This window comes from Pinus tabuliformis, chromosome 8 (genome assembly GCF_031772625.1).
Source record: "Pinus tabuliformis cultivar Carrire ecotype Pingquan chromosome 8, CPIR1, whole genome shotgun sequence".
Taxonomy (NCBI): Eukaryota; Viridiplantae; Streptophyta; class Pinopsida; order Pinales; family Pinaceae; genus Pinus; species Pinus tabuliformis.
Genome location: NC_142294.1, coordinates 905,493,781 through 905,565,869, shown reverse-complemented (window position 1 = coordinate 905,565,869; position 72,089 = coordinate 905,493,781). Strand labels below are relative to the sequence as shown.

Below are 72,089 nucleotides of genomic sequence, written 5' to 3'. Positions count from 1 at the left end.
ATGTTGACATACTTGTTTATGACTTCAATTTAACAAAGAGATGAACTCTTCGCTTCAAGATGATAGAGATTTTGAAGAGGTTGTTACCAGAAGGAATAGTGTTGAGATGGGAGTCTGCTGAAACCAGTTGTAGATCCAGAAGAATTTTGAAACCTGGAATAGTGGGCATGCGTGTGGACTCAGATGGGGCACAAGTTCATGAAAGAGAAGAATATGGAACATCTTCATCTGCATCCAGTCATTCATCTAAAAATGTGAACTCTAATGGTGCGCAAGAAAATATGAGTGATTTTGAATAATTTTCTAAGACAACTTATATAACTGATGTTTGCATCGTATCTTGAAATAAAAATTTTGATTTCCATATGGTGTTAAATTAAGTTATGAGTCATTTTTATGTTTGTTGTATTATATGTTTTAATTATGTTGATTTTTATTGTTTAGAATATCTACAATACAACAATAACTTAGAGATATAATGTATGTTTCTTTCAATCTACAAGTAATGACATTTTGATTAATTTAGTCATGTAATTTGTTCATAATATCATGGTTTTTTAATTTTATGGTTGAAAATTTTCCAATTTTTTTTGTATCTTTAACGTTATGGTGAAAACAATTAGAATTTTACAATCTTTAGTGTCATGTTATTATATGTTTAACAACATGGATGAAAACTGATAGAATTTTAATGTGTTTCAAATCTCATTATTTTATCTTTATCGCCATTACTAGAAAATATTGAAATTATACCTAGGAAAGAAAAATGTTATTCTACCAAAAACATTAGTGTGTTTTTTCTCTCAAAAAGAATTGTTTTTCGCACACAAAAAATCGGTTTTACTGCCATATTTTAAAAATGTTGAAAATTGACCCTAAAAAAGACCATCGTTCCAGTATATACACTTTTTCATTTATAGCACTATTTTTCATGTTTTTTGGGGTTTTTTTTGCTAGAGTTCCCATTTTGAGTTTATAGTTCCCATTTCAAAGTTTACAATGTTGAATGTTGCTAGTATTAGAAACCCACTAACCTACATTTCCCTCAACATTGATGTCAGAAAAATATCTTCCTTCAATTCAAGCTTCACACACAATACCTTTCATTTCTTCCTAAACTGATCAGGGAGTGAGGTCATTGAACCAATGGGCAGCAACTTCTTACTTCAGAACATGTTCTTGGGTGAGGGGATTTGCTTCTAGAGCCCTTCCCAAGGGTAAAAATTGTCTTATAAGGCATAAATGCGAGGATGTTCAAGGACCGAGAGCTTGATATGGCATGAGAAGGAGATGAAATATAAATTGGCCTAGAGTAGGGAAGGAGTGTAGTAGAATGGAGGAGGAGGGGAGAAGGTGAAGGAGAGGCTGAGGAGCTAAAACATAGATAGGACATAGAGACAAGGTTTGAACAAACTAGATGTGCCCTAAAGAAAAAGGGAGAGGGGAGAACATTAAAAGAAAAGCCTAAAAATGACAGATTAATGAGAGACGCCACCAAGGAGTTGCCATAGATAAATAGTCCACCTCAGATGACAGAATGAGAAACCAAATATAGGATATAAGAAACAACAACTAAAATTCTAATCAAGTTGTGGAGGAGAATTAAACCTACCAGGGGGGAAAAGCCGATATGAGGTTGGTAATAAAGACTCCATAAATTTGTATGCAAACCAAGGATTGAGTTTCCCAAGGTGAATTAAAGCTAGGAAACCCATAACCAAATTGCAATAGATGGCATCTAGGTGTGTTCATGATGAGGAATGGAGTAGGGTGAATGATGAGCCACTAATACATTGATTAACTTGATATACCAAACGTCAACCAAGTAATGATTACCTTGTGTCTACTAGTCTAAGGGTGACAAGATGAGTTACTGGTGACTGTCGTGAGCTGCCATGGTGATCACCCCACATGGGGATTAAACAAAATAATATTATTAGAAGACTAAACAGGAATTTGAAAATGAGCTATACAAGGATAGAAAACAACCCAACAAAGAGGTGGATGTTGATTTGAGTTTGTGTGTTTGTAACAATGGTTTTGATGCGTGGTTAACTTATTTTCATATTTTGGAAATATCTTATACATTTTCAGTAAATTAGATTTTGATTTACCAAATTTAACTTTGTCGATTAGTTTTTTTGAGAAAGCATAAATTTATGTCAAGATGAAAATAAAACTATTTAACCACTTTATTTTTTAAAATCTTATATAAAAAGGGGTCCAACAAAAAAAGTAAATGTTGATTTAATTTTTTGTTTTCGAAAATCTTGTATAAAAAGGGTCCAACAAAAAAAGTAAATGTTGATTTGAGGTTTTGTAACCATAATTTTAAACCTATACATTCATCAATAGTACAATATTATACATTTTCATTAAATTATGTTTTTAGTTTACCAAATTTAACTTTTTCAATTATTTTTTTAAAATAACAAAAATAACACAATCTTATGTAAGTATGAAAATGTGACTATTTAACCACTTTAGTTTTTAATGTAGTTTCCATTTATATCTTTTTCAATTTTGATAAGTCATTTGTTATTTTATAGATTTGAAACCAACCTTAAACGTTAAAATGTATTTGTTTACACATTCATGAGATTACTTCTATTATTTTTTTATGAACTAAAAGTAACACATCTATAGACTAATGAATTATTAAATGAAAAATTCTAAAGCATCTCTAAAAAGTATACAAAGTGATTGAGGCTGCATCAATTCATTTGCACAACTCTTCTTTGAAAAGCTTTGTGATGTAAGTATGGAGTGAGCATCTCCTCCTTATATTTAATTTGGGATGGTTGATGTAAATTTTTCTGTAATAAATTCAGGAGACATTAAGAATGCGATAATGTAAATTAAAAAATTAATGTTTTTGTTTAAAATAATATTATTTAAAATTAATCAAAATTATGATGGTTATATCCTTCCGAAAAAATATTTTTTTAATATACGATTAACTTTAAAAGCTTAAATTATAGGTTAATTTTGAATGAATAAAATACGTTATTGTAAATTTTGATTATATATGGGTGCATTTTTAATTATATTTTTTTATGGTAGATTACATCATAAATATTTTGACTCGATAAAATTACATAAAACTAAAACTAAAAAAAAGTATTAATTATAATTATAATTAATGATTAAACTATTCTAGATTCATTTTAATTTCATATCTACCAAGTGTCTATAGGGATCAAATATCTTTTCACTCTAACATAGGTTTGCATATCAAGAGATTTGATCCCTCTAGGTGCTTGGTAGATCCAGAATTAAGATGGATCTAGGCTAATAGTTATTTGTGTAAAAAAATTTCTATGGATCAGCTAGCTCTGATACCATGTAGAAATTCTCACTATAGATCCACAGATTATACAATATACTAAAACAAAATACTATATCTACTTCTACAATCAAACTTTGCAGAAGCTTAATCAATTTGAGCTAGATCAATCGGAACACATATGACAGAGAAGAAGAAATCATACACATGAAACACAGAAGAATACTCTGGGGAAAGCCTCAGCTAAAAACCCCGCTATCTGTATTATCATACAAGTGGAAATATTTCCGGATTACACAAAGCTTTAGCTCACAAACTATCCATCTCTCAGTACAATCCCTCACTGTTGCTCATAGACAGTCAAAGGCTTCTCACAAACATTTTCCTCTGCCCTCCAAGCCTCCTATTTCCTTGCGCAGTTTTTCCTGGGGTCCAGTGCTTCCACTTGTGTGAATTCCCACCTCACACTGCTCACTTGGCTCAGAAATAACTGCACAAACCTGAAGGAGATAATTCCTTCTGCATGGATGAATTTCCTATATAAGAAAAAATCCTCCAACTGATAGTACATTGTCCCTTCCTCTGATCTCAACTGGGTCTAACTAAACTGACATGCATGAATTATTTATGAGAGAATATTCAGTTCTCTGAAGTGTCGCAGTTACATGCATACATGCGTTAACTAACTAAACTCACAATTAGTTTAACAAACTATTTGAACTAATCTAGCTGGACTTGACTAAGTTAACTGAGCCAACTAATTACAACCCATCCTTATCTCTTTAACTAAGAGAAAAATTCCTTAATTAATGGAAACACTGTTGTATGTCCCCACATAGACTTCATGTTTGATTTTCTGCAACTAATTAATTCAAGATGAATTAATTAATTATCTTACAAACAACTGCTAAGATCAAAGTCAAATTTTACTTCTCAATTTTAGTTCAAGGACTAACTAAAATTGGAATCCATCCCGAAATGCTATTTATAGCAATGCTATTTTTAGCACTTCCATTTTTTATTCCTTGTTGCTATGTCCAACACTGGTACCTGAATTGCTATTTTTAGCACTTCTATTTTTATCATTTCTTGTTGCTATTTTCAACACTCCCTCTCAACAAGAAAGGCATTCAACTCGAACCCGATCCTGAACCTTTGGAATGTTCTGCATGCGACACTTCTCCCAATTGTTATTGCTCCAGCAACTCTAGAAACAAAAAACTCCCAACTGACCTCTCTGTTGAGTTAGAAACACCCTCTGATGTTGAAGCTCCCTCTGTCACTGACAAGTGCTTCCTCTATGACCTCTGAGCTGCTACAACACTCCATGCATCTCGCACCGTTGCACACCTCTCTGTGTCATCCTGCACTGGTGCAACACTCATGTGCCTCTCGCATTGTTGCAGCCCACTAGCTCTGCATTGTCTTGGGATTCCTACACTGTAACTCTCTCTACCGATCCATCTACCTCTGCCTCTACCCACTTAGCCAGTCCTACTACTCCTCGTCGGGGCTCCCGTAGCAAGGTCTAATCAAAGAGGTCGGGTACATCAATGATCCTGCCCCTATTCCAGCGTTCTTTGGACTGTCACTCCACATCGCCCCACCTTCGACCTGGAAGTATGGATGCATGTGATCCCTCTGCCCACTTGAATCGAAGTTTCCCCCTACAGGAGGTCTCTACATGAGTGGATGTCTCCACTCGGTCTCCTCTCGGCTTCTCTAGTTGTGGCTGCTCCACAACCTCCTGAAGCTGCTTCACCAATTGTGGCTCCTCCACAATTGTCTGAGACTTCTTCTGGTGCTGCATGTTGAGAGGTAATTTACTCTCCCTCTCAACCACCAAGTATATAACCTTTTTCTTGCTCCTCAAGGCTTTGCATGCATCTTGTACCTCAAGTGCATACAGGTTCTTGGCTAGCACACCAATCTGTTTCATCTTTCTCGCCGTCATGAAATTTTATGGAAAAAGAGCTGATTTTAAATCAGCAATATCTCCCTCATCCAAACTCCGATTCAGCCGATTTTTTTTTTGAATTTGGGTATTTTTTGCAAGGAATCCAGATCTACTATTTGTTTCAAAAAAAATTGCACAAAAATTCTCAAATATTCTCTGCAAACTCGCGGCCCAAATTTTTTTTTTACTTCGAATTTTCTTCTTCATATATTGTTCACTGCTTCGATCACCTTTGCTCCGATAAAATTAGCTCCGATACCATGTAGAAATTTCTCTATGGTTCAGCTAGCTCTGATACCATGCAGAAATTCTCACTTTAGATCAACAGATTATGCAATATACTAAAGCAAAATACTAGATCTACTTGTACAATCAAACTTTGCAGAAGCTTAATCAATTTGAGCTAGATCAATCGGAACACATATAACAGAGAAGAAGAAATCATACACATGAAACACAAAAGAATACTTTGGGAAAAACTTCAGCTAAAAACCCCGCTATCTGTATTTCATACAAGTGGAAATATCTCTGAATTACACAAAGCTTTAGCTCACAAGATATCTAGCTCTCAGTACAATCCCTCACTGCTGCTCATAGACAATCAAAGGCTTCTCACCAACCTTCTCCTCTGCCCCCAAACCTCCTATTTCCTTGCGCAGTTTTTCCTAGGTCCAGTGCTTCCACTTGTGTGAATTCCCACCTCACACTGCTCACTTGGCTTAGAAATAATTGCACGAACCTGAAGGAGATAATTCCTTCTGCATGGATGAGTTTCCTATATAGGAAAAATTCCTCCAACTGATAGTACACTGTCCCTTTCTCTGATCTCAACTGGGTCTCTGATTGAACTGACATGCATGAGTTATTTATGGGAGAATATTCAGTTATCTGAAATGCAGCAGTTGCGTGCATGCATTAACTAACTAAACTCATAATTAGTTCAACAAACTATTTGAACTAATCTAATTGGACTTGACTCAGTTAACTGAGCCAACTAATTACAATTCAAATTACAACTCATCCTTATTTCTTTAACTAAGGGATAAATTCTCAATTAATTGAGAAACAGTTGCATGTCCCCACATAGACTTCATGTTTGATTTTCGACAACTAATTAACTCAAGATGAATTAATTAATCATTTTACAAACAACTGCTAAGATCAAATTCGAATTTTACTTCTTAATTTTAGTTCAAGGACTAACTAAAATTGGAATTCATCCCGAAATGCTATTTTTAGCACTTCCATTTTTCATTCCTTGTTGCTATGTCCAACACTGGTAACCGATTGCCATTTATAACAGTGCTATTTTTAGCACTTCTATTTCTAGCATTTCTTGTTGCCACTTTCAACAATTTATAATGTTGTTTGAATTTTTGGAAACAAAATATTGAACATTGCATCCATTGTCAGGCATGCAAAAAGTTATAAAATAATAATAAAAGAGAATGTAGGCGTTTGGATTTGATTGTTAAAGTTTGATAGCAAGTTGTAAAATGGTAATATAAAAGAGTGCACAGGTTTGGATTTAAAGAGTAAAGATTGATAGCCATTTTGAGAGGAGAAATATGAAAACAAAGGGAGAAAAAAGAAGAGAAGAAGTAAATAAGTAATTTGGTTTGGATTTAAAGAGTAAAAATTGATAGTAATTATGAAAAGAGAAATTATGAAAATGAAAGGGAAAGAAGAGAAAGAATAAAGAAAGAATTTTGTGTCCACTAAAAGAGAGAATAAGTTAATAAATAATATTAATCAAAAAAATAAAATCTAATTAATTTTATTAAAATATATTTCAATTTCTAATACTTATCTATAGAAATAATACGGTACAACTAAATAATACGGTACAACTTGGTTTTTTGATTTGACAAAATAAATAAAATCTTTACCATTATAAAAATATTTTGCAATAATTAATTGTGTTTGTAATATCTTCTAAATTTTCAATTTAATTAATATAAAATTTTACATAAATTGGCCATTAAATATTATTATCAGGTTCGTAATAAAAACGCTAAACATACCAATATCAACCAAAGTTTAACCTAACTTTCGTTAATTGATACCAAAATTTACAGCAATTATTTAAATTATTTAGTAAATATCATAATCATATTTATAATATCAATGTGGAGCCTATAAATATAAACAAAGATTTGACATAACTTCGGTTAATTTTACCAAAATCACTCATCAATTAGATTGGGATGATACTCTGTAAAAAAAATTGATATAAAAAAGGTTGTAGTGAGAGAAAAAGAACAACAATTTAGAAATTTGTGTTGCAGAAATTTTTAAATGTTAAAAAAAAAAAAAAAAAAAAAAAAAATCCTTTTGAAAAGTTGCCACTTACTTTTTCAGCAATGATATGTTAGAAAGTTATTATAAGCGGTTCTATTGAGTGAAGAGGATTTGTTTTTAAATGTGGAAAAGTCTCACACGAAAGAGAAAGAGACTTCCTTTGGAAGTTTGCCCCTTTTACCTTTTCAAATGATGGGTTAGAAAATTATTGTAAGTGGTCTTATTGAGTGATAGGATTTATTTATTGTCATAAAGGTTTGTCATTGGATTAATATGAATGTATAGAAATTTTAATAATGGAAATTTATTCCAGAGTATTAAAAGTTTTTTAAATAATTTAAAATAAAGATTTTTTTTATAAAAAATTGGTTTGTTAAATTTGTTAGTTGAAAGTGAAATAATTAGAATATTCTATAGCGTTTATATTTTAAGATTATTTTTATCTAAAATTTATCTAGTTTAACCATAATTAGAATATTATAATATGAAAATGGTTTTAATAAAATTTGGAGTACTTTGTAAATACTTTTATAAAGTCACCAAGATTCAAATTCTTTTTAAAGGTTATTGAAAGCTTATTAGTGTTTTTTGACTAATTTTTTTAATATATTTACTACTATAGATCTTATTAAAGAACACACAAAATGCTAATTATTTTCAAAAACATAGCTTAAAAAAAGCAATGACTACATGCTTCATCCAATCCAATAATATTCCATGTCACGGCTGTTGTAAAATGTCCATGGCTTCTACTCATCAAAATTATTGTGTTGGCATCCCCATTGTTCTTTTATTCTAATATTCTCTAATTAGAAGTGATTAAAAGAGAATCCTTGTTCATGGTTTCTACAAAATTGTTCAAGAAATTACATTCTCTTTCTAAAATTGCTAAATCTTGTTTGACTTGTAAAAGGGTGTTCATGATTTCTAATATCTACACCATCAATAGTTGCTCAAGTTCATTAGTCAATGAGATGGTAGACATCTAATCTCTGCATTAAAGAAGAAACAATAAACTTGCTCAAAGTCCAAATAGATAACCCTTACCTATGGCCATTTGTTGGCTATTTTCTAGTGGGACCAATTAAGGCTAAAAGGACCAAATAAGTGTTGTAAAATTGGGATGAATGTCTAAGGGAGACATAGTTCTTACCAAACCAAGTGAGAGTCAAGCTTGGCTATTTTCTAGTGGAACCAACTAGAGCTAAAAGGACCAAATAAGTGTTGTAGAATTGGGATGAATGTCTAAGAGAGATATAGTTCTTACCAACCCAACTAAGAGTCAAGCTTTTAAAATTATGAAGAGATAGAAATTCCAACTTTTCTCATATGGAAATTCCAACTTTTCTCATATAAGGAGAAACTCTAGACCCCAAATGATTATGTTAAACATAGGGAGGGTCTCAAGGCAACAATAAATCATATATTGAAGAAATTTGAAACAAGAGAGCTATGTCAAAACTAAGAATGAAAACAATCCAATCAAACACTGATGGTCTAGAATCGTTACCAACAAAGGCCCAAAATTTTGAAAATAAAAATTTCAAGATATAACTAAACTCCATTAAAACCAAAGAAAACTCAATTACTTATAGTCGCCAACTAAATTTTGTTGGAAATCATTTATATATAAAATAATGAGAAAAACCCTCCATCCCACCCATGTCAAGTTGAAACAAACTAGTGACTTTAAGATCACAATAATGATAGAGTCCTAAGAAAATTAACCAATTAGATAAAATCAAAATCCAAAATGTTAATCACTATATTATAGAAAATTACCTATTTCCTTTTAAAATTTATTTTTAATAAAAATTACATTTAAATTTTTAAATGAATAATTATAGATATTTATTTAAAATTTTGTTATTTTTTTAAAGAATTAATTTATATTATAATAAAGAATTTCTCTTCTCATCACAAATTTGATAAAAAAAAAATATTTTTAATAAAAATTACATTTAAATTTTTAAATAAATAATTATAGATATTTATTTAAAATTTTATTATTTTTTTAAAGAATAAATTTATATTATAATAAAGAACTTCTCTTCTCATCACAAATTTGATAAAAATGTAATTATATTATAATCAAACTTTGTATATAGATAAATACTTTTTAAAAAATTATTCCATTTTGAAATATATATATAGATATAATCAAAATTTTGCTTGTACACTAATTCCTGATTAAATTTCTTAACCAAAAACATGTTTAGTAAAGGATTAGACTAGTCTTTTAGTAAAGGCGAAGCAATGATTTTTATTATGTAAAATGGCATAGATTAATGGAACTATTTTATTTTCTAATGTGAATATGAATATTATATTACGTCATTATGCAATTCAATGTACAGTTCATTGATGTTGACCTCCATATGCATAGTGACGGTAAAGTTGAACCCACTCAGGTTCTCCATTTTCTAACAGTGATGATGAAACTAGAGTTAAAAAGGGGCATTAAAACAAACAAACAAACCCGGTAGCCACGTTGTTGGAGTCTCATAGATGGATGGTGCAAAGTTAAGTAATATTCATGATTTTTAATGTGCAAATGGGCGGATTTATGTCCATGGAAAAGGGGACATGACGATCTCAAGGTTTCAATGCAATCTATGAATTTCTTAAAAGAAAAGTAATTATGACCTCTCCACCAAACAATAAGCAAATAATGTCAAACGCCGCTCAAAGCAAATCATAGCGTGGGGTTGTTGCTTTTGCTTCTGTTTTGGGTTTTGGGAATAGCTTGGGATCTTCCCTAACTTTAATGTAGACCGAACATAAAGACTAAACCCACCCTTCGGTGGGACTGGCACTTTGGACCAAATTCCTAAATGCCAAAGGGTATCTCCAGTTGGCCCCGCTTTATGGCCCGTAAAGCGATGAGGCCAGCAAGTGGGAGACGGCACGTGGCGACCAACCCACGCAGAATCGAGTATGGAGCCAATAGAGGTCCCCGCTTCCGCAATGATTGCGGATTAACGGCATCCGATGACGCTAGAGAGAAATCGACGGCTCAGGTTCCAGTACGGACTCCCGGATAAAGTACCTTGTTGGGTGTGCGGCCACGTGTCGCGTGCGTGAAAGCCAGGGTGGGTGGAAGCAGGGCCCGTGTGCTGCGCTCCCACGTGCGAGGTCTCTGGCGGCAGGGACAACGAGATGGTGGAGCCGGCCCCCTCGGACGATACGCAGACTCCGTGGACGTCGGCATTCAAGTGTACGTACTTCCGCCGATAAGATTTGCATCGATACTGCTGTCTAAGGTGGGACCCATGTCCACACACAATCAGGCTTTCGGTATCAAATATAATCGATTTACCATTCTTTCCGGTGCACAGACCATTAAAAAACTAAAAAGAATATTGTGGACTACAAAATATAGGTTTTGACCTCACGGAGACCTCTCGTTCTAGTGAGGAGGGACAGTCTGCCCCACACCCCTCTTCCGACAATTCTATCATTCCTCTTAAACGCCCATCTCCTTTTGTCCATGCTTGCTCTAGAAGTCCGGAATTACCTCCAATTTGATATGATGTTTTTATATAGTTTAGCAAAGCACCAAATGTTTTTATTTCCTCTCTGTATTGAAAACATGAACAGCGTTAGCTTCTACGAGATCATCTTTTTCTTCTGAAAATAAAAATAAAAATTTTAGTTGATTTTCATTATCGTAGATCATCTAATTTACACCAAATAGTCAATGCATATTATAACTAACTCACAGAACGACCATTGAATTCAAATATGAGAGAAAACGAGAACCATTTTTAGAAAAACAAAAGTTTAAAACCTTTGTTGCTAAATGTCAATCGCTATATTTTCATATAATTCCTGGCGTAGTTATATTGCTGGTTAGCTTACCTTTTCGCACATTCCTTGCCTTCTAACACAATGAGTTACATAATGGCTAATCATTTCAGGCACTTCTTTTAGTTTGCACGCTAAATTAATTATCAGTCACTTTCCATTACAACTGGCTTGTCCATTATGTTTCTTTTAAAATGTTTATAAAATCATTTACACAGTTAAAATATGATTTCTCTTATAAAAAAAATAAAAATTAATAATTTTATCAGCAATATTTTAATAAAAATATTCCACGAATTTCTTGACAAAACAGTTCTGCCTTTTTTTATTCATATGGAACTTTAATGCATGTTTAGGGTGAGATAAATTTGTAATGGCAGTTATGTCTGATATTTGGAGAGCTGATAACGCTCAGAATGGCCGGGGCCTTTTCCACACCTTTTTTCCCTGAAAATCTCTGTAAATCCTGTTATAAATTAATAAAATATATGCTCATTTTTCTTCTTGAAAAAAAAAGACAATGACGTACAACAGAATTTAACAACTGAAAACGTGAAATGTTTGCTATATAACATATATGTTACTTAAGTCTCGTTTATAGGTAATCATTTTATTACAAATTAAATTATTAATATATTTTTTATTTTATTAATATTAAAATCCATTTCATTTTGATTTAATTTAATTTAAATATTTTCTATCAACATATTTCATTTAAATCAATTCGACTCTCGCAAGAAGTGAACAGCGAAATAGAGATTAACTTCTAGAAGTTCATTACATCCATTCAAAAATATCTACCCCGACTTAAAACAATTTAAACTCGTTAAAAATATCAGTAAAATAAATTTAATTAAATAAGACACACCATTACCAAGTTATACATGTGATTTCTTTGTTTGAAATAAATAGTCAATAATTATACGATAGATATATGAATATGAAAAGGAGATCATCCGAGAGAAAATGTTAAATATTAATGAAGATATTGTCTCAACGCAGCTAGATTTTAAACTTCAAATTTAAAACCCTATGTTAGTAGTTTTCACACAAAAAAGTTTACTGGTGTATTTGCTAGTTATTGAGTTTGATTCATTTGCGAGGAAGAAATAGTGCAGAAAAAATGGTACTGAATATGTTGTCGTATTTGATAATAAAATCAACTCCATCCCATGTGACATGCCCCAAACACGAGTTGGTATTATATTAGACGGCAAATTCATCTACAGAAAATTGTTTTTATGTACATTATGTTTAGTTGGAATTATGTAGAGCCTTCCCCTCCGCACTTACATCACCATGAGCATGACGTCCACCAAGTTGTTCGTCAGACGAAGTCCGATGCGGGGTGTGAGGAGGTCGGGTCGGAGAAATAGAAGCAGATATCTCCGGTTTTCCGGATTTCCGCTTGGCCGTATCAGTCCAATACTGGCGATGAACAATGGAGGGATGCATAAACATACCCATCAGCAGAGGCTTTTTCGATATTGCGGGAGCCCCCACCTTGCCACGACTCCTGCAATAAAAAATATTTAATTGCATTCACTGCATTTCCTAACCACGAATATCATGATAATGGAGTAAAACCTTTTTTTATCTGTACCTGTCCTTTCTTTTCTCGAGAAATCTTTGCAGCGATGCTTTTCTTGTTACTGGACTCTCTGCATCGGAAACAATCAAATTATGTTCGGACGCCCAAATTTTGATATATTTGGGTGAATTTTTTTTAGCTTCGTTTCAATCCGCATTGGGATTCAATGGACGATACCTTTATGTATTGGACTGCTCATGACTGAAGAGCTCGCTACAGATGCGAAAGGTGGCCCTACTCCGTGAATGAACGGTGTATTCGTAGGATTTGATGGATACGCCGCACGTACTGGATTTTGTTGTGTATTTCGTGCAGACTGACACATAGAGGACGGAGGATAATTTCCGGATCCAGCCAAAAGCATTATTTCCTGTGCCTGCAAACATAGATCTTGAAAATTTTAGCCATATATCACTAGAAATTTTAGGCAGAGCTTTACGGGAATCGAACTGTGAATATGCAGATACCTTTTCTGCAGGAACATCGTCGTAGACATTAACATTTCCCGAGTAAAAGATGGTGAGCTGAGCTCCAGATGGCTTAGCAGATGAAGAGCTTAAGAAAAGATTCTGCTGAGCGATCTGTCGCGGTTGGCTTGCTAATACTGGCAAATCTGTCTTCGCCAACCACTCCAAGTTACTAATGTCTAACTCTTTACTGGCCAAGACAACCTGAACGAACATTAAAATGGAACAGAAGTATTCAGCTTTGAAATCCCAGCGAAATTAAAAGCAATGACCAAGTTTTTGCAGCTTTAAGCTCGATTAGACGACATTGTTAAAAAAATTAAGCCTACCGAAGGACTTTCAGGCTGTGAACTGTAAAGCAAAGAAGTGGACGCAGATTCCTTTGAATTTTCGTCAGCATTCGGCCGATTTGTTGTCGCCGACTTCTTTTCATCGTTCGGCCCGGATTCAAACAATTTCTTCAACGAGAGTACCTGCTGAATCGCCTGAGATTTGTTCCACGAAGGCCGTCTCATGCCTGCAAAGAAATTAAATATCTGTTAAACATATATATTAACAAGATTTCTGAGCAAATGTCCATCCGAATAATCAATATTTAATGTCTGAATTCAAATTATATACAATTTTGGCTTCGGATCAGTGCTATTCAAGCTTTATTTTCAATTTTAAGAACTTCTAAGCAAGTTCACCCGTGAAACGGTTTTCTGAAACGGCAAAAATTAAAAGATTCTCCATGGCCTGACGGCATATAAAGCATTAATTGAAAATTTTCCCATACGAGGCTTTAATCAGCAATGTTCAGAGGTTAACATGTCAAGCTTTCGATAAACTTAGAGTATTCAATCTTTGCTGTAAAAACATTTTAGGACAAGTCAGGACCAGAAAACTGGCAAAAATCAAGCCAAACGAAACAAAATCAGCTCCACGAGATTAACCGCCATTGATTCCGAGCTCAAACCAACGGAAAGGCGCTTTGTGTCCGAAGACAAAGCCAAAACAGCCGCTGACATTTACCAATCTTTTAAATGCCGCGCTCAGGGCTCGATTCCTAAATTATATTCATTTACATCATATATTTACTCACAGCAAGCGTTATTTGAGGAGAAAGCAAAAGATTTTGGCAACTTACCTTTTTCTTTCAAGTATCGCCGGCAGTCTTCCCTAGTGAGCTGCATAATATCCTCATGACTCAGATCTTCCAAGGGTTTCTCGAGGTTAGCTCTAGCGGGGAGCCTGTCCACGCCTCCTCCTCGCATTTCTGAAACCCCGTGATGACGATGACGTTGTTAAACAAGTTTTGCCAAAGAAAATAACAGAAGGGAAGAGAACAGGGAGACCAGATTTTCGTTTGGCTTCTTCGTAATCGGCAAATCGGCTAAGTAAATCGCTTTGATGAATATGTACTCATATACGGTATACGGTTCTAGTCGTATTTCTTTACACAAGTCTGCGGCAGTTGAAGCGATCACATGGATAGGCGAACCGCTACCCTTAATCACTGGGAAGATATGTCACAAATGCCTCTATGGACGTTTTCTTCCTTTAGCTTAATTTATTTATTTAAACTTATTGAAGAATAAAATTGAATTTCATCCGTTAGACGGGGAGATATACTGTAAAGAAGATAAAGGGTAGAGTCAAAGTACATCCCGATAAATTAAATAAAGAACACATGAAAATAAACCTTAAGGAAAAAGGACAAATCATTTAAAAATAATTTTCACAATGAAAATGTTGTTCATGAAGAACCAGATAACTCGAGAAAAAGAACAAAATATCCAAAAAGAACCAATTTTACTAGATGAAGAACAATGAGAATGCTCATGAAGAAAAAGATGATTCACATGGAGCATGTTGTTGCTAGGTATTTCGAACATTTAAAGATGAAAATAAATGTGGGAATTGGGTGTTTCATATATTTATCACGTGAATTTGGAAGCTGGTTGTGGAACCTTCTCTTACTAATAAGAAGTTTTGGGAGAAGAAAGTTATTCACTTATTGCTTTTTGCATTAGGAAAATTATTTATGGAAATCGATAATAAAGGTAGAATATCTCGCCATATAAGAGGGTTAAGTATTTTTAGGTCTTATAATCCATAAGATTTTATAGATATTCAAGTGACAAAGTTAATAAAATCGCATTTTGATCTCATATAAGGGAAGAGTATTTAAAAACAAAGTGGTCTTTAATAGTAAGTTTTGAAAAGTAAATCTAGCCAATACAATACATCAAATGAATATGGTTGTTTGTTTTGATTTAAAGATGGTGGGAGAAAACTTGCACTGAACAAGAGGAAAACTCTGTCATATGATTATTAGAATCTAGTGGATCCCTAGTGTTGGAGGAACCCATCACTAATATGGTGAACATAGTGTTCATGCTTTAAAGATAATGACTCTCTAGGGTCAACCCATGTGCACTGCAGATAGGGTTTGTAGACCTCAAAATTAATTTCTTTGTTTATCTCTCCCTTGGAGAGATAAGGGGCATCCAATTCAGGGAAAATTTTAAGGATGGAAAATTATCTTCAAGTTTAAAAACATTGGCGAATCTTACTAGTCCCTAATATCCAAACTATAAAATGTTTATTGATGTATTTGTAAAATTTTTCCCTTTGGAAAAGTTGTAATTTTCATTATGCAAAGCAAATTACATTTTGTAGATGCAAAATCATATGTTGTATGTGAGGCATAGAGCCTATCAAGTATGTAGTATCAAAACATGGTGTACTCCACGCAGGGAGACACTGAACTGTCACTATAGCTTCAAAAAATCTCTACGCAGAGAGTATTTTAACTGTCATATATATGTCTGATAACATTAAGCATAAATAAAAATTATATAAACAACAAAAAGTATAGACAGGCTCCATCAAAGCTATTTAATCTGTAAGGTCTATATAAGGTCTATGGTAGTGCTGATGGAAGGTACCATCCCTCTACTCCTGGATCATCCAAGTCCCAATAGTCCTGTGCGTTGCTTCCTTGGATAGGAGGTCGACAGCTGTGTTTCGTTCCCTGTATATATGATGACAAACAAAAGTGTCAAAAAGATTGATGAGTCAGTGAATCTCATCCATAATATGTCTCAGAGAATATGCATTGCAGTTTGTAGTTTTGTTTATCCAATTGCAAACAATTTTTGAGTCCCCAAATAATTGTAAGTTCCTGCATTGTTTTTCCAGAGCATATTGTATGGTATATTTGGTCGTGATAAGTTCAGAAAAATTGTTTGTACCCCTCCCCAGGCCCATTTGTATTTTGAAGGAATGAGATTCAGAAAGGTGTAGTATGGCACCCCCCCAGTAGCCAATATCCTGTGCTGAGCCATCAAAGTAAGCCCAAGGATGTGTGTAATTTATGCTTTTAGGGGTAATATGTCTGGGAGTGGAGTTTGTTTCTTCCTCGGGAATGATATGGTAATCTGATAGGATGCGAGCTGAGATAGTAGGCCAATGGGGGGGAGAGTTCTGAAAAATATAATGGTTGCGGGCAATCCAAATAGCCCAACAGGTGAGAACAAGAATATTTCTGGCCTTTGGCGGGGAGGCAGCAGACCACCAAGAGACCCATGCTTCTCGAACTGACGAACCCTGCCAATGGGTGAGAGAGGGCAGGTGTGAGCGAATAGTAACCCATAGATCTTTGACAGCCGGGCACTTGAGGAATAGATGATCAACATTCTCGCTACTGATCTTGCATAGACAACACCAGAAGGGTCCATGAAAAGATCTTTTGATTAAGTTTTCTCCTGTGGGTATCTTGTTCATCAGAATTGTCCACATGAGGAGCCTCGTCCTGGGTGGCGCTTTTAACTTCCATATACTGCTCCACCAAGATTCACATATTGGTGGTTTTTTAGAGTCCATTAATACTAGATAGCCTTCTTTTGGTGAATATCTCCTGTGCTTTGCTAGTGCCCATATTAGCTCATCCTCTCCTTCCAGAATTCTGATGTGCGATTCAGTAAGAGCATCTGTATATTCCTTCCAATGTTGTTGCCATGGTTGTGGAATCTGAAGTGCATGCCCAAATTTCCAAGCTTGTTGCATGAATGTGGAGTGTTCTCTGTCTGCAATATGATTGATATGAGTGATTCCCATGGCTGTGAGGTGGGTCTTTAGCTCATCAGGAAGCCTGTGTGTGTTTCCACATCTGATCCAGGGATCTACCCCTAATCTTACTGATGCTCTCGAATGTATTCTCCAGGTGAGTCTGTCCCGAATAAGAGACATTGATTGCAAAACTGCCTTCCAGATGATTGATATGCCTGCAGAATTCCATTGTGGTTGTCAGAGCCAATCCATGAGACTTTGTGGAGCAATATATTTAGAGGTGGCAACCTTTGTCCACAAACTGTGCGAGGTGATTTTATGCCATCCTAGTCTGGCCACTAAGGCAGTAGAGAAATTTTCCAGCCTTTTGATTCCCCACCCCCCCCCCCCCCCCCCATTTCTTTGGAAGAGCTAGAGATTCCCATTTTTCCCATGCAAAGATTTTCCCCGACTGCTTTCCTTTCCACAAGAATCTACAACAAAGATTTTGTATTCTGGATAAGATACCCCTTGGTATCCATGCCAGTGACATCCAATACACCGGTGTGGCCTCCAACACTGCTTTGATGAGTATCAATCTGCCTGCTCGCGACAAATATTTGTGGTACCATATGTTGAGCCTCTTTTCCATCTTGGTAATAAGCCATATCCAGTTTGCGATTTTGTAACCATGAGGCTTTAATCTATAACCCAGATATTTTAGTCCCTCCTCCAGTTGCAGAAGTGTATAAGGGAATCTAATCAGGGAAAATTGTATCTCATGAGGAGAGCACCCAATGGCCGTTATGGTGGAATTTACATCATTGATGATCATGCCTATGGCTGATAGGAAAACAAAGAAAGTGTTTTGTAGCGAGGTCAAGTCACCAATACTCCCCTTAAGGAAGAGCAGAACATCGTCTACAAAGAGTAAGTGGGTCAAGGTGCACCTGTCTGTGATCTTGATACCTCTTAGCCTTCCCCTTCGATGTTCCTCTTTTAAGAGTCTGCTGAGCCCCTCCATGATGAGTAAAAAGAGTAATGGTGACAGAGGGCACCCCTGCCTGAGACCTCTCTCGAAATGAAAGAAAAGCAATGCCGCCCCTTTAACAAGGACACTGAATGTTACATTAGTAATGCAACACATAATCCCTTTTATAAACTCGTAGGGAAAGCCTAGATGAATTAGTAGCATTCTAATGTAGATCCAGTTTACTCTGTCAAATGGTTTCGAGAGATTTACTTTTAAAATCATACCTTTTATTTTTTTTTACTGGATGGAGTGCAGGATTTCTTGTGCGGTCCCAATAGCCTCATGGATTTGTCTGTCTTGCAGGAAGGCGAATTGTTCAGCTGAAATGTGGGTGGACAGGATCGACCGAAGGCAGTTGGCTATGATCTTGGATATGATCTTGTAAATGCAATTGCATAAGGAGATGGGACGAAAGTCATTGAAGATGGTGGGATTGTCAGATTTGGGAATGAGAGCGATGAAGGTGGAGTTGAAAGCCTCGTACATCTTTCCATTAGTTCGACAGTCCTCTATGACTTTTAAGAGGTCCTCTCCGAGAGTATCAAAAGAAGCCAGGTAGAATTCCACATTCCATCCATCCAGGCCTGGGCTTTTGTCTCATTTGAACCATTTTAAAGTGGCTTCGAGTTCCCCCAATGTCACTTCCTTTTTCAGTTCCAAAGCATCATCCTAGTTGACGAACTTGGGAAATAGTTGGCCTATGCGCATGACTTCTGCTAGAGTAGCAGTTTGAGGGGCCTTGTAAATATTCTTGAAGTGAGATGTAGCTAGAGTAGCTAGTCTTGGAAAGGTATTCACTGTTTCTCCCTCCTCATTTGCTAGCTGCCATATTGTGTTCATAGCATTGCGTCTGTTCGCAAATTTGTGGTAGAATTTTGTATTATCGTCCCCTTCCATAAGCCATATAGCTCTGCTTCTTAGGCACCAATTTTATTCTCGATCCTTTAGTATCTGACTCCTCTTGGTAAGTAGAGATGTAATCTTGTCCTTGTGTTCTTGGGAGGAGTAGATCCCTCCATGTTCATTCTCAAAGACCTCTATCTCCTCGTCAGTAGCCTTGAGGATAAGGTCCTCCTACGTTCGCTTCTTGTGCGCCCATATTTTGGATAGTTTTTTCAGTTCTATCAGGTTATGAGCGAAACCTTCTGAAATGTTCCTCTGGCCTCTGGGGGATGGGCCTCCCAAAATTCAGTGACTAACCTAGTGTAGTCTGCATCTCTTAGCCAGGCAGAGTTAAATTTGAAGGGGACTCTAGGCCTGTTCATTCCTCCACTTATTTCCAGGTATATCGGTCTATGATCAGATATGCCCCCAGAACCGACCCACTATCTAATTCTATGTCCCATGTTCAACAGACGCTCCTTTATGAGGAACCAATCAAGCCTTCTGGAAAGACTGTCCTCTCTGATTCTGTTGTTCCTCCAAGTAGGTTGAATTTTGGTTGAAGGGATATCGATAAGGTTATGATCCTCTAGAATGTTCTCAAAGAAATCCGAGAGGGTGTCTCTTTGAGCATTGTGACCCCATGATTCCACAAAACCAATGGAAAAATTTAGGTCTCCCCCCAGAATGAGCTTGTCCTACTAAAGAATGTGAGAGTTTAGCAGCTGGTTCCAGTATTCTTCCCTACTATGGCAGGGACCATAAATGTTAATGATCCTGATCTCTGATTCAAGTTTAGGAGAGTAGATGTCCGCCCTGATGTGCCCAGTGCTTCCCCATATGTTACAGATTCTAATGGAGCGGGAGTTTATCCCTAGGGCCAATCCCCCAGAGTGGCCATTTGCATCTAGAGAGTGAAAAGTCCACCCAGGAAGCCAAGATTCGAGCAGGTGTGTGATAACACTAGCCTGACCTAGGGTTTCTTGTAGAAAGAGGACATCAATCAGCTCATAGTTAAGCAGTCTTTGCAAGGCTAATTTTTTCCCAGGGCTAGCCAACCCTCGACAGTTGAAGGATAACATCTTCATGGAGGGGGGGGGCTCAAGGGTATTCACTGCTCTAAGAACCCAATCAATGGAATGTTGTCTGCCAGATGTTATCTCTTCCCCAGCTTGAAGGATGGCTTTCGATAAGGAAGAAGGTCGGCCTCGAGGTTGCTTGGGGGGGGAATCAGACCAATGCCCAAGGAATCATGGGCATGTGATCGAGTCGGGGATCGAAGCAGGTATGTAGAGGATGGAGGGTCAGGATCAGGAATGGTGGGGATGGCGAGGGGGTCCTTAGGGAAAGAAGGCGGAGTGCATGAGAAGGTGGGTGAAGGGGGTTTAAGGGGGCAGGCCAAGGTAATGGCGGGCAGAGAGTAAGGAACATATGCCTATAATATATTCGAAGCAATGCAATAAGATGAAGCAGTAGTAAAAGCAGAGGAGGAAGAGGATTCCAACATACCCATGGAGAATGCAGCCTCGGCAGTCGCCCTTGCTCTAGTCAGAGGAGGTGAGGGGGGCCCATATGGTGCTTTCCCACGCTTCTTCCTAACTTCCTTTGATGGTGCTTTCTCTGCAGCAGCTTGTACCGAGTGATTCACTGCCTCTTCAGATGAGGGGGGGTTTCCTTGATCATGTGAGTTCTTGTGCAGAGTGGCCTTATCCTTGTCTCCAACTCACGCCTTACCATTCAGAGGGAAATCCTTGAAAAGATGTCCCACCTTGTGGCACCGTCTGCAGCGGAATGGAACCCCCTCGTAATCCAGAATCTGATGCCGAGAGAATGTTCTCCACTGTAATGTAATATGTTCCTGAAGACCCCCCCTTGTATCCAGATGTACCAATACCCTGGCATATGCCATCATTCCAATAGATAAGTATGATTTATCGTGCTCAAGGTAAGTGCCTAGGGTATTACCTATGCGCCGAAATATGTCCTCCGACCAAAATTGGAGGGGTAATCCAGGAAGCCGAACCCATATTGGCCTGACTCCTATCTGTTCTCTTTCCAGGTCAAACAGAGGGTTCCAGCGGCACAGAAGGACGGGAGCCTGTTCAAAATGTTAGAAGGAGGACAGGACCCAATTCGTGTGCTCGTCTCTAGCGAACCAAAGAGCAAACCAACCTCTACCAAACATTTGAACAAAAAGAAAATAGGCCAAGTGTTGCCCCATACCTTTGATGTCCAAAGCTTCAAACGAGCCACTGTGTGACTTTTTCCTCGGATCCTCCCAACCAGAACACGGTCTGCCGTGTCCATGGAATCACCCCACTGGATATCTTCCCCAACCCTAATAATGACGTCTTCAACTTTGGATTTGAAGCACTTGAGATTTTTGCTCAGCCTTGTAGTAGCTTCAAAGGAGTCTAGTCGTTCCTTACATAGAGTTGGGTTTGAAGGAGGGTTTCCAGGGTTTTGGTGTGAGCCCGTGGGAAAAGCGTCTGAGAGTGGGAGGACTGTAGCATAATAGCCAGAAGGTGGAGCAGTTGAAATATACTCCAAAGGAGGCCCTTGTGCTGAGTTTGAGGGGTTTCTAGGAGGAGGGTTAAGGGAACCAAAAGACGAAGGGGGAGGAGGGTAATATGAGGTATCAGCCGTAGGGTTAGGGCTAATATAGTCGACCGCAAAGTTAAGTGCAGAGGGAGACTGGGGAGGGGAGGAGGGTATCAGCCAGACGGGAGGGGGCTCAGAGAAGGTCACCGTTGAACTGGAGGGCCCCGAGATCAAGGGCAGGCCTGCAATGGTGTTCGTTAGATCACAATAGTAGGGGAGCATTCCTTCCGAGGCTGAATGCGGAGTCGGCCAGATGTTGACACCTTCCAACAGATCCTCCGAATAGTCGACAATATCCAATTCCATGGTTGTTCCGAGAAAACCTTCACCAGCTGCCTCCGAAAATAGCGTAACCATCGCAGTGAACCTAGGTTAGGTAGTAGGCAGGTAAAACAGTAAAGAAATCAAGGATCTGTGGTAAAAACAAGGCCATTACAGAGAGCCTGATCGTGTTACGGTGACCGCGACGATGTCGGTAGCCAGGACAAAGTGAATATGCTACAGGTGACGTACAGGTTTCTCTGCAGAAACCCTAGCCTTTTTCGTGCTGGCGTCGGGACTCCATCTTTTTCTGCCGCTTCACTAATCACTATGGGAAACCCTTATCTACTTGTAAAATTATTAAAATTTATAATGATTTTATATATACTCTCTATATAATGTTGGCGATTTTGAAGTTAAAATAATTTTATATTATAAAATTTGGGTGAATCAATTTTATAAAAAAATGGAAATTGGCGAACCTTTTTTTTGGAAAAATCATGTAAAATTAACCAACCTATGAATATTAGCCCCTAAAATTTTCTGTGATCCAATTAAAAGCTCAATGAGGATGGCATCTCAATATCAACTTTGAAGCAATGAAGAAGCTCTCACGTATCAATGAGAATTAACCCCGTGCCTTACCAACTCCATAGATGAACTAAGAGTAAGATAAGGATACCTAAGATAAGCACTCTAGGAGCTACCCATCCAAGTCCTAAGTATGTGTATCACAATCACCATAAGGAAGATCATTGAAGCCATGAGTGTCACTTTTCCAAACTCTACAAGGATGATGATACACAACAATAATCTCTTGGTATGAAGATGTTTGAATAGCCTTGTGATAAACACACTCTCTAACATCTTTTGGTCCACTATCGCAAGGTATAGTTCCCAAACCACACAACCATACACGAGGGTAGGTATGATAATGAATGAGGTTGAGCTTCATCCAAGAACTAAAGCTAAAAACATTATTTTCTAAGGGTGGTAGGAGTAACACACACCTTACTGTTAAAAATGCTGCAATAAATTCATAATTTAATTTTCCCTTGATTAAATTAGGAGAAATTCGAATTTCAATTTTAGCAGAATACTTGGAGGTAGTTAACTGAGGTGACATGGCTCTTGTCACTCAGTTAACTCAGTAAATTTGAGTTGGAGACACTTGAGTTCAGTTCTACATGATTGATTGCTAATTTGTAGCAATCTATTTCAGTTAATTTGAGTTATTATCACTATAACTAGTTCTCATTGTCAGTAGAACTAATGGAGCTTCAGTAAAGGGTGTGTAACTTTTTTTCACACTGAGTGATCATCTAGTTAACTGATCAATCAACCCAAAATAATTGATGCATGCAGAGAATTCGAGTTACCCTATTGAGGTTGGAGTTCAAGGGAAATGTACTATTAGTTGTAAAGTATTCCAAGTTGTACAAGTCATGCATGCAGTGAGAGAAAGACCTATAGGAATTGCACAATCCAAATTGAGGAGTTTCCAAAATAATAGGGGGATAATTCCTTGAGGAACAACGCAAGGAAATAGGGGCTTGGAGGCTCAAAATTTTGGCTAAGTATTGGACAATATCAGACAGTCAGATAGAGGATAGAAGATACAGGTGCAGCTTGAGCTCAAGCTTGAGCAGAGCATATTGTATTCATCCAGATTCTTTGATTAATGCAATATAGATAGTAAGGGGTTTTTAACAGTTTCTTTCCCCTAGATAAATCTTTGTGTAAGTGTGTCAAATATTGATGCATGTTAATGATTTGTGTTCTAGATCGTGAATTTACGCTCGCAGATCAATAAAGTAACTTTTAGTCTTGTGATTTAGAAAATTTCATGAGTAGTTTAGAATCTACACATTAATTTCTACATGGTATCAGAGCTAGATTCACAATAGAGAAGAGATTTCAAAGTTGTCATTGCAAGAGGTTTGAATTTGAAGATCAGTGTTACAGGTTTTCTTCAGGACTAAGAAGATGGCTTTCAATGGACTTAAGCTTGAGTATGCTTTGGAAGGAACCACAAATTTTGTGGCATGGAAGATCCGAATGGAGGCAGTATTGGATGATAATGGGTTGCTAGAATACATCAAGACAGATGTAGCAAAACCCCAGCATCTAATGCCCAGGATCTTGCTCAGTGGAAGAAGGATGTGGATAAAGCGAGGAGGATCATATTGGAGGGAGTTCAGGATCATATTGTCTCAAATCTCCATAGGAAAGAGACTATGTTCGCGATGTGGAAAACACTGACAGATTTGTTTGAGAATAATAGTGACCATAGGAAACTAGCACTCAAGGACAAGCTTCAAAGTATTAAGATGCAAAAGAATGAAACAATTTCGTAGTACCTGAGCAGGTTTACATAGTGTCGTGATGAACTTGGCAGGGTTGGTGTTACTGTCCCTAAAGAAGATCTGGTAGCTCTAGCCCTCTTGGGCCTTCCCAAGAGCTGGCATAGTTATCAAGATTCAGTAAATGGTAGAGAGAAAAGTTGGGAGCGGTTATGGTATGATCTAGTGCAGGAAGAAATAAGGAGAAACAATAGAGACGAGACTTCATCCAAGAGCAAGGATGAAGAGAAATATGCCTTGGCTGGAAAGGAAAAGAAATGGAAAGGTAATAAATCCCAATTGAAAGAATAATCTGGTCAAGGTGGCAAGAATAAAGACTTGTCCAAAATCAAGTGCTTTCACTGTCATGAACTGGGACACTATGCCACGAAATTTCCATGCAAGAAGGCAAGAAAGAAGACCACAGGAGGAGTAGTGGATGAAGCCTTGGCTTCATAGTTCGAACTTTATTTTACCCTCATTGCATGCATGGCAAGCACAAGGATGGTTAGTGTGTGGTATATTGACAACGTGCCTCATTCCACATGACGGACAATAAATAATTGTTCAGTGACTTGGAGGAGAAGGATCTCGAGATGCACATCAAGATGGAGATGATGGAAGGTATAACGTGACCAATATTGGTACACTTACTTTTTAGAGGGAGTCTGGCTCCCCTCCTAGGCTCAAGGATGTGATGTATGTATCGGGTCTGAAGAAGAATATAGTTTCTTTCGCAATATTGGAAGACGTGGATACGATGTGATATTCAACAAAATAAAGTCTTTCTTGAGACACATCGCCATGAGACAAGTGAAGAAGATCTAGGTTCGAGTGAAGAACCTCTACAAATTATATGTGGAAGACTGTGCATCATTGAGCACAAAAGATGAGAAGGTGCATAGCAAAGATGTCGGCGAATTATGGCATAAAAGACTTGGCCATTTGCATCATGGCGCTTTGAAGATCATGAATCATATTTCTACAGGCCTCCCTAATGGAGCACTAGAGCAGATACATGCAAAGGGTGTACATTGGGGAAGTACACAAAATCCACCTTCAATGATCGGGATAGTAGGGCACATGCAATCCTTGAAAGGATCCACTTTGATGTATGTGTATCTTTCTTGACAAATTCCACTGCCAAACACAAGTATTATGTTATATTTGTAGATTATTTCTAATAGAAGTCTTGGATCTACTTCATTCAAAAGAAAGATCACACATTCTCCAAAATTGTTGAGTTTAAAACACTTGTTGAGAAAGGGACTAGTAGGAATGTGAAGGCTCTCAGGAGTGATAACAGTGGTGAGTATGTGTCGAATCAGTTTAAAAATTTATGTGCAAAGGAAAGCATTCGTCGGGAGTTGACAACACCTCATAACCCACAACAGAATGGTGTGGTTGAGAGGAAGAACATAAGTATTGTGGGAGCAACATGGACGATGTTGCATGACCAAAAACTACCTCTACACTTGTGGGTTGAAGCATGCAATGCAGGGGTGTATTTGCAGAATAGGAGTCCTCACAGGATTCTTGGCATGAGTACACCAGAGGAAGCTTTTTCAGGGAAGAAACCAGATGTGTCACACTTCAGGATCTTTGAATCATCAGTTTACTCTCATGTTTCCAAGGAAGCAAGGAAAAAGCTAGAGTCGATAGCAGAGTTGGGAATATTTGTGAGCTACAAAGAAATACCTCACAATTATCATGTGTACTTACCACCTCTTAGGATGAAAGTGGTCAGAAAGGATGTGAAATTTGATGAGGAGAAGGAAATGAGTTTTTCTCTTGAGAGGAAGCATCAATTGCAGCTTGATCATGAGCTTTTGGCTCCAAAGGAGGAGCCTTAGGAAGTTGTGGAGCAGCCACAAGCAGAGGAGCAGAGAGTGGAGACATCCACTCAATCAGAGACATCCAAAGAAGGAAGGAAGCAAACCAGGGAAGCTGACAGATTATTGTAGGATGCTAGAGAAAATGTGGAGCACCCACATCACAGCGGAGGCAGAGGAGGTCACCAGATCGGTACACTAGCTACATCGCTCTGATGAGTGAGTTGGTAGAGACAGAGCCATCCTCATTTGAGGAAGTTATAGAGCAACCAATATGGTTTGATGCTATGGTGGAGGAATATGATTCCATTGTCAGAAACAATGTTTGGGAATTGGTCCCAAGACCGGCAGATAAATCAATGGTTGGTTCAAGATGGATTTATAAGGTAAAGCATGCAGCAGATGGGAGCATAGATAAACACGAGGCTAGATTTTTGGCCAAGGGTTTCTCTCAATTGGAGGGAATTGACTATGAGAAGACCTTTGCTCTAGTATCAAGGTAATTATCCATTAGGTCAATTCTAGAAATGTTAATACAGATGGGGTGGAAGATCCACCAGATGGATGTGAAGATAACATTCCTCAATGGATTTATTTAGGAGGAGATGTATATTGAGAAGACGAAGGGGTTTGAGACCTTTGACATAGAGTCGCATGTGTGCATACTCAAGCAAGAATTGTATGGACTCAAGCAATCTCCCTGTGCTTGGTATACCAAGATCGACAACTATCTCACCGATTTGGGCTTCACCAAAAGTGAAGCAGATGAAAACCTTTATCACATTGTGGTAGAAGGTAAATTATTGATTATTGTGTTATATGTCGATGACTTAATCCTTACTAGTGATGAGCAGTTGATCAGATATTGCAAGTAGGACCTTGCAAGGGAGTTCTAGATGAAGGACATGGTACTCATGCATTATTTCCTAGGTTTGGAAGTATGGAAAGGAGATGGGGAACTATTTGTCTCTCAGTGCAAGTATGCCAACGCGATACTAAAGAAGTTTTGCATGGAGAGTGGCAAACCCATGGAAACTCCTCTAGTAAGTAATTTAAGGAAATAGGATCCCACTTCAAGTGAGGAAGTGGAGACTACAATTTACACAAAGCTTGTGGGTTCACTCATGTATTTGGTGAACACACGACCAAACATGTGTTATGCAGTTAACTAGCTTAATCAAGCCATGGTTAAGCCAACCAAACTGTATTGGAAGGCAACAAAGCATGTTTTGAGATACCTCAGAGGCACTACTCAGTTTGGTCTTCAAAGGGAGTGAAGCTGCAAGGCTCCAAAAATGCAAATTGGGTAGGGAGTCCATCGGATAGGAAGAGCACTTCAAGAGGAATTTTTAGTGTTGGGTTAGTAGCAATTTCTTGGTACAACAGGAAGCATAGATATGTATAACTTAGCTCAGAAGAAGCAGAGTACACTGTTACAAGTCAAGAAACATGTGAGGCTATCTGGTTGAGAAAGATTCTTGTTGGGTTATTTGGTTAGAAGATGGATCCTACAGTGATTGACTATAACAGTGAGAGTTGTATCAAACTCTATGAGAAACCAGTATTTCATGATTGATCCAAGCATATCAACATCCGGTATCACCATCTACGAGATTATGTGCAAAGGCAGATTATGTTGTTGCAGTACATTCCGACAAAGGAACAAGATGCATATATTTTGACAAAGGCCTTTTCAAGAAGCAAATTCGAGTTCCATAGAAGCACGATTGGGGTATATGATAATCTCCTTCTTACTGAGAGGGAGTGTTGAAAATGCAACAAGAAATTCCTAATTTAATTTTCCCTTGATTAAATTAGGAGAAATTCAAATTTTAATTTCAGCAGAATACTTGGAGGTAGTTAACTGAGGTGACATGGCTCTTGTCACTCAGTTAAATTAGTAGTTGGACACACTTGAGTTCAGTTCTACGCGATTGATTATTAATTTGTAGCAATCTATTTCAGTTAATGTGAGTTATTATCAGTGTAACTAGTTCTCACTATCAGTAGAACTAGTGGAGGTTTAGTCAAGGTAGTGTAGTTTTTTTTCACACTAAGTGATCATCCAGTTAATTGATCAATCAACCCAAAATAATAAATGCACGTAGAGAATTCAAGTTACCTAGTTGAGATTGGATTTCAAGGGAGTGTAATATCAGTTGTAAACTATTCCAATTTGTACAGGTCATGCATGCAGTCAAAGAAAGATCTATAGGAATTGCGCAATCCAAATTAATGAATTTCCAAAATAATAGGGGGCTAATTCCTTGAGGAACAACGCAAGGAAATAGGGGCTTGGAGGCTCAAAAATTTGGCTAAGTATTGGCCAAGGTCGGTAGAGGAGGTCACTAGATCGGTACACTAGCTACATCGCTTTGTTGAGTGATTTGGTAGAGACCGAGCCATCCTCATTCGAGGAAGTTATAGAGTAACCAATATGGTTTGATGCTATGGTGGAGGAATATGATTCCATTTTTAGAAACAATGTTTGGGAATTGGTCCCAAGACCGGCAGATAAATCAATGGTTGGTTCAAGATGGATTTATAAGGTAAAGCATGCAGCAGATGGGGGCATAGATAAACATGAGGCCAGATTTGTGGCCAAGGGGTTCTCTCAGGTGGAGGGAATTGACTATGAGAAGACCTTTACTCTAGTATCAAGGTACTTATCCATTAGGTCAATTCTAGAAATGTTAATACAGATGGGGTGGAAGATCCACCAGATGGATATGAAGATAACATTCCTCAATGGATTTATTTAGGAGGAGATGTATATTGAGAAGACGAAGGGGTTTGAGACCTTTGACATAGAGTCGCATGTGTGCATACTCAAGAGAGAATTGTATGGACTTAAGCAAGCTCCTCGTGCTTGGTATACCAAGATCGACAACTATCTCACTGATTTGGGCTTCACCAAAAGTGAAGCAGATGCAAAACTTTATCACATTGTGGTAGAAGGTAAATTATTGATTATTGTGTTATATGTCGATGACTTAATCCTTACTAGTGATGAGCAGTTGATCAGATCTTGCAAGTAGGACCTTGCAAGGGAGTTCTAGATGAAGGACATGGGACTCATGCATTATTTCCTCGGTTTTGAAGTATGGCAAGGAGATGGGGAACTATTTGTCTCTCAGTGCAAGTATGCCAACGAGATACTAAAGAAGTTCTGCATGGAGAGTAGCAAACCCATGGACACTCCTCTAGCAAGTAATTTAAGGAAATAGGATCCCACTTCAAGTGAGGAAGTGGAGACTACAATTTACACAAAGCTTGTGGGTTCACTCATGTATTTGGTGAACACATGACCAAACATGTGTTATGCAGTTAACTAGCTTAGTCAAGCCATGGTTAAGCCAACCAAACTGTATTGGAAGGCAACAAAGCATGTGTTGAGATACCTCAGAGGCACTACTCAGTTTGGTCTTTGGTAAAGATGAACAAAGGGAGTGAAGTTGTAAGGCTCCATAAATGCAAATTGGGCAGGGATTCCATCAGATAGGAAGAGCACTTCAAGAGGAATTTTTAGTGTTGGGTTAGTAGCAGTTTCTTGGTACAACAGGAAGCATAGATATGTATAACTTAGCTCAGAAGAAGCAGAGTACATGGCTACAAGTCAAGAAACATGTGAGGTTATCTGGATGAGAAAGATTCTTGTTGGGTTATTTAGTTAGAAGATGGATCCTACAGTGATTGACTATAACAGTGAGAGTTGTATCAAACTCTATGAGAAACCAGTATTTCATGATTGATCCAAGCATATCAACATCTGGTATCACCATCTACGATATTATGTGCAAAGGCAGATTATGTTGTTGCAGTACATTCCGACAAAGGAACAAGATGCAGATATTTTGACAAAGGCCTTTTCAAGAAGCAAATTCGAGTTCCATAGAAGCACGATTGGGGTATATGATAATCTCCTTCTTGCTGAGAGGGAGTGTTGAAAATGCAACAAGAAATTCCTAATTTAATTTTCCCTTGATTAAATTAGGAGAAATTTTAATTTTAATTTTAGCAGAATACTTGGAGGTAGTTAACTGAGGTGACATGGCTCTTGTCACTCAGTTAAATTAGTAAATTCGAGTTGGACACACTTGAGTTCAGTTCTACACGATTGATTGTGTAGCAATCTATTTCAGTTAATGTGAGTTATTACCAGTGTAACTAATTCTCACTGTCAGTAGAACTAGTGGAGGTTCAGTCAAGGTAGTGTAGTTTTTTTTCACACTAAGTGATCATCCAGTTAATTGATCAATCAACCCAAAATAATTAATGCATGTAGAGAATTCAAGTTACCTAGTTGAGATTGGATTTCAAGGGGAGTGTAATATCAGTTGTAAACTATTCCAAGTTGTACAGGTCATGCATGAAGTCAAAGAAGGATCTATAGGAATTGCGAAATCCAAATTAATGAATTTCCAAAATAATAAGGGGCTAATTCCTTGAGGAACAACGCAAGGAAATAGGGGCTTGGAGGCTCAAAAATTTGGCTAAGTATTGGCCAAGGTTGGATAGTCACGCAGAGGATAGAAGATACAGCTGGAGGTTGAGCTCAAGCTTGAGGAGGTCCCAATTACCAGTTGGCAAAATACCTAGCTAAGAAATTAAAACCTCTGGTTGGCAACACTAGTTCCTTTGTCAAAGACTCCACCCCCCATAAGACCCATTGTCAATACTATAGGAGGTCCCACTTACCAGTTGGAAAAATACCTAGCTAAGAAATTAAAACCTCTAGTTGGCAACACTAGTTCCTTTGTCAAAGACTCCACCCCCCATAAGACCCATTGTTAATACTATAGGAGGTCCCACTTACCAGTTGGCAAAACACCTAGCTAAGAAATTAAAACCTCTGGTTGGCAACACTAGTTCCTTTGTCAAAGACTCCACCTACTTCATCAATGAGATCAAAGATCTAAACCTAGATGCCAATGACATATTAGTCAGTTTTGATGTTAAATCTCTCGATACCAACATTCCCATAGATGAAGCCATGGAAGTGATCCATAAAATCACGAACTCTGACACAGCCAAATTAATTGAGGTCTATCTCAAATCTACCTTCTTTAGTTTTAAAGATGAAATTTATGAACAAACGTGCAGTGTAGCCATGGGATCCCCTCTATCTCCTATCATTGCCAATCTCTTTATGGAGGATTTTGAAACTAGGACCATTGAATCTGCCCCATTAATACCCAAACTTTGGAAAAGGTTTGTTGATGACACTTTCATTATTTGGCCTCATGGAAAAGAAAAATTAAACACTTTCCTGCAACACCTAAACAATCTATCCAATTCTATCAAATTTACCATGGAAATAGAGGAAAATGATAGCCTTCCCTTTCTTGACATCCTAATCAAAAGAAACAAAGATGGCTCCATATCACACCAGGTATATTGTAAGAAAACCCACACGGAACATTACCTCAGCTCTGGCCAAACATTCCAGTAAAACCAATCATCACGTCTGCATTGAAAACAATAGGGTAGTAGCCAAATTTGATCATTATCACCATAGAAAACTGAGAGAAGCCATAGAAATAGGTAAACGCCCTAACAACCTCAATTGAGACGAAGCATGGAAAATAAGTGACAATTGGATTCCTACTTTAACATCCTAGAACACCCTCTCCTAACTTAACCCTTCCCCCATTACGCTTGACCTCTCACCTCCCTCTCCAACCTCACTTCTCTCTCTCTACACTTTGCACTCGTATTAAACACTTATCCTAATTTCCAATTCTTAAAATTTAAATATTAATTTAAATTTTAACTAAAAAAAAAATCTTAGATAATTGAAAAATTTTAACAAATAATTAAATTAGTTTCAAAGACCATTACTAATATTAACATTAACATTAATTAATATTAATACTTTTTAGAATTATAATACCAATTCAAATTAACTTAAATTAGAAGAATTTTATGAGAATTTCACTTAAGAAGATTGATAGGAATCTTAGATAAGTATAAATAAATTCTAAACAAAAAAATAAATTAGTTTTCATTACTAATATTAACATTAACATTAATTAATATTAATACTATTCCTCATTTATATTATTTAAACATATAAACCAATTCAAAAATTTTTATAAGAATTTCATTGAAGAAGATTAATATGATTCTTAGTCAAGATTAAAATCAATTTATAGATCATAAATAAATAAATAAAAATTCCTAGGAACAATATTAATATTGAGATTAAATCCTAATCATAAATTCTAGATTATTATTAAAATCAATCTAGTTAATTTATTCTAAAGTAAGAACAAAACCAAAATAAAATTAATTATCAAATAAAATAAAAGAAAATATAAAATAATTAATTATAAATAAAAATGTATTTTTATTTTTATTCTCAATAAATTGAAAATAATTAAAATTCTTATTATATAATTAAATATTTCAATTTAAATCATTTTATTTTTATTATGTAATTAAATTAAATTAAATCCAAATATTATAAAACAATTATGATAGGGTCGGCTTCCATTTCCTTTACATCTCTTAACTCTATTTATTCATTCCAATGAGATCTGTCTTACACACTTATTGATCTATCCTGATGATGAACCACGGTGGATGGCTCGAAACGTTGATTCAAACAATTATGGATGCGAGAACTCCAGAGGAAAACTACACACAAAGCACTAATCGCAGAAGCCTCAAAACATATTGTATTTATCTAGATTCTTTGATTAATGCAATACCGATAATAAGGGGTTTTGAGCAGTTGCCTTGCCCTAAATAAATATTTGTTTATGTGTGTTAAATCTTCATGCATGTTAATGATTTGTGTTCTCGATCATGAATTAACTTCCACAGATCAGTAGAGTAGCTTCTAGTCTTGTGATTTAGAAAATTTCATGAGCAATTTAGAATCTACACATTAATTTCTACACTTACTTAGCCTATTCTACACTGCTAGAGTCAAACTAAAGTGTAGTTTGGAGAAGAGGACCCCTAGATATACATATGAAGAGACATCTTCAATCCTCTCACATTTCCAAGTTAAGTCAACCTCAGTAGCCTCCTTTTTAGGGATGTTCAAAGTTGAAATTCATTGACCCCATTAACTCTATAATTATGGGTGCCATAAAAGGAATCTAAGATGTTCAATTGTCTTTGGAGATCTTTCATTGAGCGAGACATTCATTTATATATGAAAGAATAGCAATAGAGACTCTAAAGAGTAAACATCCAACTATGACACCTAATTTGTTTGCCATAATTTATCTAACTCATTAATGGAAAGTCCTAAAAATCATGAAGGAGAGAGGGTAGCCTTTTTTTAACCCCTATGGTACTACAAACATCACTAATGTCACACCAACACCCATTTGTACCAAACCAATGATAGTTCATAAATCTAGCCATTACAAGCAAAACCTCCATGGGTGGAAGACCCAAGGGATTAAGCCTTTCAACTAGCAAATACTATAAGATTGTGTCAAATGCCTTGTGAACGTATAGAAAATAGTGATATACTTCACACACATTTGCTTTTGCCTCCTCAATGAGGGATGTTTACAGTGGTTTCCCTTGAATCCTACTTGTCCTTTGGCTCATAACCACTTTGTCTCAACCCATTTAGGTAACATGTGGATGTCTAAGGCTGAGCAAATATCTTAGCGGAAGAATGACCAATCATAATGGCGCAGTGGTTATTAGATATATATGGTTTCCAAATTTATAAATAATATAAATGATACAAAAGGTCCAAAAAAGTGAGGAGCTATCTAATATTGTAATAAATTGTTTTTGAGTGTTAAAAATTCAATAATACAAAATATTATATTTCTTTTTAATCTAAAACTCTTATAAATTTTTTGAAAATATGAATAAATTTAGAAGGAATAAAAAAACCTTAAAATATTATTCCATCGTATAAATTTTAAAATTATAATAGAACATAACTTATAAAATTATAATAGAACATAACTTATAGTTAAATAATTTATCAAAATTTTATTATATTTGTAATTAAATTTACTATAATATTAATTTTATTTTATTTTATAAAACTTAATGATTTCATGAATATTCATTTTTTTTTGTAGGAATAAAATTTGCCATTACATTTGCCATAGTCTTTCTTTATAAAGCACAATATAATAATAACTTTTTAGAAAAAAAAATCTATTTAAACACTCTTTATATATTAATTAAACTATTCATTTTTTATTATTTAGATGACCCGCAATAATAGGTGGTTTAAAGTATAAGTGTGACAATTCGAATTGATTCACAAACTATGACAAAATATTTAAATTGTACTTTTGAAATGATAAGACCGTAAACCAAAATCCTCCTTTCAAAGAATTAAGAACTAAAGAATATAGTTAGTTTGAAATGATAAGATTGTAAACCAAAATCCTCCCTTAAAAGCATAAAAAAACTAAAGAATATAGTTAATGATTAGCATATGCTTTATTTGCAATTTTGCTGTCCGTAACTCTACTTAGAACACACTAAGAATATAGTTACTGATTAAGCATATGCTTTATTTGCAATTTTTCTTTATCGATAAACTCTATAATAAGGAAAGACTCTCATTGCATTCTCTTAACGAAATAAAATAAAATAGTGTATAAAGATAAAAATATTAAGAGGTTTAGATATCAGTAATAGAGATTAATATATGTTTATGTTATAATAAATTGTATTAAAAACTAAAGAATATAATTAAGGATTAGGCAAAATTTGCTTTATATGAAATTTCTACTTGGAAAGCCTCTTACTGCATTATTTTTTTAACGAAATAAAATAATGTTTCAAATAAAAATATTAAGAGGCTTAGAGATAATAGTAGAGATTGAGATATATTTGTGTTAAAGATTGAGATATAATTATTTCTTAAAAATATATTAAATATATTTTATTTAATATTTTAAAATATATAAAATGAAGGTAAATTTTATATTTAAAAAATGTAGGGAAATTTGGAGGTCTAAAATGGCCTCTTAAAGAAATTATAAAATAATAGTGGAAATAATAAAATAAGATTAGATTACATCAAAAAAAAAAAAAAAAAAAACAACAACAACACTATTTTTTTCAATTCTTATTTTCAACTTATCTCCCTATGGGTTTACTCAAATTTTGAGCAAGAACACTCGTTGGATGCATAATTTGATTACTCATTCAAGGAGTACCACTTTCGATGGACCTTGCTACACGAAAAAAAGAAATACATGAAAAAATGTGTTTTTTCATGTATTTCTCATTTTTCGTGTAGCAGGATCAAACGTGATTGTAATCACGTTTTTCATATATTTCTCATTTTTCGTGTAGTAGGCTCCATCGAAAGTAAGCAACATGGGTACTCCTTGGATGAGGAATTAAATTTTACATCCAATGAATACTTCCGTTCGAAATTTAAGTAAAACCTTAGGGAGATAAGTTGAAAATACAAGTTGAAAATATTATTTTATTATCTTTTTACTTTTTTACCCCAAAAATGGTGAATCACCCCCATGGTTGAAATCATCATCTTAAATCCTATTTGTTCTTATAAAGTTTATTTTGGTTGTATATTTTTCTTAGGAGACTCATTTTAGACCTCAAAAGTTCTTTTTTTAAATGCGAGGATTTTCTTATATTCAATATCTATGAAGATATAACTTATAATTATAAGATCGCTTGGAGGAAGTGATCGAATGTGTAGTTGCACCTAAATAGAGCATATTAAATGATCTTATTAGTTGTGCACATGTAAGTGGATCAAAGCCCACCCTATGTTCTTTAAGTTTACTTTCTCAAATGGGATGCCCATGAGTGGTTCCATGATCACACTCGCATGTTGCTTGTCCACCAGTTTGTGTGTCATCACACTTCCATCATCTCCATAATAGAGGGAGGCTAAGACACCATAGGTTGATGATAAGAGAAATGATGGGGAATAGTATGAGCTCCTCCCCAATTTCATTTAGCACCATAACATGGGAAGGTTTTGGAACTCCATCCTAAAAGCACTTGGTAATGAGAGGCTTGGGTCATTTGATTGCAAGGCACAAATGACTGAACTTCAATGCAAACATCATGACCAGACAAGGGACATTCATCAACTAATTGGCATGGTGGATTTAAAGGACCTAAGGGCTATTCTCCTCTTGGTTGGTGTAATATTCCCTTTTCTTAATGTGGTCAAAATGGAGAGAATTTACCCATGGTACTTGCCATGATATTTTCCCATGGATATGCCCATAGTATTTTCCTTCGTTTTTCAAGGGAAAATAATAAATAAGGTTTCTAGAGATTCCCTCAAGCCTATTAAAGGGGATAGGAGCTAGGAATTTGGATCATCTGGAGTCTATCTATCTTATTGTGTTTTTCTTGAGAACTTGGCGTGGCCAGTTCCAGTTTGGTCCCAAGGTCCAAGATTGTGCTTCAGTGTTTTTGTTTTCTCTTTTATGAACAGTCATGCATGCTATTGCAGGGGCTTCAATATTCTTGTATGGGCATGTATTATTCTCTTCAGTTAATAATATGAACAGTCATGCATGCTATTGCAGGGGCTTCAATATTCTTGTATGGGCATGTACTATTCTCTTCAGTTAATAATATAAATAAGGGTTGTTGCATTTCTTTTAGATCCCTTGTGTTTTGTGTTTCGCTTGTCTGTGTTTCAATTAGAATACTAAAATATTTCATATATGTTGATTATTTAGCCATTTTGGATCTTACAATGGTATTAGAACTGGTTTTCCTGCCAACCCAAGGGTTTCTAAATTGCAACTAAAGAGAATTAGTTTCAGTGATTCTCCTTAGTCACCCTAGCTAAAGATCTTTTCAAGTTTGGTGGTTCCCCATAGCCACCCTCGTTGACCATTTCCCTAAACTGCTCTATATGTTATTGAGCTAAATTCATGGATCAAATATTTAAATTTGTTGTGCTTCTCCAAACTCAAGGGCCGAATGTTTTCCTGAGGGCTTCATTATCCAAATACTAAAGTTTCTAAAGCCAAGGATCAGATCTCAAAACTTCGCCAACCAGAGCAGCTATAGGGCCGCAGGGCATCCAAAGAATGATAACCGCAATTACATTTCTTGGTGTCAGATAAGTGCGATAAATGTGATCGCATTTCTCGGGAGGAATTGAAGACAGAGTTAAGTGGTATCACTACTACATATAGGGGGGTTTTAAGACAATATTTGAGTCAATTGTCTTAACTTAAGACAAAAAGAAACTCAAATATTGTCTCTAAGCGGGTGTCTCAAAATATAATGTCTCAAAAATTTGTCTCTATAAAGACAATATAGGACACATATTATTATTGTCTCTATAAAGACAATTTGATTTGTCTCTCTAGAGACAATTTGATTTGTCTCTCTAGAGACAATTTCATTTGTGTCTCTTTAGAGACAATTACATTTTTGTCTTTTTAGAGACAATTCCATAATTCAAACTATTATCTCTCTAGAGACAATATAAAAAATTATTTAAAAAAAAATAAATGTCCATAATTCAAACTTTTGTCTCTCTAGAGACAATATAAAAAATTATTTAAAAAAAAATAAATGTCCATAATTCAAACTATTGTCTCTCTAGAGACAATATAAAAAATTATTTAAAAAAAATAAATGTCCATAATTCAAACTATTGTCTCTCTAGAGACAATATAAAAAATTATTAAAAAAAAAATAAATGTCTATAATTCAAACTATCGAGTTAAAGATGTTTCGAATGCATGAAGATATGAAAGCAAATTCAAACCGAGAAAAAATTTAAACTGAATGACATGGGAGAAGATCAGTTATTTCCCATGGCACTTAATTTTGCTCTTGCTAGGGCGATTTTTAGGACAGTATATAACGCATGGACAGTTGCCAACGTAAAGATGAAGTAGTGGAGCTGGTTCATGCCAGTGAGGGAGACTGGAGGATACTTACCCTTGAATCAAGAGGGAATGAATAATTATCAAACTATCATAAATATCTTGAATCATATCAAATGGACTAACAAGATCTAAGTAACATCTAATAGCATTGGGAAATTTGAATACGCAACATAGAGTTTGGTGTCCACCTCAGAACAATGATCGATAGCAGGAGCCATTGATTATTCCTTTTGACATGGAAGCATACTATAAGCCATTCCTTTCGGTATACAAATCTTAGAAATGGGCTTCTCTCCAATGGTCAGTAGAAACGAGATGAATACCATAAGCATCAGTTCTGCAATCCAAAAAAGACCATTTAAAATGTATTATGCCAGCCGATGTCATGTGATGCAATCTCATTCTGAAATTCTGAGAGTTGCTAAAAGATAGACTTGCTACAACGATCTGAATACTTCTTATGAACAACTCTCAGCTTATTTACTTAGGTGAAAATCAACCATGAAATACGCACATTCCCTGGAACAATGCACATAAATGTTATTACCTCAATGTACAGAGTTAACAAAATGTGCGTACGCCTCCAGAAGCTTAGTATGCGCATTAGTATTAGATAAAGATTCAATTCAGACACGGTGTTAGTAGCTGAGTTCCAACATATAGTTGATCAAGACACAATGTTCTGGCCGTAGCTGATCAACAATGCCTGCTTGTAATTGATGAAGAAATCTAAAATGTCTAGGAGTAGGATTTCTTTAGAAGGGTAAAATCAGTGAAAGCATGATGATTTAAAAATTTTAAGGCTTACTTCAGGTCTGCTTCAGAGTAACCTGTATGAAGGGTAAGTGTTTTGTTCCAACATGGATCCTTCCTCAAAGTGCATCGAGCAGTGTAGACAACAGCAACAGCAAGCATTGATGGATTGTAGATAGTCCATGCGCTTTATGGACATATATTGCCATGCCAAGCACTTAATGTCCAAGAGGCTTATAAAGGGATAAGAGGCAAAAAGAGGAAACAAGCATATTCAACAATAAAAATAATAGAACGAACGAGAAGTGAAACACAACCAAACCACATAGCCTCCAATTCAAATATAAGTATACAATACTGGCATCTGTTGTATGATTGCAAACAACATAAATGTTTTCATGTCATTGTCAATAAGATTGAATGTAGGCTAAGAGCATCATGCTTTGAATTCCCCAAGACTCTAACCAAATATTTTTGTTGAATTTACAATTTCTTTCATCCATTAGGACATCAGAACATGCTGGAATAAGAACACATGACATACTATTCATGTTCTTGAATATAACTTTAACACCATGTATAATCATAATTCCAGAAGGCTTGGTAAGCAATAAGAAGCACTATTTCTATACAGTTAAAAAGTGGCCATCAAAATATTTGACACAAGTTAGCAAGACTGATGGTCCCAATGCACAATTATTTTGCCAAATCAGAAAATACACATCTTTGGGGATGCACACTACTGCAAATCTAGAAATATTTACATTAATCTAGGTGAAGAGAGCAATTCTCCTAGTTAAGCAGATAACTAACTCTCGAAATTCTTCTCTGGCATCTCCATCACTGTCTTTAAAATTTGAGAATTGTCGTCAGTAATACTTCCTTGTGTCCAGCGTTTTAACATCTCCAAGGCTGCTTTTGGCTGATCCATTGGGACCATATGACCTGCATCATGAACCTGGTGTAGCAAAATAGAAGATTCGGTAAGGAAGAAATTATCTACTTGTACAACGAAATCAAAGATGATCATCGAGTGCCTTTTACCTTGAGAAAACTAAGTGGTCCATAACTGGTTATTAAACCTGCTTCCTTATCGTCTACAAGGAAGGATTTTGTAGGTGCCTTCTTGAAATTCTCACTTCCAGACCAATCCATGGAATTCACCCATCTTGAATTGCCTCAAAGGCACATAATTTGAACAATTAACTTTTCAATTTTGAAGATTAGACTGACAAGCCTGAAAAACACAACTGCAAATAAGTTAATAACAGACTTAACACCTAAATCATAAAGTCATTCTCCAAAACAAAAACAATATGTTATATGTATACAGTATCATTACCTAACCAATTGCAAATGAGATCACATTCTCCTGCATAAACTAGCAACTTAACACCATCCTCCAAGAGTGTTGGAATGCCAACTTCCATATTCCGCATCCAGTCAGTAAGCATAGCTTCATAAACCAAGGGGCTACAGGAGACAAATTTTCGGCTGCCAACCCCCAGGGCATCCCTAATGGAACCCTGGTTTAAGTAATTCTCCATATTTGAAAAATCATAGCACAGGCCACCATTGCACTCCTTCCGAACATCATAGTACTGCAAAATATAAAACAAAATAATGAAAACTAATATCATAAGATATATAAAACAACGATGAAAAAATACATTTTAAGATACAAAATGCTGATAAAATAAACATAATGTCTGGCTGTCCAGTATTTAGAATTTAAGTCTTACATTGATATTCCCAGCTAATGCCATAATGGAATTGAAAATTGAGGTGCACACCAAGTATGATGCAAAGCATGTGACAGTCCCTTCGGTACCTGGCAAGTTATCACACCGGCTATAATCAGAACCTACATTAAGAACCTTCGATAAAGGATCCAACATAACATCAGCCGTAACCAGTTACTTAAAACACTTCACAAATGGTAACTAAGGATCATAAAGCAAACAACATTTAGCCATCAAGCTTCTCGCAATTTAAAACATAGTAACAAGATTTCAATATGAACACATACAAATCTAATTCAGGAAACAAAGTATACATCTCATAAATATGAAAATATGCATTTTGTTCCAAATTTTAATAGGATTTCAGCCCCATGAAAAAATATTCCTTGAAATTTGATGACTAGTTTATATTTATAGGTGTCTATTTATGAGATTTTTGGGCTGTTTTTTATGGATTAAAGGTCTACAAGTATCAAATACATGAGATATATTATCAAAAACGATAAAAAGTGGACCATACTGCAAAATGTTTGTAAAAAAACACAATAAACAAGAATGAACTAACTAGAGGAGGGAAAAGCGTCACCTATGCACAATATTTTAAAATCCAGATAAGCCTTCACTACTGTTATGGAAAACGCTTGCACAAACAACTTAAAAAATACATTGAATATTTCAAAAACCACATCAAAAAACAAGCCTTCCATAGCGGATAAGTGTTCAAAGCCCTTAACACAAATTTTATGGATTGTACTTGCTCATTATGTACTGAAGCAAACACAGTTCAACCAAGAAGAATGCTAGATTTTCCATCTGAATAATAGATAGTACGATTTGTCAGTACAACAGGGTATTATTAGGAATACAATAAAGAAAAGTAATTTAAAACATGAATGCTAGATTTTATGAGGCATTTTCGAAAGTAGATTTGATCAATGCCACACAGGCTGCTTTCAACAATATAAAAAGTGGTGTCATTCAAAACTTTACCACTTTGTTGGAATCAGCTGCCTTTAGAAACCTGAGGAGGAATACAGATGGACGAGTGGGAACTTTAAGCTTGAAGTTCAATTGCTTTAAACTCCTGCGAAGAGTTATTATCAATTGATCAGTCAATCTAAATTTTTGGAGACTATGTTGCAATCAATGACAAAGAATTATCAGTTAGAGCTAATTACCATGGCCACTATCTGTTCTGACGTGCATTCATTTGGGAAGATGCAGATGAAGTCATTGACCTATAGCCAAGTATAAACCAGCTCTTATCAATATTGTGTTACCTATTATAATATAATTTTTGTGCTGATTCTAGCATAAAGCGTAATCTTCTATAGGAGTAGATATTGCTGGTGTATGTACTTTTATACAGCCAACAAAGTGTTCTTTTAATTAGATATATACACATCCTTTCTTACAGATGTCAGCAAGTCATCCTGCCTGTGGAGGACAGACTTCTTCATATTTGCTAGCTATAAACATTGCAGCGATAGCAAGTAATGGCAAATTCTTCCTTGTAATACTCTGAATAGAAAGGTATCTGTCAATGATGTTCATAGTGAGATACAACGTCTCTGGCATTAATTCCAATTCCAAATGCACCTGAAAATTTTAAGATTTTGATGTCAGGCCTAAGAGATAGAACATATAAATCTCTTTTAGATCTAAGTTTGACAGCAAATGGAAGTTGGAACTAGCATAGGAACAAAGTTGTACCTCCACCAACCAACCAATCTTTAGCCTCCTAAACAAGATTACAGGAAGTTAAAAACTGAGATGCTAAGTGGAAAAAATACAAGCATGTAACATGAACATAGGAAGCACTTACTTCACCACCTTTAGGTCTGCCTTGGCTCTTTTCCTGCAGCCAGTAACTCTTCTAGGATCTCTGGTAATATGCCCTAGGAAACAGGAAAAAGATCATTCAATTTAGCATCATCGAAAATGGTCAGCATATGATGGTTAAAAAGTAAATAATGAAATAAGTATCAGCATAGTGTTTGACATGCAAAGACATTAAGGTCTTAGCATCCTACTTTACTTTTAATCCTTTCTAGTAGCATAGCTTCTGGTGCCTATGTTAGTGTTACAATGGTACAACTGTGCATTATACAGCTGGTATGACTAGGACAGTGTATTGGGATCTCATCCACATAGCAATTTGACTGCTAAAGTCTACCATACATGTTAGGGAACCTATCTACTTTTTGTACATTGACGAATCAACCAAATCTGAATCTGAATCTACTGAAAACTTCAAAATATGTATCATAAAAGTAGCCTAGGGTTTATTGTCCATTATCCGAAACTTCTTCAGAATCTCAATTGCTTACTTACCCGTGTTCGAGGACCAGCTCACCTCAACTCAGCCAAACCTCCAAGACCAAGAAATAATACATGTCAACTTCACTTGCCAGTTTCTTATTGCACCATGGGATAGAGTTTTTTAAACTAACTGTTAGGACCAGGTAATCTACATACAACACAAATATAAGCATATCAAATTTATCATAATCAAAAAAATAATAAAATTTAGGACCTGCAACGGTCTTAGTGATGCCCATAATCTGTAAGTACTCATAAATCCATGAGTACCAAGCACAAGAGGCTACTTTAGCCCAGAAAGGGACTTCTTCAACTTGCACACATGGGTATCCCATCCTAACAAAGATATTATATTTGAACCCAAGCTGAAACAAAACCATGAATCACTCTTCCTGCCACCTGCATCTCTGGCCCTGTCAAAATCCACTAAAGCATGCAGCAGCTCAAAGCACTGTGCCAGTGTGCCCTTTAAGTACCTCGCATACCTCAGACCATGGAGCATATTTGCAGCAACCTCATCTCAACCATATATTAGCAGCCAAGCTAGACAATACATTGGTGTCTGCACCCCCCTTGTTTATGAGACAAGGGATCTCATGCACACAACAATTTGACTGCTAAATTCTACCAAATATGTTAGGGAACCTATATACTTTTTGTACGTTGACGAATCAACCAAATTTGAATCTTAATCTACTGATAAATTCAAAATATGTATCATAAAAGTAGCCTATGGTTTATTGTCCATTATCCGAAACTTCTTCAGAATCTCAATTGCTTACTTACCCCTATTCGAGGACCACCTCACCTCAACTCAGCCAAACCTCCAAGACCAAGAAATAACACATGAGGTGTATATCCTTCATGTCAACTTCACTTGCCAGTTTCTTCTTGCACCATGGGATAGAATTTTTTTAACTAACTTTTAGGACCAGGTCATCTACATACAACACAAATATAAGCATATCAAATTGATCATAATCAAACAAATAATACAAGTTAGGTCCTGAAACAGTCTTAGTGATGCCCTTAATATGTAAGTACTCATAAAAAAAACAAAGTATCTTCAATTTTTTTTTTGTTTCACACATAATTAGTTTATGTTTGGACCCTCACAACCTAGTGCGCTCCTTAGAGGCTAGAGCAATGCACATTCAAGTTATTAAAATTTAACACATATCAATCCTTTTTGTCCTCTTTTTGGGAGGCGCTACATTAATTGTGGGTGTGGAATGATCTTAAAATTTAACACATATCAATCCTTTTTGTCCTCTTTTTGGGAGGCGCTACATTAATTGTGGGTGTGGAATGCTCATCACATTGAACACCCTCCTCATTAATTTTGTCTCCCATTTGCTGAAATTCAACAATCTACCAAGGTTCAGGAATGACTATTGGATGATTTTGTGCAACAAGCAAATCATCATGTGCTTGTATCTCCTCCCCATGCTCACTCCCAGATGTTTCACCTGATTCCTATACATAACACACTTTAACTTGTTATAATAACATTAAAACCTCCAATTGATTTATTGCATTATTCATATAATATTATAAATAACTAACCTCGGATCCATAACCAGTAATTATTTTTTCCCCTCGATTTATCATGTGTTGGCGAAGACCTTGGGAACCATGTAATACAACATATTTTAGGTCTTCCTCTGAAGCTTCCTTTTGAAACTGGTGAACCTACATTAACAAAGATAATCATATCTATAAGGTAAAATAACTAATAAGATACAATTAACTCAACGTGACCATGGTTACTTTGCCTAAAATAGAAAATATAATAGATGGAAATATCACTTACCATACCACCACGAATACTATTATATCCACCAGAGCCTAATTTGTGAGATCCAATTTTTGACACCCTAGCTTGGGTTGCTTTTCTTGTATCTCGTAGGCGTCTCTTAGCTCCTCCTTGTGCAGATGGCGTATAGTTTGGATTTCTGAGGACTTTCCTCTTAAACTTGGCATCTTTCATAAGTTCATCCCATGTCACTTGGTCTCTGATCCAAGCTGGACGTGGATACATCAAGTTTTTTGTCAACTTTGTCCTTAAATTGGACCTCTTTGAGTGCATGTATTTAATTGCAATATATAAAATAAGTTCCTTATCAAATCCAGGATTACCAAATGCTATTACTACATCTTTAAATAGTTCCTCCTTTTTGGCATTGGCTTGTTTCCTCCAATCCATTTGGATGGTATTTCCAAATAATTCTTCTGCACGACGAAAAATAAAGTGATAAAATTTCAGCCCTTTTTCATCCTTCAAGACATTTCCTTATGAAGTGAGCAAGATTGTAACTTCTTGCATTCCTTTTGTGGTCACCGATGATAGTGTTGTAGTCTTGGGGATTGAGGAAGGTTCCCTTATAGATACATTAGGCACTGTGTCACTTACTTCCTGCATTTACAATGAAATTGTGGAACTATTAAGAACCCAACCAAAATATGAAACTATTTTTCATATCTAAAATAATGATCCTAAACATAACAAATGAAATTATAAAAATAAAAATAAAAAATTTACCTGTTGATCTGTTGCAGGAGCTACACTCTCCAACAATGACATTTCCCATAACTGAATTTGTTCAATTATTTCTTGTCTGATTTGAACATTTGCAGGAATATCTGGTAGGAGCCTTAACATTCTTGTTTGTGAGTCTATAAGACTCCTCAAAGAAACTTGTTCTGGTCCTGGTGGGAGAATGCTGACTAGACCCACATTTGATGTAGAGGGAATGTTATGGGGTTCTTGTCTAGGTGTAGATGGCATAACATGACCCTCTATACCAACAGATTGTGTAAAGGGCATGTTATGGGGTTCTGGTCTAGGGATAGATGGCATAACATGACCCTCTATACCAACAGATTGTGTAAAGGGCATGTTATGGGGTTTTGGTCTAGGTGTAGATGGCATAACATGACCCTCTATACCAACAGATTGTTTAAAGGGCATGTTATGGGGTTCTGGTCTAGGTGTAGATGGCATAACATGACCCTCTATACCAACAGATTGTATACTTGTTGGAGTCACCCTAGAAACTTCCTGCAAGGCACAAATATAATATAATAAGATGGGATAACAGATGAATAATGTTGAAATATATAACTAGGTTCGGTCTTCATAATGACATATCTAATCACAATTCTATGTAATTTATGTAAAAAAAGGAAAAAGAAGATTATTTTTGTTATGACTGAGGCATGGGTTTCATGAACACATGAAGAAGCAAGTCCCATTATAGAATGACAATATCTCAGAAGACTCATTAAAAGAAGGTCATGAAGGTGGCAAATGATCAACGAAATGTAGTGTAAAGTTGCAAATAATCATGGCAACCAAAATACTAATCAGTACAGATAGGTGTCCATGAGGTATGTATAATAATTTTCTTTTAAAGGGTCCATCATAAGATGTAGTAGGGTTGAATTTATGGGTTTATATTTTAAGAAAGACCCTAGTATTTAGAAACCTTAATATTAAGGTATTTGTTCCCTATGATTTGATTTCTAGGGCACGGGATAAACTCTAGAATGACATAAAGGGAAAAGAGTATGATCTAATGTTTGAATTTATGAAACCCTAGAAAATCCTCTTGATTACATAAAAACCCTAAAAAAGTAACTTGACATCATGTTTTGGAATAAAATATTGCTTGGGTTACTTGTTAAAATAGTATTGTATGTACAAGAAGAAAAAAACAGATGGGGTGATCCATTTGAAGGCATGATGTAGCTCTTCGTAACACCTCATAAATCATGGAGTCGTTGTGCAAAAACTTTATTAAATATATGCCCTAGATTTCTCAACAAATAACATAATCAAACTCACATAAATAAATGGTTGAATCTTACATCTTGCATAACATTATATGTATATGGGGGCATTAACGATCCCTGCATGCCAACATTGGTTGTATTGAGGGGCATAAATGAATCCTTCTAGCCAACAAAATGCACGCTTAGTAAAAACACAAATATTAATAAATATATATAGTGAAATAAGTTAACTAAATGCACAAAAATATTGAACAAGTTTTACCACTATCATTACCTTAGATGTTTTATAAGGTGTTATAGGGGTTGGAATCACTTTAGCAATTGCCTGCATTCCACAAACATAAATTAGCATAATATAATAAGGAATATAAGACAATTGAAAATATAAAAGACAATATTCAAGCTTACCTCATGCATCATCGTAGCGGTGTCTTGCCCTTGTGCATTTGTTAACATTTCCATGAAAGTAGTGAATATCATTGAACCCCCCATGGTAGCATCAATAACACCCATGGGTACATTCTTAAAAAAACACATAATAACATAAAAATAAGAAAACCTTGATCAAAAAACCGATAAGAAAATAGAATCGGTAACACCAAATATGTGTTGAGTGAGCATTGAAGATCTGTCCAACACTTTGAGGCAAGCTTATCAGAGTGTTCTGACAAGCATTTAACTAGTCACAAACAAACTTTTGAAGTATCATTTTAAAGTTATTTTTTAAAAACAAATCCAACCTCTAACTAAATCAACAACATAAATAATACAAATACCAAAAGCAACATAAGAAACATAAATACCTGGTCTGCCATTTTGTATAGAATAATGTAATAGAAATCTACGAAGAAAAGTTTATGGACACTCGTTAGGATCATTACATAAATAAATGTTGAAATATATGACAACGTGTAAAACCATAAAATTATTCTAAAATATGTTGGTTTAAACTTCTATGCATGTAATACTAATTTCATTGAGGAGTTCTCTGGATTATATTACAAAGGGTAATGCACTGTCTTAAATTGTTGTCGCATAATGCAAAGTAATCTCTGTAGAATATCTCCTTGCTGCCTATAAACATTACTTCACTATCTGATTGCAGCCACAATCAACTCCAAACCAGACCTTGCTTGCCTCAAAACCCCAGACCATACCTCGAGATGATTTGCTGCCACATAAAAACCTTAGGGGTGATTCGTTGCCACAAACAATATGTGAAATCAACATTTGAAAAGCAATGCATATGAAGCATATTAAGCATGCATGGAAACTACTAATCGGAGTCCAAAGAATTATTATGGTAGATGCAGCGATATGGTGTGTTGCCTTAGAAGAGCACCAATATGCAATGAAGAACCCTGAAATATGCTTGGAAAATGAAAAGACATAAAATAATGTAGAGCACTGGTGGCAGAGAGGGTATTTATTTTCTTCTGAATAATTAGCAAGGAGCTGGAGATGGAGCTGCTAGATAAGGTGGTTAAATGTATGTCGGAAATAGTGAAAAAGCCAGAGTTTCCCGCGGCCGACTATCCAACAGGCTTGAATTTTAAGCTTCAAGATTTTGAAGAGACAGTCCTATTGCAGCAACAGCAGAGGGGGAAATCTCAGATATTGGGGATAGTGGGGTTAGGTGGCGTAGGAAAGACAAATTTTGCAAAACATTGAAAAAAGATGAGATTTTAGCCATGTTTTTCATGTGGCCCCATACCTTTTAAATTTGACAAATATATTTGGTGTAAACATGTTGAAACCTTTGCACTACTCTATTAGGAATGGAAAAGAGTATATATCAAGAATAGTACATACAAAACAACTAGTACCAAAATGATAATGTTGATGTCACTAAGTTCTAAACATTGAAAATAGATACAATGAAAAGACAAACACCTAACTCAATCAATATTTCCATACTGTTGAAATATATGTCCCCCAAATCTAGACTAGATGACCTAAATTCACTACCCAGTGATAGATAGAGAAATAGGTACTTTGAGGCCAAATGTTTTAAGGAAAAACTAGATGATAACATGGGTAAAAGTATGGAGAATATTGTGAACCCATATGTTAGAAAAATGAGATAGGGAAACTTGTAGTAGAAGTAGTGTTGGTAATCATCCAGTATGAACGTCACTAATAAATTTAGCTCCGATTGTACTCAAATGTTTTTATAAATATCCTCCATAATATTCCAAGCAATTTAATAAAAAGTTTTGAGATCAGAACTAGTTTCAGAAATCAATTTCAAGAGACAAAATCCAATAGTCATAAGAATAAAAAAGATAGTCCAATTCCTTCCTTGTATTTGGGGATTAACACTATCTTCAGGTTGAAATAAATTTACATTTTTCCAATTCCCAAGTGAAATTTCAGATCCATGTTAGAAAATTTGTAAACTCAGATACATCTAACCAGTATGATGTTTTCACCAAAAGAGCCTAGGTTCCTTCTACAACATTCATGGAAATGAGATGAGCCATCATCTATTTCATGGCACATTAAATAAGGAAACCAACACAATCTCATGTAAATCAAGATCTAGAATGCACCTAGACATAGGAAACTCAAGGATGAATATCTATCTTGAGTTCACACAAATGGTCGATGTATGCATTATTGTAACTCTAAATATTCAACCTAAATTTAAATAGATTTGGCTAATGTATATGTTAATTTATAGAAATGTACTTCAAAGAAAACCCAAGTGCCTAGAGAGGGGCTGATGACATAAAATTGAAAACCCAAATCATGGTTACAATACTTAAATATAAAATGCTATGTTGTTTAGTTTGAACATATAAAGGAACTTACAAGCATATCTTGCATGAGAAGTGTGGGAAGAGGTTTGAAAGAGGGAAATATGGCATCATTTAAAACAATTCTTTTCTCAGAAACCACTGCGTGCAGATTGTTGCATCTTTGAAGCTCTCCTCCTTTCCATTGTCCAGAAAACTTCATAAACCATTTTTTCCATCTATACATAACCATCCTGAGAGACGACAATAAAGATGGGAATAGACCTTCCATGTACTACCAACTTCAATTCTGCCCATTTTGTGTTGAACTCATGGAAGACCGAGAGGCCAAAAAATTGGTGCAACCTAATTTTTAAAATGGGTTTATGAGCAAACTACAGAAAAACCCACAACAGATTGAGAATGAGTAGTTATGTAAGTATAAAGGTCCCCAGAATACAAGGTTCCCTTTGATAAACAAAACGAAACCTCAATACCCTTCGAGGGGCCAATAATAATGAAGAAAAGCCACCAGAAATTTAGATTGAGATAGTAAATTGGATTATCACAAATTTGTCTCGTAATCCACGATTCAACTGTAGCAAATTATAAGTTTTTTCCATGGAAATAAATCGAGTACTGCTGGAAACACGAGAAAGAACTTGTTGACTCAACAATAAGGTAAGATGAACAAAACACATCCAAAAACAACCAACTCCATTGAAACTTTTCGAGAGGACACACGGGATTCTGGGGGGCGTTGCTGGTCTGTAGTAGCATATGTAGGAGGATCAGCCTCGTGACATTTTTCTAACATTTCCCTGAAACGTTTCATGACCTCCTCATACTTATTAGGTGGATCAAAGCCGTGGAATTTATCTAACATTTACCTGAAAATCCTCATGATCTCTTTATACCTATTGAGCGTAAAATGGGCCATCATTAAATGATTAAAAGTCAATGTACTCAGTGTCATCTCAACCTCGTAGATGGTTTTCAGCATATTGAACCAGGCTTCCATGTCCAACCTAACAATGAGTGCTCAAAACTATGTTATATGTAACGAGATTCCATATAACACCAGGTTATTTAATAAATTTACAAAGAGAAACAACATTATGCCCTAATAAACATTATTTCCATAAATTTACACTCAAATTCAGGACGAAAGGGTTAAATGTCTGTCGGAAATAGTGAAAAAGCCAGAGTTGCCCGTGGTCGACTATCCAACAGGCTTGAATTTTAAGCCTCAAGATTTTGAAGAGACAGTCCTGTTGCAGCAACAGCAAAGGGGGAAATCTCAGATATTGGGGATAGTGGGGTTAGGTGGCGTAGGAAAGACAACTTTTGCAAAACATTTCTTCAATATGAAGAAATCAGATTATCACATATCCTGCTTTTTATTTGAAGTTAGAGATAGTGCAGCTAAAAACTCTTTAAATTCGTGGCAGAGAATACTTCTTAAGGCCAACATCTTTGCAAGGGAAATACATCAAATTGAACGGAAAATACCTATGGAAAATAAACCCTTTGCTGTCTTCCTTGAAACTTCTAGCTCATGAGCTTCGAGTTCCTTTGCAAAATAATAGTGAAAGCCCCAACATATAAAAACTGAAACAATTTAGCGCCAAAAAGATTTTCGGCCTCTACACCAAACAAGTTTCGGTGGTTTTAGCGGCCTTGTTTCCATTTTAAGATGGCCTAGCCCACTGTTTCCTGCTATTTCCCCCGTATGTCTCCCACTTTTCATAAGAATGAGGGTCTTAATATCTATCTCCCTCCACCGACGAACGAATAAATGAGTATGTACTCTGCGGCCGTTGGGCCTCGTGCCCTTAGTTCCCATCACAGAAACCCTAGTCTCGTGGCTTTAATAGATCAATAGCTTAACCCAAGCGCATTCTTGGCAACAAGACTGCAATTTCATAACCAAAACCAAAAGTCTGAAAACGAGGAATTATTCCTCTGAGTTCGGCCCAGTCCCTCTGAGTTATTATAACAAAACCCTCAGCCTTAGGCCAGAGAAACCTTTTAAAAATACATTACAGGGATAGTATTCCGTCCAGTTCACAGATGAAGGATGTTAACTAATATCCCTAGCCTAGTTCGACAAACAAATTACACATACCTGGTAGTGGGCGCCAAGAAACTGGTAGACCCAACCGTAATTCGGCATGACTCCGAAGACCCACACCATAGCCAACCAGGGTTGCACATTCAAGTAGAAAACAAGATGAGTATGTGATGACAAAACAAGAGAAAAGCTATAAAACTTAGAAACTATTTATGTTTAACACCTAAAACGAATATGTGCTTACCTGAAGACACTATCCAAGCTGGAAACCCTTTCTGAAAACAGAGACTGTGTCTCAGCGCACATCGTGTTGTACCACTGAAAAGAACCAATTTCGAAGGCAACCAGAAGTGGGCAACTTGATGAAAGGCAAACTGTGGTGAGGTAAAGCAGCGGGTAGAGAACCATAACAGAGAAAGACAGAAGTGAACCATTTGAGGACTCGACAGACTAACCCTCCCAGCTTGACAACCCTGGGAGATCACCTTAAGACACACAATGTACCAGGATCTAACACCACGACCGTTGCAATTGGAAGAGGCCGCCGCATTTGCACCATAGAACCGATCCATATTCCCACAGAATGATTCCAACTGGAGGCTCCCTGCAGGCAGTTGAACCATGCATAACCCTAGGCATACCGTGACAACCAGGGTACCAAGTGGAGGCTCCTTGGCAGTCGAACCATGCATAACCGGCTAGGGGTCTTAATACTTAATATATTTAATTTAAATCTTTTATGTTAAATTTATTAATAACAAACATATATTTAACTTAATTTGATTTCTTATAGGTTTAAGAATGTTAAATTCCATAAGAATTTTAAAATGTTATGTTATTTTACATAGGTTAAGGTTCCGTTTGAAGTTTCTTTTTTGAATTGATTTATTATTGATCTACTAATTGGTGTACTATAGGTATTATTGATCTACTAATTGTTGTACTATAGGTAGTGTATCTATTTTATAGTAAGTAATCATTGTACTATAGGTAGTGTCTAGTAATTTTTTAAGGAGCATTCATCAAAACAAAGAAATCTAATGAACCATAATAAATATCATATTTATTGAAGGGATTTTATCATCATAAATTACCAAAATGTAATTTGAGTGACTAATAAAATTCTACTATTAAAAATAGATAAAAAAAAATTATTCCACATTCATAAACACTTCAAGGTGGAATGTGCTATTCTTTAGTAATTACACCTTATTATCTTGACATCTTTACTTATGTAATGACTATCAATCCTTCACTCTTTATTTGATTATTGTGATTTATTGTAATTGTTTTGCATGTAGGTAAATTATTTAAATAGAAATGCCTCCAAAAAGGAAGGGTCAATCAACTAATTTTTTTTAAGTATATTTTAAAACATCAAAGACTTATAATGTTAAAGATATTCCATATATACCTCATTCGAATGATGATGCTAATGAATATACGAATGAAGAGTATTTTGTTGATATAGAAATTCTTGGCAATAAAAAGGAAGGACACGATGGTGGATCTAGTAGTTCGAGGAGCCTGCCCATATAAATGAGTGAGCCAAGAGAGCCCAAGAGGTAAAACAGAACTAATTGATGTTCTTTTACAACTGTATTACAAAAATTAAAGGTAATCCCCACCGGTAGTGAGCAAGCTTGGAGAAGCTAACCAGGAAGAGGAAAAAAATAAATAAAAACGAAACCCTCCAGGTCCAAAACTAAAGAAACCCTCTTAAAAGGTAGGGCAAGGCAAAAGCACTGTTAACAAGCAAACCCGAATATCTCTCCATAGCTCAGTCTGTACAGGGGACAACATACCTAGAGAGACTGCTCGCTCCATATGCGATTGGAATGCTGCCCCACCTATACAATCAATAGCGCTTTCCGGTCTCACCGCTTCCAAAACCTACGTGAACCATTTACCAAAGTTATGCGGACAATTCCATAGCAAGAAAGGAAAACGAACTTCAAAGAAGAAGTGCCAGAAAATAGACAGGGTAAAGTTTATCCACCTGAAAGCGAGCAAAGTAGACCAAAATCCAAGGTTGAGGCAGCACCTGACTTCCTCAGTATTTGCAGACAGCGGTATGCCTCCAAGCTTCGACCCGAGTAACCCACATCCAGAACAGGAACCCCAAACCGAGCTCCGACGTCAAGGGGCGACAAATGAACCCTCATTCCTTGCCTAGGAGATTGATAACCTGCCAGGAGCGCCTCCAGCCGTTCAATGGAAGGGCATGGTTCCTCGCCGTCGATGAGTGAGAGGATCCTGAGGAAGACAGACACGTCTGCATTGCCCATTAAACAACTTCGCAAAGAGGATTATTCCCATGGGACAGTCGGGGTAAAGATCAAAGAGGAGAGCTGTGTTGTCACACTCTGAATAAGTGAGGATGCAATAGATTTCCTAGTGTTCACAAATATGTATGTTTATTACTTCATCTCATAACTGAAATCTCATAAGAAAATGTGGCACATATGTATCTAAGTTGGGGCAAGAGGAAATAAAGAAATTGAATTAGCCAAGAGTAAAAAAATTGCGACGATATAGTAGCAATAAAGGTTATTTTAGCGAACAACATAGTACCAATACCAACATCGTTCGACAACCTGGTAATTGGGTATTTTGGCTGAAGTCTGAAAGAAGGAACCGGTGAAGTACATTGGTCAATTGGAGGAGCACCAAGGACCACACTTTTTGTCAATGGCACCAAAACTACCATTGAAAGTACATCCAAGAGAAACCAACATACCAATGGGGAAATAAAATATCCATCTTGCATATAAATAATATGTCCAGTAAAGACAAATAACATAGTGTGGAAGACAAATATCCACACAATCAAGTTAATCTATTGTGATAATTTGATAGTCATCCATATAGTCATCCAATATATTTCATAGACTTGTGAGTAGAAATTGCATTAAAGGAGTCGAGAGGGGTCTCCCTTTGTAAACAAGCATCCGTAAGACAAGTCATGACCCAATGTCTAGCATGATTGAGTGGGTCATTGCACAAATCAGGACACAATTTTCTTACATGACAAAGTGGAGATAAGTTCTTATTAGTTAGAGGAAATTATAAGCATGCAAATATAAGACAAATAAATACATAAGCTTCTACTTGAATAAAGGATTTATATTATGTAACGCCCTCCTCCCACATTTACCCGAGATAATCGGTCCACCGGGGTAAACATGTGATGAAGATTATTTAATTAATGGAAAAACCTGTGAGCAATTTTGAAACCAACGTTTCGGACTAGCTAGGTGAGTCCATCATCAGGGTAATGAGATCTGCATTTTGAGAAAGAGAGAGTCAAGAAAATGAGAACCTATTAATAGAAGGATGGATAGATAACCTAGGTTTGGAGAGGTCGGCTAGATTTCAACACTTTATTAATAAATGGATAAATAAATTTTTAATTTTGATTTTTAAGTTTTAATTTAATTAATAATTTTAACCTATATTAAAAGTAATTTTTTAATAGTAGATTGATTTGATCTAATATTAAAAATAAGATTAATATAAACTGAATAAAATCAATTTAATAAATTAATTTAATTAATTAATTAAATAAATTGGTTTTACATTTAAAAGTATATTAATTAATTAATTAATTTTTAAATTTAGTTTAATTAATAAATTTAATTTTTTTAATAAAATAAATTCACTTAAATTAATTTGGCCTAATTTAAAAATAAAATTAATATAAACTCAATGGATTAAATAAATTTTAATTTTGTTATAAATTTTAATCTAATTAATAAATTTAAAAGTAATTTTTGACCTAAATAAAAATAAATTAATATAAACTAAATTTAACGAAAGATTAATTTAATTAATTAATTAATTAATTAATTAAATTAATTTTAAATTTGGTTTAATTAATCAATTTAAAACTATGTTGATTAATTCATTAATTAATTAATTTTAAATTTTAAATTAATTAATAATGATTTTTTTTTTTTTTTGGAATAAAATTAATTCACTTAAATTAATTTGGCCTAAATTAAAATAAACTTAGATTGAACTAAATTTAAAATAAAATCAATTTAAATTAATTAATTAATTAATTAAATTAATTTTAAATTTAGTTAATTTTTTTTTTTTTTTAATTAATTAATTAATAGAATTTGGTTATTAATTTATGCAATTATAATTAAAATTATATATATATATATGTTAGTTGTAATTTATTTATTTATTTGAGCTGTAAATGCTGTATGTGATGAAGAGTTACTATGATATGATTAAACTCCCTAAGTGCAGTTAAGGATGTGGAACCGACTAACCAACTCTTTATAGACCTCCCTCAGGTGCTACAAGACCCCAGGAACCAATCCACTAGTCTCGGCGCCCAACCCTTGAGTTAACCTAGCCTTTCAACCCTATCCTACATCACTTGGTCTATGTGACACTATACCCTACATCACTACATAAATGACACTTCAAGTGATACCTGTAGCCATTATTGCAGGGAAGTTAACTTTTAAAGTGATAATATCTCTCTCTCTTTGTGTGTTTTGAGATAAGTTGATCGTATACCTTCGATAACACTCAAGGTGTTGGGTTCATCTCAAGTGATACCCATAGCCATTATCAGAAGGAAGTTAACTTTTAAAGTGATAATATCTCTCTCTCCCTTTGTGTGTTTCCAAAGAAGTTGACCCCATCGCTTGGATAACACTCAAGGTGTTGGGTTTGTTACAGATGATATTAGAGAAAATTACAACATTATCCTAGTGTTGGAAATAATTAGGCTTAAAGGTTAAAAGTTGCTATGGTTTTTGTTATGGTGATGACTTGTAACTAAACACTAAATTGATTGCATTACAACAATGAAGAAAAGACATAAGCATGTGATAAGAGTACAAATGAAGTTATAATATTGGCAAGGTTGACATCGAAAATGGTTATATTGATTATTTTAAGGTTAGTGTTTCATTTCATTAAAATGATACTGCAAGTACCAAAAACAACAACATGAAATAGGATTGGTGCATGGAATCCACCATCCAAGACACCTTCATTTCAACATTTGCATGAGCTCTAGTCTATTCCAATTCACTTGCATGAGGATAAGTTCGATATATCAGTGGACTAATCAATATGCGAGCTAGTCGTGAGTCCAATAGATGCATGAAATCAGGATTGACACCTCCAATGGGGTGGGTTTAGAGATTCCCATATAGGCTATGATGCCTTATGGGAGTGGACTAGGTCTAGCTTTGTTTTAAAGCTTGATTGCATGAAGACAAGATTGAAGGGTTAATAAAACTGGAGAGTTGATAAGTGTGAAAAAGCTTTTGTTTTCTCTATTTGGACAGTTCCACATCATATAACTTGTTGAACTAGAATGGAATATCCCCATAATGGTATTTTGTTCCAATAAGTGCTCTACTTAATGGATAAGTGTTACAAGAATCAAAATATGACATTTTCTCAGCATACTTGGTTGAAGTTGGGCTATCGAGCTAAAGTAGAGGAGAGGTTGTTCACCCTGCAAAGAAGTCTGAAGTTGCAACTAAATCTGAAGGTAGTCGCTGATTTTTCTCAGGAGAAGAATAAGAAGACTAACAAGTGTCTTGTTCCTTATACACCACACCAACATGCACACAACCATCTGGCCCTCTTCAGTGTTTCCATGGTTATGGTCAGTGTTTTCATGGTTATAGGTAGCATTTAATGTTTATAAACTAATGCTAGCATTAGTTTCAAATCTTGGAAATATGAATCAAATAAATGAATGGAAAAAAAGATATTGTATGAATAATATCAATGATATGGTTTGTCTACCTTGGGAAGAGGCCAAATAAGACCATCAATTATCTTATTGGTCCTCAAAGTTAAATTGATAAATTGATAGGTTGAGAACAACAATCATTTTATGAACATGGTAAAGTTCACAAGAACTTTGGATTAATATGCACAACTACAATCTATGTTTCACTACATTCTTTAGAATTGGTCAGTTTAGTAGAGAACTAGTCACTTTGGTGTTTTAAGGTCAGTTCAATACAAGACCAACCTTAGCCAATCTGAACCACCAAATTAGACCAGTACAACTCTAAAACCATTGGGACCAACCAATTCCACTAGTTCTAGGTTAGTTCCAATAAGAGTGTGCCCTTCTCATCTTCCTCTCAAGTCGTTTTGTTGGATCCATCCAAGAATGGTGATTTGGAGAGTGCCATAAACTGTCGCACTGTTCTGAGCACCTAAGATCATAAGTAGTTAAGCCTTGACAAACAGGAATTTTCAAGGAACTAGTACAGACATCCCAAAACATATTTAGTGAGGACGTGCATGCAAGGAACTATTACAGACCTCCCAAGATAGTTAGTGAGGATGTGCATGACCAAAAAGTAATACTCTTCATCTTCTAAGTTATGTAATAAACAAGTGAAAGGGAGCAAGACATGAAGAGGAAATTCCTACCCTTGCTTTGTCAGGAAAGAGCTAAGAGACTACTAGCAGCAGGTAGCCAAATTTGATAAGTAGTGAGGGTACATGCCTGATACAAAGAAGGATTAATGCAAAGGAGTGTACTAACTATATACATATCATTAAACATATTTCATCCCACATAAGATGCCTTGCATCGTGCCTGGTTAGTCGTAAGATCATGTTGGTCACAACCTATGTAGCTTAAATAAACAAGTGGTATTTCTCTTCATCTTCTAAGCTATGTAATAAACAAGTGAAAGGGAGAAAGACACGTATAGGAAACAATGGAATGACTTTCAGTTCTTGCAACCATGCATTTCGTTGAAGACAGAATGATACAACAACGATAAGCAAACTTTTAAGCTACAATAAGAGGTGTATTTCAAAATATGTGCTTTGTTTTCCATACCTAGCCTCCAAAGGGTTATGCATCAGATGGAGTCTTCATGCGGTCCCGACATTCTATCATACCTTGGGTTCCTTGGTATACTTATTTTTATCCTCACCTCCTTGAGAGTCATCTATCATGTCATCTTTCTTCGTGGCCCCTGAGAGACATAATTGTGTATTTTCAGCGAGAAGTGACCATTGCGGAATGAGGCCCTGGGAGGAAACATTTACAAATTTTTAGCTGGATGAAAGGCACTACTATTGGATGAGGTCGTGGGAGGACACATCTATGCAATTTCAGGATGCAAGGCAGACTGGGTAGTCAAGGGAAAAAACTGCATAGATTCTGGAGACATTGGGTTCGGGTTGAGGGAAGGACATTGGAGGAAACCACTCCACAGTTTTGAATGCTAAGGGAGGTTGGGATTTGCGTGTGTTGCATAATTCCAATAGGCAAGGGAGAATCTTGAGGGTTACGTATGTGAAGTGCGCAGTTCAGGAAAGTTGGTTGAGGCTAGGTTGATAAGGATACTCCGAAATTTGGCTAAGTGTGGGAGAAGTGGAACTGATGTGAACAATGATAAAACTTGACTACGATCACACAATTGAAAACTTAGTGATAAAACATAAACCATCTAGAACATATAACACATACTTCGCTTAATGAAACAACGTTTGTGGCATCTTACGACAAGTGTGGCTCCGATGATAGACTTTGGGATGATGATAGATTGTGTGAAATGAGTTTGAAACATGTCTATGTGGTGAGGACAACCCATTCTCATAAATATTTCCGCTTGAATCAAAACAAACCTCCCTTTGCATGACAAGCGATAACCCACATGCCCAAAGATGACAGATTCTATGTAAAAATAAAAGCATGAATGACTCTTAAGATCGAAAAGGGGAGATTGAGATCATGATCAACTTACAAATAAGTGACTAAGGAACGATTGATCACAATATCCATATTAGGCTCCAAAATTTAAGTGCATGCCAAAATTTTCGAGGGTGTTGCAGCCGCTACAATTGAGACTTCACCTTCTTGGTAGCTTCTTTTTCAACCAGTGCCTTGAGTTCTACGAACTTGGAGAATGTCTCATCTTTCTTCCACATGAAAAATATCCAACACTTACGTGAGAAGTCATCAATAAAAATGACAAAATATTTGTGTCTAACAGTGTAGATTGTCGAGAAAGGTCCATAAACATCATAGTGGATCCTTTCTAGGACTGCATGTGCTTTGTTGTCCTCATCATGGAATGTGGATTTTATGTACTTTTGTAATGTACATCCTTTGCATATATCCTATTGCTTAAGTGCTCCTTTACATATATCCTATTGCTTAAGTGCTGCTACCCACTTTATGTGCTAGAGTTCCCTATAAGATCTGGTTGATCATGTTAATTAAGATCTGAGAGTCCCCTTCAATTATGAGTGGGAAGAATCTATTGTTCTAAGCCAGGAGAAGTCCTTGCCAAATTCCTTCTAATTCGACTGAGTTGTTTGTATCCCAACCTATTGACCCCATGAATGTTTGGAGAACATTGCCCTTGTGATTTCTAAATATTCCCCCAAATCCTGGTTTACCTAGATTTCCCTTTGACGCTCCATCAAAGTTGAGCAGTACCATGTGTGGTGGGGGTGGAGTCCATTTGTCAGGTGTATCTCCAGAGGGAGGGATTTTCCTTAGGTGTACCTGCTCATGGTTCCACTGAAGGTTCCAGTTCAGCCATATATTTTGTTCATGTGGTGTGGATGGGAAATCGTCATCAAGCCACGTTTGGAGCATCAAGGTTTCTCGTATGTTTTGACATATATTGATCCATAGAACTTATATGGGAGAGGAATGGTCTTTGATGAGGTGGCTATTTCTCTCTTTCCATATTTTCCACATGAGGAACCTTGGTATTAGCTTCCATAAGGCGTTTAACATTTTGCTTTTATAAGGGTGATGTGCCCAAGAATGAATAGTGCTGGCTGAATTCTCCTTATTTCGTCCATCTCTTTGACATCTGAAGCTAACCTTCTCCCAAATTCAGGTTGCTAACAAACATGAGTTTAGGAGATGTCCGGGTTAAAGCGCTCGATCCATCCTCTTAGGTATAGCCCTGTTGCGTTGAAGAAATATGGTCCTCCATCCAATACCCTGTTTCGGTCCTCCAAACAATTGAAAATGGCAGTAAAGAAGCCCTTAGGCCCTAACTGCAGTGTTATGTGCCCTTTTGGATTCCATTTGGCTATGATCCAGCTGTGCAAAGCTTTCTCCGTTGGCCAAAGGCCTATGAACTTTCCTATCAAAGCATGATCCCTCATAAACTGGATCTGAGTGTTGATGCAATAGTTGTTCCTTATTGTGTTGTAGCTGCCTTATGGCTGAAGGTTAATGGCAGAACAACACAGTCTGTGAAGGTCTGCCAGTTCCGGAGCAGCATCAAACCCTAAGAGCTCCGCTCTCCATTTTTTTTTTTTTTTTTGACATAAACAGTTAGTTTTTATTTAAAATTCGGCAAATCAGCTGCCGATGACTTTAACACTGAAACCCTGTATTTCCTTGTTACAGTCGGTGGGGAAAGAAGATTTTGCTTTTGAATAGTCCATTGAATGAGTTACAATGTGAATGCAAATAGAGGCTTGAAAAAGAACTTGAATTGGTTTTAGAATGGTGCCTTGAAATTCTGTTGCTTTTGCTTTCCGTGATGTAGCTCTGCTTCCTAGCTTGCAGAGAGAAGATCCAATGCGCCGAAGTGCCGGATCATCCCAAGAATCACTGCGTTTTCTTTTAGAAATGTCTGTCAGAGTGTTATATAGTGTTCAAGAATGCCAAGAGTGGTAAATTGGCCTTGAAGAGGCCCTCGTGAACTCCCCAGCACCTACCCAGACGCAGCAGTGAGTTCCAACGACGAACAGAGATTGAAAATGCCACGGTTGCATTCTGAATTTTCCCTTGTGGATGAGTCTGCATTTCCTAACAGCAGCCAGCTCAAAATGGTACGGTCTCGATGTCTGGATAATCTGAATCAGAGAAATTCTCAAAGGAGCAGAGGCCCAGACAACTCCAAAATTAAGGAATGCTGCAATCTGATTCAACATAATTTACTAACAGAGATCTCCTGCTCCTGAGAGAGCCTAGGTTGGCTGCCAAGTCCACCTGTGAGTTTAACTTCCTCAGAACATGATAGAAGGAGATTTTGTGGAACTTGGGCAACAGTAGTCTGATTTTTTTGAGGATGGGGGCTAACTGCACCTGAGAAGGGATATTTTTTTGGAGAGACAGAATGGGGATAACTTGGCCCAGTTTCTTAGCAGGTCCTGAATATTTCCTAGAAGCTCTATTTTGTCAGGTCCTAACATTAGGACACCCTTCCAAACTTCTTGAGCAAAGGGGCACAATAAGAACAGGTGGTTAGCCATTTCTTCATCCAATGCACAAAGAGGGCACCTTGAGGGACCGTCCATTCCATGCTTCCTCAGGTTATCTCTAGTGAGGATACTTTTATGTGCCAGAGTCCAGCAAAAGAAGTCAATTTTGGGGAGAGCAGGAAAAGACCAAATAAATTTCCATTGAGTTGGCTCTGGGGGGACGTTAGGGACAACCATCATACTTTTGTAACCTTCTGCTGCTGAGTAAGAGCCTGAAAGAGAACCCCACCCTCTTTTGTCCTCAGAAGAGGCCTTTAAAGGAGATTTTCCTTATAGAAAATCCAACAATAAATTGGCTTCAACATCCAGCCAATGAGTGACCTCCCCCAAAGTCAAACCATCCCATAGACTTTCTGCATCATTTGTCCAATTGGAGATGTCCCAAAGGGTTTCCAGATTGCTGGCCTGAAGCCAAGCTCTGATATTTTCCAGTTCTTCCATCTGATTCAAGGGCTGATCTCCAAGAATAGGTGTCCATCTCATGCTATCAGAAACAAGGCTCTGTATGAAATGTGGTATGGCCACATTCCTTCAGTGGGGCATCTCAGGGTTTTTGGTTCCTCCTGTTATGCCTTGATACCTAAGGAACATATAACAAAACTTAGTGCAAGGAGTCACAAATATATCTTCTTTGGATACTCATACCTCCAAAGAATACCATCTATATGATAAAGTGAATAAGAAGTTTATAATATCTAGAGATGTGATCTTTCTTGAGTCTTCCAAGATTGACAATATTGTTGAGTGGCAGCGTAATCGTTTGGATAGATTTGAACATGCAAAGTATTTTCAAGAGTTTTATAGTGAGATTCTACATCTCCTTCTCTTAGCTCTATACTTTCTATGAAGAGCCTTGAATAAATCAGGTTGAAGGAAATTCCTTCCCCTGCTTTGTCAGGAAAGAGCTAAGAGACTGTTGGCAGTAGGTAGCCAAATCTGACAAGTAGTGGGGGTACATGTAAGAAACAAAGCAAGGATTAATGCAAAGGAGTGTACTGACTATATACATATCATCAAACATATTTCATCCCACTTAGGATTCCTTGCATCATGCCTGGTTAGTCATAAGATCATGTTGGTCACAACCTCCGTAGCTTAAATAAACAAATGGTAATACTCTTCATCTTCTAAGTTATGTAATAAACAAGTGAAAGGGAGCAAGACATTAAGAGGAAACACATGGAATGACTTTCAGTTCTTTCAACCATGCATGTCATTGAAGACAGAATGATTCGACAATGATAAGAAACATTTTAAGCTACACTAAGAGGTGTATTTCAAAAGATGTGCTTTGTTTTCCATACCTAGCCTCCAAAGGGTTATGCATCAGATGGATTCTTCATGCGGTACTGATATTCTCTCATACCTTCGGTTTCTCAGTATTCTTATTTTTCTCCTTAGCTCCTTGAGAGACATAATTGTGTAGTTTCAGCGGGCAATGATTGTTGCGGGAGTAGCATCATTAATATAGTTGGTTTACACTTGGCACCACTGCACTAGGTGTTTGCTTGCTATTTTTTGCTCTTTTTCTCCTATCATCACTGTTTAGTCCTTAAGGTCATCATTGTCTTGACATCATTGTGCCCCCTAGGCATTTGTCACAGATAATTTGAGGCCTTCACCCTCAATTTATATTAGGACATATTACTCCTCCTCGTCAAGTTAAAGTACATCTTCTGAGTCCTCCATTGAGTCCTCATTTTGACTCTAGTTCTACTGATTCTTCCAATTCTTCCTTTCATTTCGCATCTTCTCAATGTTATACCATCACCATGTCAAGCACCAATGCGGGTGTGGGAAACCAAGGTGGTAACCCAAGTACTAACTAGGGTAACCCCATGAGCATAACCTTCACCTAATATGGGCACTCCTACTCCATTGCCTCCTTTTATGGCTAGTTTGAGTCTCCCTAATTCAGCCAACTCATCAACGACCCCGTTCTTCATGACCCAAATTGGCCAGTTATGCCTACCAAGATTCCTTCCGACATCCCCAATTTTGAAGGTAATCCTAGAGAAGATCCCACAAATCATGTTCACTCATTCCATATGTGGTGTTCATCCAATTCTATCATATAAGACTCCATTTGTCTTCGCCTTTTCTACTGCACTCTTACTGGAGCTACTGCTAAGTGGTATGTCGATCAAACCAGATCCACTCATTCCACTTTTGTGACTCTTGCCAAAGATTTTATAGCCTATTTCAAGTTACCTTTCTGTTATGACACTAGTAACAAATTTTTCACTTCTTTTCGTCAAACTTTTTCCATTGGCCTATTTGATCATGTTCAAGAATGACATAGAAGGAGGAGAATATGTAAAGCTCCTGAATTCTAAGACTGTGTCTATATGGATTGGTACCTTAAATCTCTTTTGGACCCATTGCTAAAGAAGTCAATTCTCACTTCCCTTAATCTGAGGAATATTCAAACCTTTTCTATAAAGAAATAAGTTTTTTTTCTTTAGAAAACGTACAGTTTGAGATTAAAAAACTTGTAAAGGGAAAATTTAAGAACATCAAAAGCTACCAAACAAAAATCTTAAAAATTGCTTTGCATGTCCTTTTTTATTTAACAATCAAGCAAGACTTCCCTAAACCTTGGACTCAAAGCTTTATTGTACCTACTTTTAAAAGTGGGGATTGTATAAATTATTGTGCAAATTCTAACTGCTCATGAAATTTTCTAAATCACAAGACTAGAAGCTACTCTACTGATCTGCAGAAGTAAATTCACGATCGAGAACTCATATAATCAACACGCATCAAGATTCAACACACATACACAGAGATTTATCTAAGGAAAAGCAACTTGCCCTGAGAGACAAACAGTTCCCCATCTCCTTTCCATACTTCCAACCCAAGGAGAGTACACACGATAGTTATGAGTTGTGTCTGTGTACCTGTTGAAGGCTTGAAATTCTCTGCCTCAACATTATAAGGGAGACCACCTAGCCGGGAACTTAAAGCAGCTCATTTTCCGTTGAAATGGTGGTTCTAACTGGTTAAACTAGGTCCAATTACCTTCTTTCTATCGCTAATGGCTTAAAGTATGCCTTTTACTTACCACTAGAGAAGAGATGTCAGATCAACGCTCTTACTGATCACACAAGAAAGTGATCCTTAAGCTGATTTGGGGCTCAGCCAAGCCACAACTAAATTTTTCCCCTTTGATTAGAGGACTTCTAGGAATGTAGAATTAAATCTAAATGCAAGCAAAATGAAAGAAATCCTAAGCCTATCTATAGCAAGTCCCGATAGTGATCTGTAACAGCTCTTCGAATAGCTTCCTAAGTCCTTTGTCTATCACCTTCTGCATCTAGGGTGGAGCTAACATTATTCCTTATCTTTCTGGCTGTTGTTTGCTTGTGAAAAAAAACTGAGTTCTTTTCACCCCCTTGTAACCATAATTGTCTCGACTTGAACCTCCATTTTGTTTCCTCTTCTCTGTTAACTTGGTATAGCTGTAAGTAGAGTTCATTTTCCTGTTGTTTGTTCTCTTGGGAAAGACCATTATCCTCTATTTGTCTTTGGATACTCTCCAGATTGTTCTTAATTTCCTATTTTACCTTCTCTGGTTGTTGATACTTTGTTTTAGCCCATTCTTTGATGGCTTGTTTTGTTTTCCGTATTTTTGTTTCCCAAATGAAACCGGGAGAGCCTTCCACGTGTTGGATCTAAGAGCTGTAAACAATTCCTGCAACTGCTGGTATATCATTCCAGAGAGAACTGTATCTGAATGGAATGGGCCCAAGTGGCCTATGATTTTCCAGCATTAGAGTTATTGGGAAGCGGTCGGAGGCAGAGCACGTTAGAATGTTAGCATATCTGATGGAGAAAGCAGAGAGAAGTGTAATATTGATGAGAATTCTGTCCAACCACTCCATGATGTTACCGGCACCCATCCTGTGGTTGTTCCAGGTGTTGCAGCGGTTTTTTGGAGGGACATCCATAAGATCATGCTCCTGCATGATATTTTCCAACTGTATTCTATATGGATCAGGCATAAAACTGCCTCCCCTTTTCTCATTGGCGTGGAGTATTAAATTAAAGTCACCTCCTAGAATAATTTTAGTGTTCTCTTCTGCGTCCAGACTATATTTTAGATCATGCCAACAACTATCCTTATCTCTGCAGTGATTCGGCACATAGATGTTGTAGATGATAATGGCTTGCTGATCTGCTTTATTTTCCAGAGTTGTTTTGATCCAGTGTTGATTTATTGTTTCCGAAATACAGTTCCATATACCTTGATTCCAAATTGTTGCTATTCCTCCTGAGGCTCCTCTTGCCTCACTAATGCTTCCTCTATACTGTCTTTGCTGCTCAATGACTTTATTCATTTCCTTGTGGTTTTGTTTTGTTTCTTGTAACATAATAATTCCCGGCGTCACAGAAATGATAAGATCCCTTAGGGCTGCTACCTTAAAGGGGTGCGCAAGTCCCCTGATGTTCCAAGATAATATTTTCATCATTGGATATGTGGTATGTGGGGAGGTGCTCGCCCCCCTTGGTCCTTGCTGATTGTTTTTTTGTCATGCTGCCCTAGGATATAAGTTTCTATGGGTGTCTGCGTTCCCATTGCTATGTCCTTTTGTGCGTTCTCATCCCTGTGCTGCTTAGCAGATTTCTTGCCTGGGCCAGGTTTCTTGGAGGGTTCACTAGAACCCCCATGATCTTTCGATGAGCTTCTGGTGATTCTGTTGAGGGGAGGATCAAGAAGAGGCTGAGAGGAAATAGTAAGAGGCAATGAGGATTAGATAGTGTCTTGGCGTTGGCTTTCAGGGAGAGGGGGCTCCTGGGGATCAGGAGGAGAGTGGGGGGATGAGGGGTCTTATTCCTCCAAAGATTCAAAGGGGTTTGATGTAGAGGGTAATGGCTGAGTCAAGATGGGAGGGGAGGAGAAGGATGCAGCTTGGATTTCTGGGGGAGGCTTTGGTTTTGGGCCAGACTGTTTGGGGTTTGCTTTCTTTTTTTTGACTTGTTCCCATGTGTCTTCACTGGCTTCAACATTTTCATTCATTTCATTTTCTTTTAGTTTACTACACCTATTAGCAGAATGACCATATTCATGGCATACCTTACATTTGAACGAGATTTGTTCGTAGTCCAGCTGCTGAATATGGGTCCATTGGTCCACTTTGATCTTGATTTCTTTCGGAAGGCCCTTTCCTAAGTTGGATGGATTGTTTATCTCAGATACATTGAGATTGGTTAAATTCAGCTTATTGGGTTCATGAGGGTAGGAGAGGGAGGCGAAATAGAGATGGGAAGCTTAACAGTCATCCAGAAGGAAAATATATGCCTGCATGTAAAGGTAAAGGGACTTATTGATGTTGGAAATAATACTGAGAGGGGGGGTGAATCAGTATTATCTAGCAATTTACCAAATCTTCCTTATTTGATCTTTTGAATTATTCTTGCATATCAGTACCATAAAACAATGAGCATGAATAAAGAAAATAGATAGTCACACCAAAGAACACAAGATGTAAGGTGGAAACCCAATGTGGGAGAAAACCACCTGCTGCAATATGTCTCTATCTTCTTTCAAGAAATTCTTTTTACAATGATTTTGTACTGGTGCAGTCCTTTACCAGCACGCAGGCTGCAACCTGCAGAGAGCTACAACTCTCTCTCGTTTTCCAGTCTCTCCTGGAAGGGAGCTACAACCCCCTACTTCTTTTCATGAAGAATCAAATGATCAACAAGTATACAACAGATACAGTCTACTACAGATATCAGATCAATAATTACAGAAACAACCCAGAACACTTTATGAACAGAAATATACAGTCAACAGATCATCTTAAGACAGGGACGCATATTTTCTTTCTGTGGCCTGCGACTGGACGCAGTCTACCTTCTGCTGTTCTGCGTGCAGACGCACTGTTCCTCTATGCTTTGCTGCGACCGACGCACCCAGCATAACTATCGCGCCGCGTCTTTTGCTTCAGAGACGCACCCAATAACACAGTCGCGCCGCGTCCTTTGCCTCAGAGACGCACCTGAGCCTTTACTGTACTGCGTCCCGGCGCACTTGCCCTTCACTGAACTTGCGTCCCTTCAGATATAAGAAATATGAGGACTTCAGAACCAACCCAAACTCTCAGATCCACAGATCTGATCATGCGCCATAAAGATCATAGTCCATTAGAAGATTCGCCCTTATAGATCTGGACTAGATCTCACCAAGAGATATTCAACCAAGATGATGCTTAATCCAAATGAACTCCTTTGCTTTATATAGGCAAGCTTCTCCCCAAAACATGGAACAATACCACGAGCCGACACCATAGAAACACAAAACCGTCGGCTAGATACCACACAAGAAACCCCCACGTGCTTTTCTCTGCCTTGAAATGTGTGCACTGGGCGGACGCACCTCCTGAACGGCTGGCCGGCGTCCCTGGACGCGGGTTCTGTATGGTATACCTGCGGGGACGCACTTGCTGAACATATTTCCTGCGTCCTTCTTGATTTATCACCTGAATGGGTTTGCCATCAAGGACAACACCTGAATCATAATGCCAACAATCTCCCCCTTTGGACTTGATGGCAACCACATAATCTTCAGCTTCATTCTCCCCCTTTGACATCAAGAGCAAAGGGTATGCTCCCCCTATGCTCATGCATCTCCAGATCTGTAACCAGAAATCCATCATGAAGGAGATAGAGACATATTGCAGCTATTTCCAAGATCTCCTTCTCCATAATGCCAACAATGCATTATGTGCTCCCCCTGAGCCTATACCACCAATAGGAAGATGATCAACAATAAGATGATGCATCAACAACCCCCAGCTTTTGCCTGAGGTATTCAAAAGTGTCCCTGGGCAACGGTTTGGTGAAAATATCAGCAACTTGTTCCTTAGAAGGAACATACTCCAACTTGACCTTCTGTTCAAGTACTTGTTCCCGGAGAAAATGGTACTTGATTGGTATGTGCTTGGTTTTTGAATGCATAACCGGATTCTTTGAGATGCTGATTGCACTTGTGTTGTCACATAAGATAGGGATTGGAGGTGTACAAGTGATTTGATAATCCTGCAAAGTCTGCATCATCCAAAGGAGTTGGGTGCAACAAGATGCAGCAGCAACATATTCTGCTTCAGCTGTAGACAAGGCAATTGAACTCTGTTTCTTGCTGAACCAAGATACCAGTCTGGGACCCATAAAGAACGCACCACCACTTGTGCTTTTCCTGTCATCCACGCTTCCGGCCCAATCTGCATCTGTATAAGCATGAAGAGTGAGATCTGTATCTCTAGGATACCATAAGCCATAATTTTGAGTCCCTTGAAGATATTTGAAAATTCTCTTCACTGCTTGAAGATGAGTCTCCTTTGGATTTGCCTGAAATCTTCCAACTATTCCAACTGCATGCATGATGTCTGGTCGGGTACCTGTCAAATATAGTAAACTTCCAATCATAGATCTGTAGGTTGGTTGATGTACTGCTGCAGATTCATCATTTGCACTGAGACTACATCCTGTGACCATGGGTGTACATACTGGTTTTGCATCTTCCATGCCATATTTCTTCAAAATCTGCTTGAGATACTTGGTTTGAGATAAAAGGATTCCTCCTTCCTTTTGTTGGATTTGCAAACCAAGAAAGTATGTCAGTTCTCCTAGCAAGGACATTTCAAATTCTTTCTGCATGACTGAGGCAAAGCTTTGACTCATAGCTTCTTCATTGCTGCCAAAAATAATGTCATCTACATACACAACAAGTATTAGCAATTTGTCATTTTCAATTTTTATATATAGATTGCTATCTGCTGAACCTTTTGAAAAACCTTGTTGATGAAGATATTTGTCCAACCGGTAGTACCAAGCCCTTGGGCTTGTTTGAGACCATAGAGAGCCTTTTTCAATCGGCATACAAGATTTGGATCATTTCCAAGAATGAACCCATCTGGCTGTTCAATGTACACTTCTTCTTCCAAGTCTCCATTCAGAAAGGCTGATTTTACGTCCATTTGAAATACTTTGAAGTTCTGAGAACTTGAGAGAGCAAGGAACATTCGGATGGCCTCAAGTCTTGCAACAGGAGCAAAAGTTTCTTCAAAGTCTATTCCTTCTTGCTGTGCATACCCTTTACAAACAAGTCTGGCTTTGTTTCTAATTACTTCTCCATTTTCATTCAATTTATTTTTGAAGACCCATTTTGTTCCGATAACATTCTTATCCTTTGGTCTAGGAACCAGCTCCCAAGTGTTGTTCTTTTCGATTTGCTCAAGTTCTTCATCCATTGCTTTCACCCAACATTCATCTTTGCATGCCTCTTTCACATTTTGTGGTTCAGTAGAGGAGAGTAATGCCAAATAACTTGAAGCTTCTGCAACTGTTCTTCTAGTTTGTATACCTGCTTCTTTCTGTCCCATGATCTGAGATTCTGGATGGTTCTTTTGAACATATCTGGATGGAGTCTTTTCTTCTATTCTTGTTCGTTCTTCTGCTTCTTCGTGAGGTTCTTCTTGAGATTGTTCTTGCGGTTCTTCTTCTTCATCATTCTGTCTTTGAGGGTAGCTTTCATCTTCTTCGATGTCTTCACGATGTATTTGCCTAGGAATGTATCCCTTCTCATCAACCACTACATCAATGCTGTCAACAATTCTGCCAAGTCTTTTATTGTAGCATTTGTATGCTTTGCTATGTGGAGAGTAGCCAAGAAGAATACCTTCATCTGCTCTAGGATCAAGTTTGCCAAGCTGCTCCTCAGTATTCTTGATATAGCATTTGCTCCCAAAGATTTTGAAGTGCTTTACCGAAGGAGTTTTACCACTCCAGAGCTCATGAGGAGTTTGAGTGCTGTTCACTCGGACATTTGTTTTGTTGAGAATAATAACCGCAGCATGTGCAGCTTCACCCCAGAAGGTTGCGGGAGTTCCTGATTCATCAAGCATAGCACGAGCCATTTGTTGGATTGTTCTGTTCATTCTTTCAACTACTCCATTTTGCTGAGGAGTTCTAGCTGTAGAGAATTCTCTCCTTATCCCATGTTCATCACAGAAATCGAAAAATTCATTTGAAGTAAATTTCCCACCTCTGTCAGATCTGAGGCACTTAATTTTGTGACCTGATTCATTTTCAACCAAGGCTTTGAAGGATTTGAATTTTTCGAATGCTTCATCTTTGTGCTTCATAAGTCCTAACCAAACAAACCTGGAGAAATCGTCAATAAATAATATCAAGTATTCCTCTCCTCTAGGTGTTCTTTTTCTGAATGGTCCACATACATCTGTATGTACTAGCTCAAGAGGCATGCTGGCTGATCCTTCTTTCTCTGGAAAGTTAGTTCTGGTTTGTTTTCCAAACTGACATGATCTGCATATGGTGTTGTCAGGAATTTTGATATCTGGAAGATCGCGAACTGCCTGATATTTGCAAGCTTTCCTTATTTGTGAGAAGCTTAGATGTCCCAACCTTCGATGCCATAACCAGTGCTCTTCATCCTTGCTTAGATAGCATTGTTGTTGTCCTTCATCAAATATGTATAGATTATTTGGAGTTCTTTTTCCTTTGAGAACTGTTTTACCTGTATCAAGATCACGAACAAGACATCCATTTGATCTGAATATAACCTCGGTTCTTTGATCACACATCTGGCTGACACTTAGTAGATTATGCTTCAATCCATCAACAAACAAAACATTTCCAGCCTTAACATCTTCTTTTAAAGGAGCAATACCTTTTCCTTTTATAGTTGCAGGAGTATCATTTCCAAAAGAGACTTTCTTTCCCTTTTCTAAATTAGAATAAGACTCAAGTTTTTCTTTATCACCTGTCATATGCTTCGAACATCCACTGTCAATGTACCATAGATTTTCTTGTCCTTCTGCATAAAATGCTATCCCACATCTTTCTGTTTGAGGTTCCTTTATTCTCCATGTTTTGGTGCCTGAGGCTTGTTCCTTTTTCTGTTCTTGTACCTTTCTTTCCGGAAACCTGCTTCTGCATTCAAAGTCTTCATGTCCAAAATTATTGCAAATAGAACATTCAACTTCATTTTCAAGAGCTGAAAAGTTGTTATAGGTCCTTTTTGTAATCCCTGTCATACTTCTTTGTTTTTGAGCTTCCCTAGTCATGATTGTTTTATACGCAACACATTGAGCTGCTTTGTGACCAAAGTTATGGCAAGAAAAGCATTGTCCATTGAAGAAGCTTCTGCGA

At 36.7% G+C, this 72,089-nt stretch overlaps 2 protein-coding genes across 5 annotated transcripts; both read right to left on the bottom strand.

Moving 5' to 3' along the window:
* Nucleotides 1–12,496: 12,496 nt before the first annotated feature.
* On the bottom strand, nt 12,497–14,942 carry LOC149238472 (protein TIFY 4B-like). Its single transcript, XM_089366989.1, has 6 exons — nt 14,539–14,942; nt 13,739–13,926; nt 13,410–13,613; nt 13,120–13,318; nt 12,955–13,012; nt 12,497–12,867 (listed from the first exon to the last, which is right to left on the bottom strand). Exons 1-6 carry the CDS (start codon nt 14,663–14,665, stop codon nt 12,606–12,608), a joined length of 1,038 nt encoding a protein of 345 aa, XP_089223115.1. The 5' UTR covers nt 14,666–14,942; the 3' UTR covers nt 12,497–12,605.
* Nucleotides 14,943–39,700: 24,758 nt separating this feature from the next.
* Nucleotides 39,701–41,763, bottom strand: LOC149238471 (serine carboxypeptidase-like). Of its 4 annotated transcripts, none has more exons than XM_089366986.1 (5): nt 41,724–41,763; nt 40,734–40,822; nt 40,334–40,592; nt 40,036–40,169; nt 39,701–39,949 (listed from the first exon to the last, which is right to left on the bottom strand). In XM_089366986.1, the coding sequence occupies exons 2-5, from the start codon at nt 40,755–40,757 to the stop codon at nt 39,800–39,802; spliced, it is 567 nt and encodes a 188-aa protein (XP_089223112.1). In that variant the 5' UTR covers nt 40,758–40,822; nt 41,724–41,763; the 3' UTR covers nt 39,701–39,799. The 4 variants fall into 4 exon arrangements, with proteins under 4 accessions (XP_089223112.1, XP_089223111.1, XP_089223114.1 ...); XM_089366985.1 differs by lacking the exon at nt 41,724–41,763 and adding an exon at nt 41,468–41,551; XM_089366988.1 differs by lacking the exon at nt 41,724–41,763 and adding an exon at nt 41,488–41,512.
* Between the last annotated feature and the right edge of the window lie 30,326 nt (nt 41,764–72,089).

What these genes read in the sequence shown, in the direction of transcription:
- LOC149238472 (XM_089366989.1), bottom strand. Translation starts at nt 14,665, where the DNA reads ATGCGAGGAGGAGGCGTGGACAGGCTCCCCGCTAGAGCTAACCTCGAG. An exon ending in GAGCAGTCCAATACATAAAG is followed by an intron (nt 13,013 to 13,119) that starts GTATCGTCCATT and finishes TTTCCGATGCAG; the next exon opens with AGAGTCCAGTAACAAGAAAA. An exon ending in CTCGAGAAAAGAAAGGACAG is followed by an intron (nt 12,868 to 12,954) that starts GTACAGATAAAA and finishes TTTTTATTGCAG; the next exon opens with GAGTCGTGGCAAGGTGGGGG.
- LOC149238471 (XM_089366986.1), bottom strand. Translation starts at nt 40,757, where the DNA reads ATGGCATTAGCTGGGAATATCAAT. An exon ending in CATTAGCTGGGAATATCAAT is followed by an intron (nt 40,593 to 40,733) that starts GTAAGACTTAAA and finishes TATATTTTGCAG; the next exon opens with TACTATGATGTTCGGAAGGA. An exon ending in GACCACTTAGTTTTCTCAAG is followed by an intron (nt 39,950 to 40,035) that starts GTAAAAGGCACT and finishes TTGCTACACCAG; the next exon opens with GTTCATGATGCAGGTCATAT.